Genomic DNA, 68,660 nt, shown 5'->3' with positions numbered 1-68,660 from the left:
TGTTACAGCTGGGAGTGAGCCCTTCTCATCTCGAAGCCAGGCTAGGAGAACTTGCAGGCTCCTTTCCTGACCCTAATTAATAGAATCTATTCCACTTTCATTGCATGCGACTACTTCTTAGAAAGGAGATGACAATTATTCTGGTGTGTTAACAACTATCCTAATTTAATGTTGCATGAATAGCTGATGTGGAAAGAAATTGGACTTTATGGCTACAGCTCTCCAGAGTCTGCCTACCCAAAGGGAACGGCCTGTTTTACTCAGAACAAAGGGAGTCTATTTTGTAAAGCAACAAGTCAAAAAAGGTACAGAAAAGGGGACAACTGGATTTCCTCCTGTGCCCATTTTCCACAGATTCATTGATTGCACTGTGCCTCAGATGGCAGCAATGGCTTGTCATCATAGTGTCAGGAGGGAAGCAGTAGCCTCAGCCAGAGTATTTTTAGGTGAACCCTGTGTACCTTTTGTCTGTGATGCTGTTCATAGAATCCTAGACTGGTTGGGGTTGGAAGGGACCCCAAGGATCACAGAGCTCCAACCCCCTGCCACAGGCAGGGACACCAACCTCCAGGCCTGGAGCTACACAAGGTTGCCCAGGGCCCCATCCAACCTGGCCTTGAACACCCCCAGGGATGGGGCACCCACCCCCTCTCTGGGCAGCCTGTTCCAGCCCCTCACCACTCTCTCTGTAAAGAACTTCCCCCCAATATCTCATCTAACCCTTCCCTCCTTCAGCTGTTCTCTCTCTGCTTTGATAAGCAACAAACCCTGAGCTCCTGGAGCCAAAAGGTTGGCTGTACCTTGGAAAAACTTTGTGTGCCTCTAGTCCAGACTGAGCTCTGTAACTCTGCTCATTACATCCATGTGCAACTGAGTGCACACTGTGTGTTGCCAGTTGCCACCAGCCACGGTCTCCAAGTTTAAAGATAAAAATAGATCAAGTGCCTGAGCATGGGCCTGCTGGGCAGAACAGAGATGGGGATGCAGGGGAGGTACTGCCTTTCTTCCTGCCAGCCTTTTCTCTCCTAAACAATACACCTGCCTGTGGGTGCCTTGTTTTAAACCAGGCTGATGGTGCTATAGTTCTCTTACAAAGCTCTTGAGGATTCTCCCACTGAGCTCTGATACAGGGAAATGACTTTGAGTGCCTTTTCTAAACCCCGCTTGCCTATGGTGTGAGCGGGTGTGGGGCTGCCTTTGAGATGCTGGGGCTCTGCCAGCACAGAGGGATCCAGGCTGGTGGGGTGTGTGGCCTTTCCAATGGCTCTGTGTCTGTTCTGGGGAGGCTGGTGTGCTGAGCTGCAGGAGGATCTACCATCTGCCCACCTTGAGCTCCCTGGGAGACTGCTGGGAGGTTTGACTGTCACTGGTAGATTGTTGATGGATGAGATGGGCTCCTGGCATTCATTGCCAGCAGATCCTTCCTCTTTCCCTTCTCCTTTTCTAGTGTCCTGTTGAGTTAGTCTTTAAAAATTGCCATGTTTGATGTTACAGCCTGAAGCTGTTGCTGAGAAGTTTCATTAATTGTTATGGATTAGCATGGTTTCAATGACTGCATTATTTTAATGTGGGCTGGGCTGTCTGTAGTATGAATCTGTTTGTCCTCACTTGTTTCTTTACATACTTTGCTGTATAATTACAGTGGACTTCACAGAGTTAGCTGAGGGGCAGGATTAATTACCCTTTGTCCTAGCTCATCTCTTTGATGCGTTTTCTGATTTCCTAATTATTTCTTTTTAGGTTCTTTGCATTGTGAAGGAATAAAATGAAAACCAACTAGGAAAGTCAAGGTTTGGGGTGGGGAGAGTTGTGTGCAAAAATCTCATCAGCTGCTTGTCTGCACTGAGCCCCTGTGCTGCTGCAGCCAGACGTGGCAGGTTGTGCTGGGAAATCCAGAGCTGGGGCACAGAGCTCTGGGTGCTGCTTTGCCTCTTCCCTTTCTGCTCCTGATGTTAGAGGAGCGGTGGGCTTCACCCCGTGCCACCACCCCAGACTAAGTCTAATGCAAGTGAGCAAGTAGGGGAGGTGGAAGGAGGCAGCTGTCAGTAGTGTTGTGGCCAGGTACTCATTAAAATCTCCTCCAACTCTGGCAGTGGCTGTTAATGACTAATTAGGTGTGCTCCCAGTGCCCTCACTGCAGTACTGATTGATTTAACAAGTCTCTCCCACTGCATGCAGTACCCATACAGAAAAGGGGGGGTCTCCTTGGCATGTGGATGCTCTGCTGGCACTGGGGTACCCCAGCCTGACCAGGAGGTGGGTGTGCTGTCGGTGGCAGGTTTCTCTGGACACCTCAAGTCAACTCTGCTGCTACAAGTCTCCTCCCTGGCAGCAAGGAGTGGGGGACGCTGGCTGCTCTCCTGCCCCAGGAGAGGGGGAGCAGACAGGACATGGCTTGGAGCACGTGCTTTTGGTGGCCTGCATGCTCTTCTGGCTCCTGCTGTAATTTACTGAGGCCCCGTGGTTTATTAACTGTGGTCTTAGAATGATGGATGGTGCTTGTTTAATGCAAACCTGCCTTTGGTGCTGCTACTTCAGCAGCTGGCTGATTTATTTTCTTCCCTCCTCCACATCAGAGCTGGTAGTAACCTAGCTGGATTCAGGATAAGGCATTCTGACTTTGATATGGGTGCAAGCTTGTCCTTTTCCACTGGCCACCTCCTCTCCCCTTGCTGTGTTAAGAGCTGGAAAGCCATGGGGTGGATGGCTGGTGACAACAGGGCAGCGCCCTGTGGGTGCCAGGGGTTTGCTGAGGGCAGAAGCACGGAGCAGGCAGCAAGCAGCATGTGCCTGCCAGTTGGATAAGAGTCAGTGCAGGGGCAGAGCTGCCTCCAGTCAGCAGTATAGCTCAGGAGGGGACCCCACGCTGCCTGGGGACAAGCAGAGAAGGAGCAGTGGCTGTGGGGTTGGGCTGAGCTAGCCTGGCCCCCACTGGTGTGTGGTGGGGAGGCTTATTAATTACTTGGTGGTGCTGTGTTACATGGCCCATTTGCAGCTTTTTCTTGTCTGTTTTGAAACTGTGAAATGAGGCACAGTAATCAAGGAGGGTTTTAATAACGATCCCAGTTCTGACATTTAAATTACAGATGGCATTTTCAATTAAACAGGCACTCTCAGCAGGTTTAATTTAGCTATCAGTTCTGCTCTGTTCTTTAAGTGCTTTCTTTAAAACAGTGATGAATTTAAAACCAGCTCCAAAGGGAGAAGGAGCTGAAGGAGGGATTGGAGCTGGCTGGGGAAGGGGAAGCCCCTTCAGGGCATACTGGGAGTGTAGAGGGAAGCCAGAGACGGAGGAGATGAGACCTTCAGCTCCCACAGCATGACTTTGTGCACAGGATGCTTGACACACTGCTCTTCTTGCATGACTTTGGACATGCCTGCATGGCTGCATACCCAGTCACAACCCCTGGGCTGGGGCCTGCCTGCATGCCCACCTGCTTTCACCCCTCTGCCCCACACTGTCTTTCTGATGGCAACACCCTACATGTAGCCTCAGAAAACACTCCTGGCCAAGGTACTCAGTTGCATCCACCTTAGCATATGCAGCATGGTGGTTCCAGGATCCAGGACTGGATCGCTGTGCCTGTGCACTGCCGCTGGCTCTGCCAGAAGCACATCTGAGCTGCACTCCTGTGGTGTTGCAGTTCTGTCCCTCAGCAGCCTACAGACCTGCCTGAGCACAGCTGCATTCTGCAGGCCCACCACTGTCCTTTCTACCTTTATACACATCCACTCTCATTTTACAGGGGCACCACAAATCCACCTTCCCTGTTGATAGTTTGCTTTGTTGAGGACCTTTCCAGCTCTGCTTAAACCTGAACCTAACAAGAGGAGACTATAAGGGGATTATAGGTTTGACTCAAACTTAATTGTCTCCCTGATGGCTCTGGCTGGCTTTCCTCATTAGTTACTGAATGTGCTGGTTGTTGACACTATGAGCTTGGTTTGTGAGTCCTTGTGGGCCCTGGGAGCTGTTGTTGCTTGGGGCTGCCTGTGCTGGGAAGCTCCCAGCTTCCAGGTCTCTCCTGAGAGAGGAGGGAATGAAGCAACATGCTGGCTGTGTCGTTCAGCCAGGCAAATGCTGCTCTTGCAGGTCCATGGCCTGGCCCTTGGAGCCTCAGGGCCTGCAGGCAGAATGATATCGGGTGGAATTTGCTCTGTAATTGAGACAGGTGAAGCTGGGGCACCCCCAACATGTGTGTGCCTGCGGCTAGGCTGCTGCCCTGCTGCTGAGCTGGACACAGCTTCTCAGTACAGATAGAGCCTGGTAACAGCTCTGGAAGGCAGCCCATGTCCTGCCTCACCTGTGCCACTATACAAGTCTCCAGGGCCTCATCATGGGACTGGGAATCACGATGTCCACAGCCAGCTCTGTACCCAGGCGCTGAAGGAACTGGAAGCCACAGGTTCCCTGAGGGTGCCACAGTTCAGGACGACTTGGCTGTTGCATGTGCTGGTGATGGTCACCATTGGGGTGTGTTGCACAAATCCAGGCCAAGGTCCTGGCCTGCCTGTGGGGTCTGTGTGGCACGTGGAGAGGAGCCATTCCCCGCTGCTGAGGAGAACGGCTGCTTCCTCACAGCCGTCGTGAGGAGCCTCCCGCCTTTCTCTCTCCAGTGTAAAACAGGGCTGGATAATTTCATCATCACTAATAACATTTCTAGCAAGGCAAGCTACAATAATGATAAGGGTAATTGAATCTCATGCTTGAGGGATAAGCTGAGCTCAGGAGACGGACTAGGGAAGAATTCATTTCCCCCTTCCCCGTGGAAGCCGCTTTGCACAGTCGATCGTTTGTGCTGAAAGGCTGATGGTCTCTCCCTGGCCCAGGCCCTGACAGCTGGCCTCCAGAAGATCCTGCTTGCCTGCTGTCTGTGCTGGGTCTCAGAGCTCTGGCCTGTGGCTAAGGATGAGCCAGACTCGCCTCCAGTTGCTCCAGGAGAGTGGTGCAGTGGTAAGGGAAGAGGCAAGGCACTGCCTGCCCGAGGCCATCAGTTGCTTGCGGCCCGCTGGCCGGTGTGCTGTGGCAGTGTGAGGGGACAAGGGACAGACACAAGCTGTAGAGTTATCCCCCTTTGTGGTCTGCTCCTGTGCAACTGGCTTGGTGTAGAAAAGAGCCTGTGCAACTTTGATGGGGGTAAATTTTCCAATGTCCAGAGCCCTGCCTGGAGTTTTAGCTTCAGGGGGGATGACCTAACATACAGGGTTAGGTGATGAAGTGAAGAATATGAAGCCAGCCTGTCTTAAATGTTGCCAGGAGAAAACACCTCATTAATTTCCAGCCAACATCTCTGGGCTTTGGTGAATCTAATCCCCAGGACTTGGAAAGTCTCCTCTTAACCTGTCATCAAAATAGCAAGGAGTTCCAACTCCTGCACGCTACAAAAACTGCTCATAGTATTTATGGTGGAAAGCTTATTTCAGGTAGTATAATTTGAGAAAATCCTGACTGGGTCAAAACTTAATGAGTGACCTACAAGGGAAAATGTGTCTGCATAACTGTTTGGTGTTATCTCCCAGCTCCTAATACCATCTACAGGTGGACAAATTTCAGTAAGGCCTGAGGGGATCTCTTAATACCCTGCTCTTACCTCAAAGGAGCACTGGTGTTTAATTACCTTGTTTATGCTTCTTGGGGAGCTTGGAGCAGTCCACGCTGTGGGAATGAAAGGGGCAGTAGAGGATAGTGTGGTGTTATTTGTTAAGAAGATACCAGAGAGTGATGGAGCTCAGCTAAATGAAGCTTTTAGACCTGACAGGGTGGGAGCTCTCACTAAAAAACCTGGCTGCCTGCCCTGGGTGATGCCTACCAGCCAGCGGGAGAGAGATGCCCAGCAGCTCTGGTTCCCTCCCTGTGCTCCCAGTACAGGGATTGATTTCCCCAGTGCTTGACTGGAATAGGATTGGGTGGCAGAGTTGTCTCAAGGTCTGTAAGTGGGCATATGAGACCTTGAAAATGAAGTGACATGTTCAGCAGCCATGCAGGGAGACCGTGCAGATTCGACGTGGTGTGTCCAGCAGCACAGGGGTGTTCAGGAACACTCTGGAGTCCTGTATTCCTTGGAGAGAATCCTCCAACCTCAGCAGTGCTGGTCCCAGAGAGAGGGCCCAGAAGGCAGGAGAGCATTTCTGTTCTCTTTATTATTTTTTTTCCCTTTCCCTTAGCAGCTGTAAATTATTCATGGAACTCTGCTGACTTCGTGCTGGGGAAAGGATTTCCTGTTCATTATTTACTGAGCTCTTCAGAAGCATTATACCTTTTTTCTTTTTTCTCTCTTTTTTTTTTTTTCCCTGGGATCTCTTTAGGAACAGAAGTTTGTCCCCCTGGACCCTCAAGAAGTCCTTTGCCATGTGCCTTTGTTATTTATTCTTTATAATGAAGCTGCTAGAATTAATTCCTAAGAAAGACAGTGTAAAGAAACATCCCTGTCATTAAGCAGCCTTCAGAGCTGTGGTTAAAAGATTTCCGGGTGGCAAATGAATGCCTCGGTGGACTCTGTGTCAAATGACTTGTGATGTGATTGACTGATGGTGTCTAGTCTGGTATTGAAGCTGTCCTTATGTCTATCACCTTGTTCCTTCCCTGGCCATGAGCCTGGGATGAAAAGACTGCAGTGGGATGCACAAGAAGCCCTGGTGACCATGTGGGAAGGACGGCAGCAGTTTGGCCTGGGACTAGGTGCTTCTTGAGGTTACTGATCCCCAAAGTACCAAGGGTGTTGGGGCAATAGATTTTTATGGTCAAAGCTGTGGGATGTGGGATCCATACCACGTAGCAGTGTTACTCCTTGTTTACCAGACAAAACCTGGGTCACGTTCCTAATCCTTCTGCATCATGGTGTCTCTGATAATCAGAGGCTGGGCTGTGCCAGCATTGTGGGGTCAGTGGGGCAGTGACATGGCTCCTACCTACAGCCCCACAACCCTCCTGTGTGTGCCAGGAGGCACAGAGTTTGCCTCTCACTGGGGTTTTGCTCTATTTTCCCTCCAGCCCCACCACTTCCTACAAGCACAGGTGTTCCCAGCGCTGCCTATTGTTTTTAATGGGCCCTTTGCTGGTTTGAAAGGTGCTGTTCATCCTTATCTAGTGATTTGCAGATACACATAGGGTAATATCTCCAGGTCTGTTTCCAGGTGGGACTGTGATAGTGTCAAGTAGTTAATTGGGCGATGTGGTCTCTGAGGCCAGCTTCAGACTCCTGATTACCTCTGTGGATGAGCCAGGGAATTGCTACTGTGCATACTGATGAAGACAAGCTTTCTGTGGGAGCCTGGCATGCTGGGGAGTGATGAGCAGAGCCTAGAGAGGGGAGTGATGGCTGGTGTCAGGCGAAGGATGGATCAGAGGGAGTGAATCACACAGCAGGCACCAGCGTGGATGTGGCTGTGAAGCTGCGTGGCACTTGTAAGCAGGACGGTTGTCTGGAGCTGGAGCAAAGCCCTTTCTCTGGGACAGTGTGGACAGTGAGAAGATGTGGTGGCTCTTTGTATGGTTTCTGTTGGAGTGCTCAGACTGCTGTGTGTTACATCCCTTATATTGTGCTCTGTCTGCTTCTGTTTGGGCTTGCTGTGCAAGGTCTGCCTGCCTCTCTAAGGTGCAGAGCTCAGTAGGACTCTAGTGCCCAGGAAAGCCTCCTGAAGATGTTTGAAAGGCCAGAGGAGCAAAGGGAATTGAGGCACGAAACTTAGAGTTAGTCTGATTCCAAAGGAAGGTAGCAGCTGTACAGGAGTTGCTCCTTGGCTATTCCCACCTCCTCCTATCCAAGGTTGCTAGACTTGGAGCAAATGTGAAGGGAGGGTTTGAAAGCAGCCTGGAGAAGCTTGGCTGGGGTTTCTGGGTGGTAGTATGCAAATCATTAGAAAACAGCAGTACCTCTACTTGTCCAAGGGTGTAAGGAGCTCTGGAGATGCAGGTTAGCTGTCTGGGCCAGGTTGTGGTGTGGGGGGACAAGGGAATGGGTGTGATTAAATTGTTCAAAGGCCTCTGCAGGCAGCTGCTCCTTGAGTATGTGCAGGGGAAGGTGGTAGCATTGCTAGTGAGCATAACCCATAAAGGAGGAGCCCCAGACTGTGGCTGAAGCCTGCAGTTGTGTGCTGATATCCAGGGGCTGGGCAGGACAGGCGTCCAGCGTGGTGCAAGACAGACACCCCTGACAAGATGCAACCTGGTCCCTTTTCTTACCTCATGCACTAGATGCTCTCCAGACACCTATTTCCAGGCTGTTTCTCTACCTGCTGGGCATAAGATAGCCCCCTCAGCTGCTTTGTGCCACATGCTTGTGTGGCAGTGCTGCTCCCAGGGAGGAAGAGCTTGTGTGGATTCCCATCTGACACCAGCAGGGTGTTGTTATTGCAGGAGGTGAAGAACCTCCACACCCATGGGGCTTGGAAATGAAATGCTATGTCATTCATTTTGCATGTGGGCAAAAAGCATGGTAAATGAAAGGATTAGATGGAGCATGCATGAAGGGAGAGCTCTTGTCCTGATCAATAATTTAAAAATTCCCAGGCAAGTGAGAGTTAGGGCTGCATGTACAGAACAGTTATTTGAGGCTTAAAAAGAAAACCAGCAAAAAAAAAAAAAAAACCTTCCAAGAAGCTATTAAACAGACCAGTTTGTTTGATTTCCTGGTTCCTCTTGAGCTGAAGGCTGCAGTTCAATGTAACTGGGACATAGGCAGGTGGAGGGATCCAGTTATGTCTATTCAAATTGCCTTAAGCTCTGCCTAGCAGATGGGAGAATAAAAACAGAGCCCTGTCCACTTAAAGGAATGGCTTTGCCTTGCTGGAATCCCAGCAGTTCAAATGCTTTCTCTTCATGTATCAGGCCACACAAGGCAGTGAAGGGGGCTTGGCCACACAGGCACGGCGGCTCCGAAAATGGGGCTGTGGGCTTGGAGTTCTCTGCTGTACTTGCAGGCTGCCTGTGCTGCTCCTAGCTAAGGCAGGCTTTATGTCTCTGCCACCCCTCTGCTAAAAGAGTGGTAATAGCTCATGGAAGGGAATAAAATCCACTGATAATTCAGAGTCACAGAGGTGTCTCATGGCTCTCATTCCTGGAGCAAGCACTGCAGAGACACGGATCAGGGATTAATCCATGTCTTTTGGATCAGGAATTAATGCATTCGATGCCTTTTAGGTGTGGCTGCTGTACCAAAACCCCTCTCCTACCTCTTTTCCATCCACACTGAATCCCAAGAACAGAAGCACTGAGCCTCATAACTGTCCCTCAGCAACATCTCCTCTTCTGGAAGGAGCGTGCCAAACCGTAAGCACAGTGTGCTGAAACACCCAATAGCAACAGTTCCATGCCATTCCCTTTGTCTCACCTGGTTTTCCTCATAATAGCTGCTACCATCAAAATTTCTTTAAAAAGAAGTCCTCTACCTATTCAAATGCTCCAAGATAGCTTTCCAGCACCCACTGGGCCCTGAGAAACAGTGGTGTGGTGATATCAGCCAGTATGAGAGCTCCTTGCTTGCTGGGATGGGCTGATCTGAGGGTGTCAGCCCAGGCATCCCAGTGAGCAGCTCTCAGTGGTGTTATCCAGGAGCTGGTGTTGCCTCTGTGGATGCCCAGAGCCAGCACATCACCCCAAGCCAAGTGTCAGAGCTTCATCACAAGTAGGGAAGAAGGGTCAGCTTGCATGTGCAGGGCTGAGCCCCTCCCAGACAAGGTGCCACCCTGTGCTTAGGTGACTGCAGGCTTGCCCTGAGCCTGGGCACCACAAGGAGCCCAGTTAGTTGCAGTGGCTATGGATCAGTGAGTTATCCCCCAGCCTCTCTCTGCTCCCCTCACACAAGTGCTGCATCTCCTGGCTTTGTGCCCATGGCTTTGTTTGCCTGCCTTGTACAGGGGGGTGGGTCATGCATCCTGGGCTGCTGGCTGCACTTGAACCTAACACACTCCCTAAGGGTGCAATGGGAAGCGTGGGCTGGAGCTGTGCTCTCTGCTCTCCCAAACCCAGTTCCCCACCGACACTGGGTGACCATGAGTCTGAGCTGTGCAGGATGGGGCACACAAACATCTGCAAAGGGCAACTGGGGCTGCTGCCTGATGTTTTTAAATGTTGCTTGGAAACCAAATTCAGTATTACCTAACTCCACGAGATCTGCAGTGCAGAACTCATTGCACAAGGGGAAAGGAGGGTGGGTTTTTTTTTTAAATTTTGATTATTATTTTCTACTTTTTTTTATTTTACAAGAAATAACTCACTTTTCAGCTGTTGGAGAAGGTAGTAATTGATCTAGAGCTTTGCAGCTTGCCTTCCGGAATGGTTTTATTCTTAATGTAGGAATAAAACTCTGTTAGGTCAAATACACAGCAATAAATACAAGAAGCACATTAGCTTTAATATATTGGATTATTCCACTTGGTGGTGACGGGGAAAAAAACAAGATTTAATTCCCCTGGCAATGCAGGCAAAGAAAATCGCTTTCCCTGCCCATTTTTTTTCTGTTAAGTCATTTTTGTCTGTCAATGCCAGTGCTGCAGGCTTGGACAGGGTTTAATTTTGCTTTTTATTTTTTGAACCTGTTGTGAAAGTAAGAAGTCTTTTCTGGAAGTAAATTGTCCACAAATTCACTCAATTCCTTTTATTTCCAGCTGTTATGGATTCCTTCCCTGGCTGGGTGTGGGGACCTCTGGGGAGGGCAGGAAAGCAGGGGTTTGTTCTGCACTGGCAGGGTAGGGTAGTTTTAACTTTGCTCTGCTCAGGGAGTGGGGCAGGAAGCTCAGTGCAGGTGTTCCCCTTTTTCCAGGCATGCTGGTGTTGGTTTCTGTTCCTACCCTGAAGCTTCCCAGGTAGAGGTAGGATTTGCTTCACAGTGCCAGCTGTTTTTGTGATGTACCAGCACCCTTCAGCACCACAGCATCTGTTGTGTCTTCGCTCACGCCCCACAGGCTAGCTTAGGGCTCCTGGATGCTCCTGAACATACTCAGCAGCACATTAATCTCTCCCAAGTGACATGCCTTGCAGTGCTGAAGTCTTTTACCAATGATAAATCCCATAGCTGTTCCTTGTGCAAACCTTCCCTCAATTTCCTGGGAGAGCAATGACCTGGGATTCTTTCCCTACAGCCCCTGTTTTGTTCCCAAATTTCTGTTTTATGTTGGGAGCAGGACAGGTGAGAAGGTAGGAATGATCTCACTGCTTGTCACCGTGGCAGAAACATAGAAGGTGGCTTTGCTGTGGATCAGGCACGTAGCAGAGGGACTACAGAAGACATTTAGCTTGGATAACAGAGAGGGAAAATCTCAGCAGGGTGAAGGGGCTGCTAAGGAAGAATCCACAAAGCCTTTGTAGCCAGAAAGCTTTGAAGAAAGGCTAGATGAACGTCTGTCAGGAGTGATGTACAGATGTACAGTCTACCAGAGACAGGAGAAGGGCACTTAAGAGTAGGCAAGCGTGGGTTGTGTGTTGGTTCTAAAGCATCTTTCACCTCTGTGTGGATCAGCAAGGGAGCCTGGGGGAAAGGCAAGGCAGGAGTCTCCACACCGTCTGCGTCTGTCCAGGCAGAGTTACTGCTCCAGTAAGCAGGGCTCCTCCACCAGCACCTCCACTCTATCTGATTGTATTTGTCTAAGAGGAGAGAGACTTCACAATAATCCTGCTGGCAATTAATTGGCTTTTGTTCAGCAAGAGTGAACAAGATCTCATCTTAATCTGTTTCATTATTTCTCCTTGTATAGCACAGTCAACACAAGATTAGGTTTAATTTACAAAAAAATGCAAAGTCATTACTCATATCTGGATCAGGATTTTATCTGCTTTGTTTTGCAGTGCTTCATGTGTCAGTATTAACGAGAGGAGCTGCGTGGTGTGAGGTGGAAATGGCACTGCCTGACATCAGGACTTTTCAAGTAGCAGAGCTCTGATAGCATCCTTCCTCTACCCCCATCTCCTGCCTCCCTCAGAGGAGCTTTGTGCCCAGGAAAACTAGCCCACAGGGCATGGTGCTCTTAGCTCTCATCTCCTAGCTCATGTGTGCACAGGATTGCTCTTGTGTTATGTGATAAAAAGCTTTGGGAAGCTGAAAGGAAGTGGGAGGTCCATGGCAGTACCAGCTGGAGGTTGGCTTGTTTGCTGCCGGGTGAGGGGCTGTATCAGTTCCTGTGGTGGTCAGCATTGAGGACAGCCTGGTCCTGGCATTGCAGGAAGGCCACAAGTGTTTCCTGAAGTGCTCTCCATGGCTGTGGACACACACACAGAGCTCTTGGTTTATCTACCCCTGTGTATTTCAGTGCACATGCCTGTGAGTGCTTGTACAACCCATCCCCACTAACCAGGCTCCCCTTCTACCCCATCCCTACCGGGCAGCTGCTTCACAGAGCAATTCACAACATGTTCCCTTTCCCCTGGTTCTTCTGAACACGGTACCTAAACCTACCACATGCTCAGTGGGAGGCATCTCCCTCCAAAGCTTGCTCCCCTCCCTGGGTTAGCGCTGAGCTCCTGTTCCTGCTGTGGTTAGATGTGTTCCCCCTGAGCCATCAGTCCAGCAGGCACTCTTATGACTTTAGTGTGGCCTCTCTGCTGCTCTGGGCACACCGATTGCACAGTGGTTAATGGGTCTGCACAGCTAGCAGCTCCAGATGAGCTGCTCTGAGTGCCTGTGAGGCAGGTTAGCCAAGGGCACGTGTAATACAGCTGGGAGCCTTGCCTCGCTGGGGAGGGCTGCTGAGCTCTGCGGGTGAGGAGGGTAGCAAAGTGGCTGCGTGTGCAGGGTAGAGGGGGATACAGGCAACCCTCCTGCTCTGGGTGGGACTCTTCTGGTTCCAGGGGCTGGACAAAGGTACTGTGATACCCTGCAAGGAAAAGGATGTTACTGATTTGAGTGATGCTCTTAACAAATCGATGCCTGAGCATAATGTTGGGCGAGTTGTGCTGCTTCCAGTGGAATCTGCGTTCAAGAAAGCTTTTGCCACTCTCCCATTTCTGCATTACCCTTTAAAAGACTGCCAGCATCCAAGACGAGTGTGCCGTGTCTCCTACCCAAGAGGCAACTCGACTTCCCAAAGCCATGGCGTGGCCAGATGGCCGGGATAAGCAGCAGGGTCTGGCAAGCTCAAGCTGCCCTGCAAACCGTGCCAGCAGGCGTGCGAATGGGATGAGACCAGCGAAGGTGAAACGGAGCCGAAGCTGCAGCCAGAAGAAAGGAGGAGCGGAGATCAAACAGACACACACACACCCCCCCTCCAGCCGCAGCAATTCGGTGCCCTCGCAGCTGTCGGGGGCTCCTCAGGCTGCCCGGGCTCGGTGCCTGCAGCCCGAGTGCCCTCTGCTGTCACCGCGCTCCGCAGCGGCTCCGCAGTGCCCCTGCCCCGGGACACCGGCGGGCTGCGGGCACTGTCCCGGCACAGCTGGGCTGCCCTCAGAGGCTGTGCTCCGGGGGCTGCCGGCTGACTGGAGCCCCGAGCTGCTGGGAGGAGAGAGCAGAGGCCGGGCACCTCCACTGCAGTCTTCCTTTGAGACAAAGCTCTGAAAGGATGAGGGAGGCCGGCTCTCAGCCCAGGAGGGTGCTTGTGTGTCTGCTTGGCTGGCTGGGGCTTTTCTGTTCCCAGGACATCTCTTCCCCACACACCAATCTTGACCTGTCTGTCCTGTTCCAGTCTGGCTGGGTACTTTGGTTTATCCCCAGATGGGTGTGAGGTGCCCGGTGCTCTCGTGCAGCTCTCAGGCAGCAGTTACCCTTCCCAGCTGAGCTGGCTATAGCTCTGCTCCCTGACTCCAAAGCAGCAGGAAAGCATCTTTCAGGCCCTTTTTCCCCTCATCAGTAAGGAGACTGAGAAGGACAGGGTGGTTACTGCCCCAAGGATAGCAGGAGGAACTAGCTGGATGGAAGGAGACGCAGGAGTCAGGGTAGCTCAGTGCCAGCACTGCTCACCTGTGGACTTTGCAGCTCAGGCACAGCCATTCCCATGCCCCCTTCCTTGCTTCTCCATGAGATACCTGTGCAGCAAAGGGAGATGTGCTCCCTGAGGGTTGTTTCAGTGCTAGCCCAGTGTGTTCCAGTTCAGCAGAAGTTTCCTGACGGGCCTGTGGGCTGAATGCAAGGATACATCCCACTTGGGACCACAGCCACAGCCTTGGGCTGGAAGCCTCTGTGGGTATAGCTGATGCCCTGCTAACCTAGATGCCATTCCCAGTCTCTAGAAGCTGTTTGATTTAGGAGGAATCAGTCTCCTAAACTATCCTCCCTTCTACAGCTGGCTAGAACAGCTGGGCTGCAAGCAACAGGGAATCATCAGCTAGATTGGTTTTGTTTTTCAGCTGGGTTTTTTCCTCTCCCAGCCCCAGTCTTGAATGCTGGATGGGGAGGGGGGAGCAAACTCCTCCATCTGTCCACAAAACCCCCCAGGTGGGTAATAATAGATGCTTCATATAGAAAAATTCAATTAGACTTGACAAGAGATGTGTGCTCGTGCTTCCTTGCCAGGGCCCCATCTTGCTCTGTTCTGTTCCTCTGCAAGAGACTCACTGTATGACTATTATGAAAAGAAACCCCCTTTTAAGTCCAATAGTGTTTATAGCCAGGACTGGCTGCAGTGGCTTTGTAGAAAAGCAAATTACAGTGGGATTCTGTACAACTGTAGCCACCAAGGTGGAGTTGGCAACCCAGGATGTGAGATGCCAGCTGCTGAGAGTGGGAAAGGGCTGTGTGGAGTGCTGTACCCAGGGCTTCTCTTAGTGCCTCCAGGTATTGAAGCTGCCAGGGTAAGATGTGGGTTCATGCTGGTACCTTGGCCAAAAATGAATAGTTCACATCCCTTCAGTTCTCATCATCCTGACGGTCTGTTCCAGCGTGGGGTGTTTTGGAGGAGATTTCCATTCTTTGGGTGTATGTAATTCATTGCTGGGGGGGGGGTGGGGGGTGGGGTGGTCTGGCCCAGAGAGCGCTGTGGTGTGCTGTGGGTTTGACAGGCAAAGGACATAGGAGCCCGTTCTGCAGCCCCTGCTCAGCACAGGAAGGAGACCCTTGGGTGTGGGTTTGGTTTAGGTTTTGATCTCCACATGAATGCTCCACCAACACCCAATTTTTGTGTTTTAACATGTGGCTTTCTAAATACCCTGAGTGTGGGTGATGAGAGTATCTGTTACAGAGTACCTGGGGACAGACCCCTCTGCACAGCACACATCTGCACGGGGTCACCAGTGCTCCTAAAAGCTCCCGTGTAGGACCACACAGCTGCTTGCTGGCACTGGCACAACAGACAAGGCAAGGAACCCCTGTTTGAAGCTCTGCCAGAGCCCTTCAGTGGCAGGGAGCTTTAATACACCTAAATCCTTTTGTCACAGGGGCACTGACTTTCTGGAATCCTATCAAACTGCATGGTCTCCATTCCCATGAAGTTTGTAACGTGTGAGACCTGATTAACCTCACGCGCTCTGCTCCTCTCGGACAGATGAGCTGACTGAGGCCTGGAATTGGATGTAGGTGTTTGGCACAGATTTCAGTGTGTTCAGACTTCTGGTATCTGATCAAAAGGCATCTGGAACAAGGTATTTGTAATGTGAGCAAGATTTCTTTTCCCCCCAGTACCTGGTTACTCGCATTGGGATGTGGCTGAACACGAGGAGCAAGCGCTCCTCTGCTGCCAGCAGCAGCTTTTGCAAGGAGCTCCGTGGAGCTATAGAGGAACTGTGCTCTGCAGAGAAGCTGCAAGGCATGGTGTGTCTTGGAAGGCACCTCTCAGAGGGGAGTGGAAGGTCAGGGTGCCCTTAACAGCCAGTCAGGGAGCACACAGGGGAAGCATGGGGGGCAAGGCCACCGGGCAGCCACGTTCCTTGTAAGGCAGGTGCCAGGGGGCTCCCCGTTTTTAGTAGTTCAGGGTGAGATAAGCCTGAGGTGGGCATCATGACCCTGCCCTGTATTCCTTGGTGGAACAGCATCCAGAGGCTGAATCCTGACTGTTTGTCCTGACTCTGAGCTGGTGGCTCAGGAAATGTTTCACTTTAACAATTGCATCATAATGTGGAGTATCAATCCCCTTGCCACATTCCCTAGGGATGCTGAGGGGTCTCCTTTCTTCTCTGGGGCAGGCAGCTGGCAGCAAGTTGAATATTAACCAGAGCCTTTGCCTGCTGTGTTACAGGCTGTGGTGAATAAAGTTGCACCCTGTGTGATGAGGTAATGGGGTGTGGGAGGGGGAAAGAGTTAAATTCTGAACTGATTCTGGTCTCTCCTGGGCCAGAACCAAGGCTGAGCTTACAGTAGAGTTATAGATGACATAGATCAGGGCTGGTGGTGTAGGGACCTTCCTGGACCTGTTCTGTGCCTTGCATGAATCCCCACTCTGTCTGAAGCACATCTCCTCTGCAAACCCATCACCCAACAAGTGCTTCCAACAGGTTCAGGCTGCTGGGTCAGGAAACAGAGTGTGAACCTCTTCCTGGGCCCACTCACAGTGTCATACAAGACACAGTGACACCTGGTTCTTGGATAGGACAAGCTGACATGGTGCAACTGAACAGAGAAGGCACAGGACACAAATACCCAGGCCACACAGGAGGATCCACACACAATTGTGTCACTTTATTGAGGTGCCTGGCCCCTGGCTCAGCACAGCCATGGGCTGGAAGGCTGGTGTGCCCCAAGCAGCCAGGTGCTGCAGTGCAGAAGCCTGAAGAAGCAGAGTGTGCACAGTGTGACCAGCTCAGAGCTCTCTCCTTTGGCTGCAGGTAACAGTCGTACAGTGCACTCTGATGCAAAGGGGTGGCATTCAAGTATGGCTGTGCTGGCAGCCCAGGAAGGAAAGACAGCCCAACAGACATGAAGTGCTGGTCCCCCTGGGCAGCACCAGCTCTGTTACAGGGACTGACTGGCAGGGCCAGGCTTGGCTCAGGTGTCTTTGTTCAGGATGGTGGCTCACAGCTCCAAGCAGCACTAGTGGGAGTACCTGTAAGTCAGTGAGCATGTGGAGTGGAGGCAGGCACAGAGTTTTTGCAGGTGCTGTTAGTAGGCAGGAGGGGCTGAGATCAAGTGGGGCTAACAACAGCTTTCTGCATGAAGAACACCTCCTGTCTGTGCAGCATCATACTGGATGACCAGGCTGCTCATCACGTGAAGCATGCAGAGGCCAGGAAGTTGTTTCCATTTATTCCTGGACCCCCTCCCAAATTTGCCTCCAAGCCACTTCCCCAAGTCCTTGTTGTGTCTCTCCCAGCAATTGCCCTCAGCTGGTGTCTGTGTGAGGCAGCCAAATGAAGCCCCAAGGTTGGGTACCAGAGAGGTTTCAGCTCCCCACATCTTTCCTGGGAAATGGATACTGGGAACAGTGCAAGAGAAAAGGCTCCAGTCCCTATTGCTTCACATTACAATCAGTAAAACTGAAGGACTAGAGCTCCTGTGACACAAGCAATGACATCTGTTGTTCATAAAGGGGAAAAGTGAAGGTTCTCTGTGCAAGTCACAGCAGCAGTTGGAGTTTCCCTGGGTTTCCCTGCTGTGTTCTCAGACACCAGCTCCATGCTTTTCTTTCTTCTGATTCTTCCCCACTCTTCAACTATTTTTAACTTGTATTTTAACATTTTTAACTTAAAATATGCCCAAAGTGCCAGTTAAAATTCAGGGTGCCCAAGTCTGGGAAGGAGGCAGGAGGGGTGTCTAGCTCAGGCTGGCTGTGAGGCTTATGAGACAATTAAGGTCTGCAGGGTATTTAGAGGATCTCATGTCTGACAGAGATCAGCAGTGCAAGCAGCAAGGCTGAGCCTAGTGTGGTGCATCCACAGATCTACTCACATTCTTTGCACAGTCCCCTTGTGGAAAGATGGATGGTGGCTCCTGGCATCTTGCACGCACATTCCTACACAGAAAGGCCGTATGCTCCACAGCCTGGCAGCAGCTCCATGCAGAACCCATCCAAAGGCTGGGGGATGCCCTGAGGGGAGTCAGCTCCAGCATGCAGAGCCCAGCTATGGCTCCACTGTCACGCTGCTGTTGGTAACACGGACACCATACCACCCCTTCCAGAACAGCGTGTCCTGGCCGCCGTGCTCGAAGCGGACGAAGCGGACGCCAGCCCCATAGTCAGAAAAGGTGTGGGAGATCTTTGGGACAAGAGACAACATGGTTGTTGATCAAGCCACCAGGAACCCACCCTCGTGCAGTGGATATTCTTCCACCCCACCTGCCCCAGCCATACCTACCAGGTTGGGTAGTGAGGACATTTACAGAGGGGGTTAATGGGAGGAGCTTTGATCCCATTGCTGCTCAGAGGCCACTGAGCCTCTCCCAGTTGGGCATCTCCTTCATCTTACACCTGCAGTGGTGGCTCAGCGGGTTTCTAAGCTTTATGTAAGGTAGCCTTCCAATCCCTTTATTCAATCCCTTTGGTCATGGCTCCACATGAGAACCTTCTCTTCCTCCTCCTCCTCCAGGAAAACTTTCCTGCTTCTCTCTCTGCTTTGAAAATACCCCCACCTCATGCAGGCTGGGTCTCAGAAGCTGAGCTCACAGCTGTAACTCACCTCAGTCCAGTCTGCATCATTGTCCTCTGGGATGGCAATGGTCTCACTTCTGTACTCAGCCAGGACATCCTCATTCTCTGACAGCAGCTTCACGCAGAGCTCGTAGAGGCAGCCGGCGTCACGGCGTCCTGCATACCTGCAGGGAGACCCGAGCTGCCAGGCTGACCTGTGTGAGCTTGGTCAGGAGCCAGAGCCTGCAACTGCAGCCAGCTGAACGCTGGCTCCACCAGCCCCATCCAGTTACTGGGCCTTGGTTGGAGGTGGAACTCTGTAGTGGTCCTTGCCCCACCATCTCCCCTCCTTCACAACAGGAACCTGGTCCTTAGAGGCCACGTGCACCGATGCTTTGAAGCTGGTGGGAGCTGCCAGTGGCTTTGTAAGCTGAGGCCCAGCCTGTCCCACATCCAGGGAAGCTGGAGCTGAGATTTTAAGGCTCAGAGCAGGTATGAGCCCTCCCTGCCCTTCCTTCTCTTTCTTGACTCTCTGGCTGCCTTCTGGGGTATCACTGCTACTTACCAGTCCTTTACTACAATTTTAGGCTGGGTTGTATCCATCAGCTCTTCCCAGTAGCCCTCAACCCTCAGGTCAATGACCTGAGCCTTTCGACACCATCTGAAAAACAAAACATCAGCCAGTATCACAGCTGCTCCTGGGGCTGGGAGAACCAGAAATGTCCCCTTCCCTGAAGAAGAGAAGAAAGCAGCCTTACTCATAAGATGTAACAAAGTACTTATGGACTTCTTCACTAGGGAATTCTTTTCCAAAGTCCCCATGGAGCTCTTCAATTTTCCAGCCATCACCTCCATTCTCTACCTCTCCCCAGTGCTGCAAGTCTTCTGCAAATGGCAGAAAAGAGACTCGGATGAGTCTTCAGTCTCTGTGGGCCTGAGGAACCCTCACCTCCTCCCACCAGCACCTTCCTCTGGCTTGTGAAAGGTACACTGTTAGATGCAGCACTAGCTTTGTAGGTAAACTACAGAGATGTTTAAGGAGAGGTTGAGCAAAAACCTTCAGCCTGGTTGCACTTACCGAGGGCTACAGAGATGATGAAGGGCCTGGAGCATCTCCCCTGTGAGGAAAGGCTGAGTGAGCTGGGGCTGTTCAGCCTGGAGAGAAGAAGACTAAGGGGGGACCTGATTAATGTTTATCAATATCTGAAGGATGGGATGCAGGGGAAATGGGCAGCCCCTTTTCAGTGTCTGTGGGGACAGGACAAGGGGCAATGGCTGCAAGTTGGAGCACAGGGAGTTCCACAGCAACCTGGGGAAGAACTTTTCCCCAGTGAGGGTGAGGGAGCCCTGGGACAGGCTGCCCAGGGGGTGTGGAGTCTCCATCTCTGGAGAGATTCCAGCCCCGTCTGGACGCCGCCCTGTGCAGTATGAGCTGGGGAGCTGCTTTGGCAGGGGGTTGGACCCCATGAGCTCTCCAGGTCCCTTCCAACCCCTGGGATTCTGTGACAAACATTCCCCACCCAGAATGGTTGTGTACGTGTGGGTTTGGGGAAGGACTCCAGTGACATAACTCAGGTATCTCTCAGGTATCTCAGGTATCAGTACTCTTGGTGTCACAACAGGAGTAGCCTGGGGAGCTGGTGATTGCTTCCTTTCTGAATGTCCTCACTTGCTAAGCACATTTCAAGTTGCAGCACAGCCCAAAAACATTGGGCTTTTCTTGTCTGAGCCAGAGATGTTGGAAAATAATCTGTAAACACAACGGAGAAGCTGTGTTGATATTGCTTTGGGCTGTGATGTGTGAAATGTGTTTGTTGCAGCCTGGCCTGTGAGGCTTGGCTGCTGCTGCTGCTCCTTGCTGAGCACCCTGCAGATCTGGCAAGCCAAGATATGGATTATCAGAATAATGGTACATGGGGGCACGTGTGCAGTCCTGATGTGGCTGCAGCAAGGAGGCTACAAACAAGAGTTGCTCGAGCTGCTTCAGGACAAAGAAGGAAGCTTGAGGTGCCTGGCAAGCTAAGGGCAGCCTAGCTTCTGAATGGGGAAAGGCTTGATGCTTCCTGTCATGGTTTGGCAAGGAGCAATCTGGAACCCCAGGTGCCACTGCATCACTGCATGGCACAGGGCTTCTGCAAGGGGTGTTTTTTCTCACCCAAATGTGACTCTCATCCCTGCAGGGGCTTACATAAAGTTGGTATCAAGTAGAGCCCTCTGTAAAGGCTGGTTATCGAAGGCCTTCATGCCCACTCAATGATTTGACTGCATGCATTGAGGGGTTTGATTCAGGCAAGAATCTGCTGCAACCTGATGGCAACTAAAAATCTTTCTTCAAAGCCTGGAGATGGCCAATTCCCAGTGACCAGTCATCTCTGGGAAACCTGGTGGTTTGTTAGACTTGTCTCTCACCTTCACCACATGGGTTTTTGATGAGATTCTTCCTTTTCTTACTCAGGAAATAGAAGTTTTGCCAGTTCTCTGCATCCTCCTGTGCCTCTGCTCCAGTGAGGCCTTCCTGCTGGCACTTCAGGATCCAAAGTGCAGCTCCATCAACCAGATTCCTCCACTGGCAGCAGACCAGGCGGCACACCAGCACCAAATCCACCGCAGGTATGGAAGCCAGGATCCTGATCAGGACTGCCTCAGGGAGGGACTCCATCCTTGGGCCAGGCAGGATGGAGCTTTCTGAGAAAGAAGGGGGAAAGGGATGTTGACACAGTGATCCTTCAGACATGGGGGTCCCCAACCTCAGCAATGGCAGCACGGATTGTTTCCTAACCTCCAGGCCTCCTGAGCCCTGCTGTAACACCCCAAAGCACATGAGCAGGTTACTGTTTTATGTTCTGAGTGAAGCCTTTAGTAAAATCCATCCACCAAGTGCAAGTCCCTGACATCTGTAGCTGGGGACAGTGTGACAAGTTCCCCTGACTGGAATGAGTCCTCAGCCGCTGCAAAAATCCCTTCCTTGGTAACGACTCCCTGTGCAGAGGGAAGTATCTGGGTGCTCCTTCTGCCTTTAAGCTGCTGGTCACAAACCTTGCAGAGCTGTACCCCTTGGCAGAGGTTCATTCCACAATGGGAGAGGCTTTTCTCAAGGGGCTGCCACTTAATCACCTTGGTCATGAGCCTGCACAGAGCTCAGCTCTGAAGGGGACTGAAAATAGCTCAGTCAATACTCTCTAATGTTCCTTTCTGCCTCATAACTTAAGCAGTGAAGTCAGAAGGGCTGTGCTTTAACTTCTTGGGCTCCCTCTGCAGTCGCAGCTCTGAGCTCAGGGCCTGGCCCCGCGGGCAGGGGAGATGAGTGTGCAGATTCGGAGCCCCGTGTCATCCTCGGTGCGGGACGCGCGGTGCCGCCGCCTTATCCCGGCTGAGCCCTGGCGCTGGGAAGCTGCTGGGACCGCAGCGAATGGCGCAAACGGGAAGAAACAGGGACCGGCTGCTAGGAGAGCATCCTGAATCTAGATGTGCCAGATGCGGAGCTGTCCTGTGTCCTCCACCTGCACTGCAGACAGGACGCTGGCAATTAGAATTCCCTGCTTTTTAGGGGGTAGCAGTGGGGGTTTCCCGTGTTTTCCCCCTTTCCAGCCCTTGCCCTGAAATGGAACGTGATTTATGTTTTAAGAAAGGACCCCAGGCTGGTTCTATGCCCTCTCTCTGCCTGGGGCCGGGCACTGCTGCTCTCCTTAGGGAGGATTTCCCCCGCACTCAGCGAGCGGTGGGGGTCCCTTGCCTGCCCCCGGTACCTTAAACCTGCCCCGGGGCAGCTCCCGTCCCTGGGTCCCCCGCCTTCCCTCCCGTGCGCAGGCAGGGCCGGCCCGTCCCCACAGCCCCCGCAGCAGGGTAGAGCCGCCCTGGTAGAGGCGCCGACCCCTCCTACCTTCAGCGCTGCTCGGCGGCCAGGCGCGGGTCTGCGGTGGGACGGGGCGGGGGCTGCGGCCGGGCCGCTTTAATAAAGGGCTGCGGGGGCGGGGAGGGGGGAAGGAGGCCGCGGCTCCGCCTCCTCCTCCCGCTGCGGAAGGGCCGCCGTCGCTCCACATCCGTGTCCGGAGGGCGCAGGCGGGCGGAGCCCAGGTGGGGCCGGGGCTGGCAGTGGCGGCGGATGGGAGCGCGCTGCCCCGCGGCGCGCCGGGACCCTGTGCCGCGGCTCGGCACCGTCCCCGAAGCCAACTGTTTGTTTCCCGAAGCTGAGAGCCGGGGGTGCCCGGGGACCGCTCCCCACGGCCGGTCGGTGATGACAACCATTTCCGACCTCCCCGAAGACGTGCTGGTGGAGCTGCTGTCGCTGCTGCCGGCCCGGGACCTGCTCCGCGCCTGCCGGCTGGTGTGCGCGCAGTGGCGGTACGTGGTGGATCTCACCACCCTATGGAAGCGCAAGTGCCAGCGCGAAGGCTTCGACAGCCAGAGCCTGGACAGGAGCATCTCCGACTGGAAGGTCTTCTACATGCTCTGCCACCTGAAGAGAAACTTAATCAAAAACCCCTGTGCCGAAGGTTGGTTTAATTGTTTATAGTCGAGAGCTGAGAGTTCCCTGACACTCATCCAGGGTGAGTCAGTGCCCCACCTCACCCCGGTGCCGTGGGCCTGCCCAGTGACTGATGGGGTAGGTGTGGGATACAAATCCTTACCCCTCTGGTGAAGCCACCCGTAGCGGTTTTAAACACCTACCTTGGGGGGTTGTGACTGGCAGGATCTCTGGAGTCCCTGAGCACTGCAGCTCTGTTGATGAACCACGCTGGTTAATTGCGCAGGGAAAGCTCAATACGAAACTGAAAGTGTGAGGCAGAAGGGGGGGGAACCTCCCCTATGGCGACTGGAGTGCTTCTGCCTTACTACTGGTGATGTGTTTCTGATGTGGTCAGGGAGTTGCTACCTCTTGTCCTACCTTAAAAGCAATGGCAACAGAAAGTCAGGAGTTGCTTTCAGCTGTAGGAAAAACACAGCTGGTGTGTCTGCCAGCTCATCCATCAGCTCCTAGTTTTCCTCTGCACTGGCTCTTTAACAGAAGCAGAGATGCTGCTGGGAGCTGAAGCCAGGTCCTGACCTTCCTCTTTGTGCTCTGTGTTTTTAAGAGAACTTTCAGCACTGGAAACTTGATAACAACGAGGGAGATAAATGGAAAATTGAGGTTCTGCCTGGACCTCATGGAACAGAGATCCCAGAACCAGAAGTACACAAATACTTTGTCACTTCATATGGGTAAGAATTGGATCCCAGGAATCTGTTTGGATCCCCTTTGCTTCCTGTCTGGCTGCAAAGGCACTGTGGTTAGAAGGCTTGAGGCAGGTCACTGAGCCTTAGTCTGGGTGGGGGGGAAAGGAAGGAGCTTAATTAACCTCTTACACTGATTGCTCTGAAGAGACAGGTGTACTGCTGAGAGGCTTAATCACAGCTTGTGATAAATTCCTCTGTCCCTACCAGGAATTCCCTGGAACTGTTTTACAGTTGCAATAAGCTACATGGGATCTCTGCTTCTCTTCTGCCAAAGGTGGTGGGCAGAGGTCAAGGTGTGGCAGGATAAGGATAGGCACCTACCTGACAAGGTGAAACCTCAGTAACCTCTAAGAGTGGTAGGTGTGTCTGCTAACAGCTGGCAATGAAACCTGTCAGCAGAGGAGGAGCTGTTTTCACATCCATTAAGCAGCAGCTTCCTGCTACCATTTGCTCTACAAACCCAGGGACCCCCCCTTAATCCAGGTTGTAGGTAATTTACTATCTGGGAGCGAAGCTACTCAGGCTGCTTCCTCGCCTAGTTCTGGCTGTGACAAAAGGCATGCTTGAGCCACATCAGCCTGGGGGCCCTTCAGGCTCTGGGAGGGCTTTGATAAGAGTAAAGCTGTCAGGGAAGTGTGGCTGCTGAGAGGGAGATGTGTTTGGTGAAGCTGTGAACATTGCTGTTGCAGGCCATGCCTCAAGTCTCAGCTCATTACCCTGCAGAAAGAAGGATACTGTAATCAGCTGATGGATGAGAAACGGCCTGAAATTGTAGTGAAGGACTGGTAAGTGTGTGCTCTGAAATCCAGGATTTCTGGCACTGGCCTGGAGAGAAACTGGGAGTGCTACAGAGCAAGTTCTTTATCCTTTGGGAGTTGTGGCTCTTGAGTAAAAGATAAGCTAAATCCCAGTTTATTCAGTGAGCTGTAAGGTGGCAGAGCGGGATAGCTGGAAGTTTAGATCCTCTTCATAGCTGGGGGGATGACATCCCTACTCCACTGTGAACAGGGATCCCCTCAGGCTAGCTCTGCACACTGAGGAAACCACACTCTGTGTATGCAGCCCTGCTCCTTGGCTACTCCCTGCCTCCCCAGGTACGCTGCCAGATTCGACTGCGGGTGTCGCTATGAACTTACCGTGAGGCTGCTCTCCAAAGACTACATCGTCCTGGAGGAGTTCCACCCAGCACCAGTTGTTATAGAGCAGTGGAATGATGCGAAGTGGAGAGAGGTAAGCAGCTTAACATCACCATTATGATACTTGAACCTTTCAGGTCCTACCTGTCCCACTCTCCCTGTTCTACAGCCACCTCCGCTCAGTGCTTGAGCTACATCCTTGCTGTTGGCAGCACTGAAGGGGCAGTAGGGCCATGAACCAGTTAGGTTGTTAGTTGGGCAGCCAGGGTTTTCTAGAGAGGATTCCCCTGAGCTTGTGTTGGTTTGGCTCAGTGCTTGTTTCTGGGTTTCACTTAAGATTTTGTCTAAATAACTAAGCTCCAAAAGCACGGTTCTTGTTTTTATTGGATCAGAAAGGTTTCTTTTTGAAACTACTGTGTGTATGTCATGTGAAGTATGGCAGACATGAACTGCTGGACTTGTTCAGCTGGTTGGATTGGCTGTAGGTTTCCCATTACATTGTTACTTACATGGACAAATGTACCTATGAATCAAACTTGGTTCCATTTGACTTGGAGAAGGTGTCTGGGCAGGAGGCTAAAAAGGTCTTTCTCCTGTCCCTCCAAAGAGCTATGATGCCCTTTCGTTGAAAGCTGTGTTGTCTGAGCTCCTAGGTCAGGGCTGGTTTATTTAAGCAAATTCAAAGGAGTTTCCTCCTCTCTCTCTCTCCAGATTACTCACACCTTCCGGGGTTACCCAGCCGGGGTCCGTTACATCTGGTTTCAGCACGGAGGCCAAGACACCCAGTTCTGGGCAGGGTGGTACGGGATCCGAGTCACCAACACCAGCATCACCATCGGGCCCTTCACACTGTCATGAAGGCACAGGAGGAGCGTTTGCTTTTACCTCAGGACTGTAACTGGGTGGTCTCAGGTGCACTTATTTGTCTGTACTCTGGGGGAGTGTCCTGGCTCTGTCTTGCACAGTGATTTCTTGTTCACAGCAGGACTTCCCCAAGCCCAGCCCTTTGGAAGGACTTCTCTGTATCTTCCCTCCTCCTGTACCATGGGTGTAACCACAATTAATAGTGCTCTCCACCAGAGGAGGAAACATGTGGCACCTGCCTTTTCTAGTTAATACATCCTTGTGCTACAGCCAAACCTTGTCTTAAATAGAAACTCTTTCTTGTTTGCTCATGGAAGGGTAAATCTGAAAGGAGACACTTTCAGCTGTCACTGCTGTCCTTGAGGACTTGGCTACAGAGAGGCTTCTTTTGTATTCTCCTGTTTCAGCTGATGTATAAATATGTGTCTTTCCCAGCAGAGCTCTCCTAGCATAAGGAAACTTGTCAAGCCATTTTCATGAATGCTGTGTCACTGGTACTTATTTCCTTACTCCTTGATGTAGGATCACTACAGTATGTAACTTCCCCATCCAAATACAGCCCAGTGTTGTGTGAATGAACAGCCAGAGCAGGCAAGTCGCCTGAGGTAGCTGCCTTACAACACAAGTGCCTTCTGATGGTGCTGGGCTTTTTCCTACTACCCTTGTACTACCAAAGTACTTGACTTGTACCAACCTATCTAACTCTACATAAAGTGTGAAAGCAGCACACAACTCCAGTCTGTGGCATTCCTGCACTTTTATGTGGAGGGAGCAGAGATTCTACACTGACTGTGTTATCAAACTGTCTGACCCACAAGCTCAGCTCAAGTACCACATGTTCTACCCTGGTGTGCACAGAGACATTCACTAAGACCTCCTTCCTTCTCCTCAGGTAGGTGTAGGATTAAGTGTTCCCTTCATCTGCTCTGGTGAGAGCAGGATGCTTGGTGTGTGTCCTTGACAGACAGATAAATTCCAGCTTCCTAAAGCTCTCCCACAGAACAGGAAGGGAGACCAAGGTTGTGTAGCCTCTCAGAGGAACTGCCAGATTCCATGTACATTCCAGAAGAGGTATGGAAAAGTGGTATGAGCTCCACACAAAGCAAGAACTTCTTGCTCACTGAGGCAGGAAGGCTGGTTTGGACAGACTCAGCCTAATTCAACTGGGGTAGAACTTTATTTATTGAAGACTACTGGGGACAGTCACAGTGGACAGACACTATGTAAGGCCTCACTCACCCTCAGTGCTCGTCCATCGCTCTGGGGAGCGTACAGCAGAGCGCCGCGTGTCGCTGCCGACGCGCCACGGCGCTGCCGGCTGGATCTGTACCCAGCGGGACCGCGTCGTCCTGCCCCTGCCCCAGGGGGACTCACTGCAACGCTACCCACTCTCACACATGAGTGTACATGGGAACAGGCTCTGGCTCCACATTCCAAGTCAGTTCTATGTACAGCGGTAAGAGCACTTGAAATCAAGAGGCAGCAGCTGCTCTACATTCACCCAGCAGCCCAGCTGAAGAGACGTTACCCAGGTACGGCTTGTGAGAGGTCGTGTTCTGCTGGAAGATCAGATGAGGCTTGGAAGGCAAGGAAGAGCTGGAATCAGGTGCCCTTGTGGGCTCGCTCTTCTACATACAGCTGCATCTGCAGGAGAGAAACAAGCATCAGTTCCAGCTGATGGGCAGGTAGGTGAATGGGAAAAAAAAACACTAAATAAAACTAACAGTGCAAGGAGCTGACCAGGAAGGGCTTGTGCCTCCCCCTGACAGGTTTCCTGGGTTACTGTGAGGAGTCTTGCCCTGTGTTGGTTACTGGTACAGGCATCTGCAAGACTAAGCAGTAGCATTGCTCAGCAACACTAGAACTGCAACCCCACAGAAAAGGACCAAGCTGGCATCAGAGCAGACAAAACTGAGCACTAAATGCAGGTCCAGCCACTTCTTGGGCCAGAATCACAGACTCATGGGATGGGTTAGGTGTGAAGGAGCCTTCAGAGCCCATCTAGTCCCACCCTGCAGTGAGCAGGGACATCTTCACTAGAGCAGGTCACTCAGAGCCCCATCGAGCCTGACCTTGAATGTCTCCAGGGATGGGGCCTCCTCCACCTCCATGGGCACCCTGGGCCAGGGTCTCAGCACCCTCAGAGGGAAGAACTTCTTCCTAATATCCAACCTAAATCTCCCCTTTTCTAGTTTAAAACCCTCATCCCTCATTCCATCACTCCATGCCCTCAGGAACTGTTCTTCCCCAGGTTCCTATAGGCACCTTTCTGGGCCTGGAAGGTGCTATGAAGTCCCCCCAGACCCTTCTCTTCTCCAGGCTGAACCACCCCAACTCTCCCAGCCTGGCTTCACAGGAGAGGTGCTCCAGCCCTTGGATCATTTTTGTGGCTTCTTCTGGACCCACTCCAACTGGTCCATGTCCTCCTTGTGCTGAGGGCTCCAGAGCTGGACCCAGCACTGCAGGTGAGGTCTCCCAGAGCAGAGGGGCAGAATCCCCTTTCTCGACCTGCTGCCCACACTCCTTGTGATGCAGCCCAGGATGGGGTTGGCCTTCTGGGCTGCAGATGCACATTGGTGGCTCATGTCCAGCTTCTCTCCCAAAAGTCCCCCCAAAGCCTTTTTCCTCAGGGCTGCTTTCCAGCCCCTCATCTCCTGACCTGGATAATGGGAATTGTCCTGACCCAGAGGCAACTTGGCTTTGCCAAACCTCACAAGGCTCCCCTGGGCCCACATCTCCAACCTGGCCAGGTCCCTCTGGCTGGCATCCTGTCCCTCTGGCACATGAACCTCATCACCCAGCTGGGTATCAGCAGCAGAATGCTCACCTTTAAGATATCAGATGTCATGGTTTTCAGGGGGATAAGCCGGGGATCATGCATATGCACGTCCTGCTCATCAGCCAGGATCCACGGGAAATCCTGGGGGCAGGAACACAAGGTGCTTCATTTGCAGAGGCTGTTGGGCTCTGTAAGGCTCTTTCTCAGCACTAGGTCAGTACTAAGTGAGAGATCTAGCAGCTGAGGGAAGAAACAGGTAACTCAAACCTTTCCTAACAGTGAAACTTAACACTTGTATACCAAGACTCAGCATAATGATCTTTACTTATGGCATCAAACTATAATATTAGCCCATTTTACTTATTCCAGAAGTGTCATGTCACTTCAAAACACTCTTAGCTGCCCTGTGCTCCCATATTTATTTACACCAGCATTTAATTGCAACTCCAAAATGCTCAGGGCAGGGATTTCTGTTCTGCCTTGCCAGTTTAAAGGTTGGCTACTGTAATACCAGTTTCCATCACTAAGCAGAACAGAGCAGGCATCTATTTTGAAACCATTTTATGCTTCACTAGCATACCTTAGGACACCCAAAATACTTTGGTTCAGGGAAAAATGTTTACCTGTATGTAAGCAAGAATTCTTTTTTTTTAAAAAAAAAAATATAACCTTGCTTTAATAAGTGACCTGCACCCCCTTTCCTGTGAGATGAAATGTATCTGTGCACCCAGACCCCACTAGTTACTTCACTCTTAAGTCTTCCTTGTTATTTATAACACATTGGTCACTGGCACATGGTGGCTGAGGGATGGGGGCTGTTACTTCCACTGAAGGACCTGTAAGTCACAGTTCTTCTCTGTGCCTGAGCAGGCACCATGCACCAGGAACAAGCTGACTCCAGTATTGCAGCAGCTGCTGTTGGCAGTTGTGGCTGGCAGGTGGTGTGTGTGCTCCAGCTGCCCTACCTGTGTGTAAACCACTGACACACCCAAAGCAGAGTTGTGGGGTGCAGCACATAACACTAACACAAGTGCCCAAAATAGTCCTGTGGCCCTAACACTAGAGACCATAGAATCATAGAATGGTCAGGGTTGGGAGGGACCCCAAGGATCTCAGAGCTCCAACCCCCTGCCACAGGCAGGGACACCAACCTCCAGGCCTGGAGCTACACAAGGTTGCCCAGGGCCCCATCCAACCTGGCCTTGAACACCCCCAGGGATGGGACACCCACCCCCTCTCTGGGCAGCCTGTTCCAGCCCCTCACCACTCTTTCTGTAAAAAACTTCCCCCTAATATCTCATCTAACCCTTCTCTCCTTTAGCTTTAGTCCATTCCCCCTTGTCCTGCCAGTCTCTGCTCTTTTAAAAAGTTGAATCCCCTCCTGCTTATAAACTCCCTTCAGGGACTGGAAGGCTGCAATGAGCTGCCCAAGCTCTTTCCTTGCCAGTCACTCTCTGCATGTTCCTCAGGCACAATCAGGCAGCCAAAGACACCTCTCACCTTTATCACCTGGATCTTCTCCATGTTCCGCGTGGCAGCCTCCCGGGTGTGAACCAGCACTGTGAAGGTGCAGCCTGCAAGGGAAAGGGGAGGCTGCAGGTGATGGGGCAGCTCAGAGAGGAGCAACACTACCTGTTGTCTCACGTCAAGCGATGCTGTGCTAGGAGGCTGTGTGGACACCTTTACCTGGGGGGTTGTTGTCAAGCACAGCATCGCACACGCTGATCTTCAGGATGAAGGCACGCAGCAGCTGCTCTACGTGGGACAGCAGGGACTCGGAACTGTTGAGGAGAGAGCAGCTGTTATGGGCAGGAAGCAAAGCACAGGGACACCTCTGCAGAGGCAGGTGCTGAATGCCATGGGCAGGCAGCACTGACAGCTTTACCTGATGGAGAGAAGAGGGGGCTGGGTGATCTCGAAGACAAATCTCTCCACAGGGTGATGCTCTTTATCCAGGATCACAACTACAACCTTCTCCACATCGTTCTGCAGCAACAAAGGTAAGAAGACAATGCCTCCCTTTAAACAAGCTGTCTTCTGCTCCCACTGTGCTCCAGGAACTTCTGATTAAGTTGGAGCATGCTTATACGTTGTGGTGCTCAGCACCAGCAGTTATCCAGAGCTTGAGCACTGTCAGGTTATTACAGAATGGGGTCAGCAGAGGTGTTTCTTGCCAGGTGTTAAATGGAGTGTGTATTGCTAAGGCCAAGGCAGAGGGAATGCAGTGAGCAGCACACTTCCCTAGGTGCTGCTTTGGAACACAGGGGGAACTTTCTAGCTGCTTCACTGCATCAGTCAGGGATGGACAATGCTGAGGAAGTTCAGAGATGCTTGGACAGCTCACCAAATGTAACAGCTGGGTACCACTGCAATGTAAACCTGACCTATTTCCAGTCTAAGTGTGTATGAGGTTGTCTGTAAAGGGCAGAGAATGCAAATCTGTTAGCATCCTACATCCTCAAGTGTTTCATAGGGTCCCATCTTTCTCTTGCAAAACCTGGAGTTCAAACTCCTACCTCTGCTTGCTGGCTGACAGCAAAGCAGCCAAACTGGTGTGCCAGGGAAGTACTTCCAGGTATTCAAAAGCAGAACATTAACAAGTGGGATGATGTGACTGAAAATACCTGGCTGCAAACCCTCAGTGCTGAGTCCAGTTCTGGGCCCCTCACTGCAGGAAGGACATTGAGATGCTGGAGCGTGTCCAGAGGAGGGTGACAAAGCTGGGGAAGGGTCTGGAGCACAAGTCCTGTGAGGAGCAGCTGAGGGAGCTGGGGCTTTATAGTCTGGAGGAAAGGAGGCTGAGGGGAGACCTCATCACTCCCTACAGCTGCCTGCAAGGAGGCTGCAGAGATATTGGGGTTGGTCTCTTCTCTTGGGTGACAAGTGACAGGAGGAGAGGGAATGGCTTGAAATGGCACCAGGGGAGATTGAGGTCAGAGCTCAGGAAGAATTTCTGTACTGAAAGGGTTGTCAGGTGTTGAACAGGCTGCCCAGGGAGGTGGTGGAGTCACCATCCCTGGGGGGATTTAAAAGGTGTGTGGATGAAGTGCTGAAGGACAGGATCGAGAGGTGGGCTGGGCAGGGTTAGGCTGGGGTTGGACTCAATGATCTCCAGGGTCTCTTCCAGCCCAGGAGATTCTATGTACAAGTATGAGAAGCCACTAAACACTGATGATCAGCAGCATGGCTGGGCCTTCCCTGCAGGGTGAGGGTAGGGATGTTACCTTTATTTTTACTAGTAAAACAATTTTCCTGGGGGCAGGGGCTTGTGACCCCATGGGGCACCAGGCTGGAGCATTTATGAATAAATGCTGGTAAACCTGTGGAGAAGTTTTGCCCTGAAGGAAGGATTTACCTTCTCTTACATTCCACCACACCCACTTGTGGTACTTTTGCCCAGGTCCCTGATGGGCTCTTACCTTCTCCAGCAGCGGCTTCACGCAGTGCAGCGTGTCCTGGATGTACTGATTGAGCTCAGGGTGGCAGGACATCTGCAGCAAATGCAGGGAACAGTCAGAGCTGGGTTCTGACGTGGCCAGGAGCACCCATGTGTCACCAGGAGCACCCATGTGTCACCAGGAGCACCCATGTGTCACCAGGAGCACCCATGTGTCACCAGGCACGTGAGTTACGCTTCAAATAGAATTTTTCACCGCTGAGTTGCCAATTCAAACCAGTAATTCTTTCATGGAAGGGTTAATTAGCTGAGGCAGATCACTGTACCCACACAGTTGTAGTATATTGGGAATATATACCCACAATAGCATATTGGGAATAGTATATTCCAACCATCTCTACTTCCTAGGAAGCATGCTTTCATGTTACCTGACTGCACATAGCTGGGGAAGCCTTCTACTACTGTTGTCCATGATCTGCTTGTTCCATGAGTACTGCTGTATCCTCAGCTACAGGGCTGTTTCCCCTTTGTCAGGAACTAAGTTCTCTTCAAAAAAGAGTTTGCACATTAAAACAAACTCTGGAAGTGATTTAGTTTGTTCTGGTGAGTGTTGACTGATCCCTGCTATTTTGCTTGTCCACGTGGCTGTCAGCTTCCAGGAGAATGTCCTACCTGGACAGGGACATTGTATTTTTTCCTCTTCTGAAAGATCCCAATAGGGTAAACTTCTCTGACATACAAGATAAGGTGAACAGCCACTTCCAGAAATTCTGAAAGAACATCTGCAACAACTGAAAAACAAAAGTAGGGGCTCTGAAGGGGGAAGGTGAGGGGGGGAGAGCGTGCAGAGCAATACCACAGGCACAGGGGGATTAATCTCAGATATTTCTCCCTGCATAATTCTGACCTGCTTCCCCTTAGCTGCAGGAAGGTTAGGGATAGGGCAACCCTCCAACAACACCCCCACAAGCTGATGCACCACCCAGAAGCCTCGTTAGCAGTTTGCAGGGCAGCCCAACACGTTACCTTGCCCGAAGTTAAGGTCCTGCCGCGTGAGAGTGGTCATCTTTCCCAGAGCCTGGAAGGAACCACACACAAACACTGCTCATCCCCTGGCTCCTGTGTTACTAACTGTGCCAGCTCAGGGAGCTCAGACCCAACAAACTGTCCTCTGTGCTTAGTGTGGAGCCTACAAACACCCCCAGGACAAACCCACTGGTGGAAGGTTTAAGCAACCCCCCCACCCCACCCCCCAGAATCACAACCATCAGAAATCACCAACAGTGCAAAACCCAAAGCCAGGATCACCTCTGTGCTCACACCCCATGTTGACAAACCACTCAGCATTTAATTCCTGCCTAATTGGGGTTTATTTAGAAAAAAATGAGATCTGCCCAGTTCACAGTTCATCACTGTCTCCCTTCTCTGGGACTGGAGAATCCAGGGCTCCTGAGACTCAGGAAAGGTCAGACAATCACTTTTTAGTGGCACAAGGGATACTGTGGTTTTTAAAGTGACTCAAGTGTCCTTGTAACATACCAGAAAATGCCCCTTTTCTATCCCACCCCTTGTATTCTACCCCAACACAAGAATGTCTCTGGGTTATGGGTTTATTCTGGCACCACTGCCAGGAAACATCACTTGTTGGGGCTGGATCTGCACCTTCCACTGACACTACACACCACCAGTACTCACCTGCTGCCCACTCCCAGCAGCTGCAGAGCACCTGTCTCTCTCCAGTCCCAAACCCTGCACCACTCCATCATTCAGCTCAAGTGGGATCTGTCACACACAGTCATGGAGCATCTCAAGTTGGGATGGACCCATAAGGATCACGAAGTCCAACTCCCTGCAGGACTACCTAAAACTAAACCCTATGACTAAGAGCATCATCCAGCTGCTCCTTAAGCTCTGAGAGGCTTTGGGGCCGTGACCACATCCCCAGGGAGCCTGTCACAGAATCACAAGGTTGGAAAAGCCCTTTAAGATCATCAAGTACAACCATTCCCATCCTAAGCTAAACCATATCCTTGAGCACCTCATCTCCCCTCTGTTAAACACACCCAGGGGGGTGACTCAGCCCCTCCCTGGGCAGCCTGTGCCACAGCCCCACAACTCTGCCAGGGAAGAACTTTTCCCTCCCATCTGCTCTGACCCTGCCCTGGGGCAGCTTGAGCCCATTGCCCCTTGTCCCATCTCCTGTCCCCTGGCTGAAGAGACCATCGCCCACCTCTCTGCACCCTCCTGGCAGGGCAGGGGAGGTGGGGAGAAGGTCTCTCCTCTGCCTCCTCCTCTCACACATGACAGTGACACAGAGCAGCACGTTATGGTGCCAAACTGAATACCAGGTACCAACAATCAAACTGCAGGCACCAGGGTTCACCTTTCCAACAGCTTTCCCTATAGAGCAGAGCCTGTGCCCTCCACGTTTTAAGCTACAGGGTACAAAACTTTCTACTACAACCTGAAATGTGTTTACTTTACCCACCCTCTGCACATGGACACGAACTCTCCCTGAGGGACAGCAGCACCATGCTGGGAACAGCACAGGTATGGATGGCCCTGCACAGGCAGGGCAGCTCCATCAGAGCCACAGGCTGCTCCAGCTCCTGGTATTCAAACTGCTTCAGCTGCAACCCTCCTACAGAGGTCTATGTACCTTAAACTATCACTGAATAAGGAGCTACCCTCCCCTTTTAAATCAGAATGCTGCCCTTGTATCCAAAGGCTTCCCAGGATATTAGTGATGTGCTGAAGTTAATAGACACTTAAATCTCTCCCACCTCAGCTGCTCTCAGCCCGTACAGAGGGTCTGTGTCAGAGGCTGGGCTGGCAGAGGTTTCAGCTCACACCCTCACCCTGACCCCCCCTCTGCCACAGGCTGAGCCACCCGGGCTGGAGGAGACCCATCGAGTCCAACCCGGCCTGGGCCTGAGGCAGCAGCACCCCCCGAGCCCCCTGAGAACCCCGCCCGAGGGTCGGGCGCAGCTTCACCGCCCGGTTTCCGTGCGCTGTCCCGGGCAGAGCCACAGCGCCTGCCCGGCGCCGGGGCAGCGGGAAGGGGCGGGAGCAGCTCAGGGAACGTCACAGCGACTCCGCTCTTCCCCCGCCGCCCCAGGCTCGGCAACCAAGCGGAGCCGGGGCGGCAGGGCCGGGCTCCCGGCTGCCCCCGCCGAGCCAGCGCAGGCCTCGGGCACCAGCGTGCGCTGCGCGCCGCCCGCCCCACGGCTCCGCGGGCAGGGAGCGCCGCGCCGGCCCTTCGCCCGGCCGCCCGCCGCCTTCGCTAACGGCCAGGCGGGTGGGGACGGGCGGCCCAGGGTGCCCCGGCCTCACCGCTGCCCCCCCGCCTGCGCTCCACGATCCCGTGGCGATCCCGAGCCCTTCCGAGGCGGGGTCCCGGCCCGCCACAGCCCCCCCCCCGCCCCGCAGACCCCCCCCCAGTGCCCGCCCCTCGCCGCGGAGCGCCCCTGGCGACGCTTACCGGCGCGGCCCGGCCCGCGGGGACCCCCCGGCGCCCCTCGCCGCCCGCTCCGCGCCGACCCCCGGCACCGGCACCGCCGCACACGCGCGGCGCCCAGGGCGGGAGCCCAGGCGGTGGCGGCGGCGGCGCGGGCGTGTGACGTCAAGGCGGCCCGAGCGCCCCCCGGCGGCGGGAGGAGCCGCCGCCGCTCCCCGCGCTCAGCGCCGCCGCCGCCGCCCCCGCGGGCTCCCGGCCGCCGCTCGGCGCAGGGAGCGGGGGCCGCTGGGTCCCCGGGCCCGGTATGTCACCGCGTTCCCGGGACGCGGGGGAAGCCCCGTGCCCGGGCTGCCGCACCGCGCCGCGCAGGTGAGCGGCGCCCTGCCCGGCTGCCCCGCCTTTGTCTCCGTCTCTTTGTCCCGGTTCCTGCCCGGAGCAGGGGCTGCTCCTGCCGCCGGCGCCCCCCGCGCTCCCGTCCCCCTCCTCCTCGCCGCTCTCACCGGGCACCCCCGCGTCATGTGCCCCCCGCACCCCGCTGTGCCCCACACGGCACCCTCCGCACCCCCCCCCCCTCCCGCGCCCAACACGCCCCGAGCCCCCCCACACCCCCCCCCAAGCCCGTCCCTCCCCCCCCCACCTGCCCCCGCCCCGTGCACCCCAGTCCCCCGGGATTCCCGGCGTCCCCAGTTCCTCTCCACATTCCCCCACTGCCTTCCCCCTGTCTCCTCCTCCTCCTCCTTCTCCTCCTCCTCCTCCTGACGGGCTTGCACAGCCCTCTGCCCCCTCGGCAGACTTGCCTCCCCTCCGCTGCCCGCACAGCCGCTGCCCTGCCCTGCCCGCCGGGCTCAGCCCAGCCCGAGGAGCCGCGGACAGGTAGGCAGCGCTGCCCGCACCGCGCTCACCTTGCGCCCAGCCCGGGGGCGGGTCGCGGGGGGTGGCCGGGGGGGGGGCCGGGGGGTGGCTGTGCATGCTCCACCGAGCTCCTTTCCCTTTGCCTTCGGGGGAACCGGGGAGCAGTGGAAGGGGGGGACACACTTTCCCACTTTCCGTGCGCCCCGGAGGAAACAAAGCCCGGGGTGATGGGGACACCCCTGGGCTGCCGCCGCCGGGACACCCCCGGTGCGCGGTGCCCCGGTGCGCGGTGCCCCGGTGCGCGGTATCGCTCAGCGGGGGGAGCCCAGTTACCGGTGCGCGGTGCCTTTTGGCCAGCCCCATCCTTAGCCGTGCCGGGGAGCGGGCTGCCGGTTCTCCCGCTTCCCCCCGGGGTTTGCCCTCAGCGCGATGTGCGCCTCGTAGGGTTTGTGGGGTGGGGGCTTTGGGCTTGCACCCTGCCCTACTGCAAGTCCCCGCTACTCCCGAGATGGTTCTCCCCTTCCCTGGCAGCGAAGTCACCTCGGACAGAGGCGTCGTCCCTCTCCCAGGTAGGCGTGGAGCAGGGGTACGTCCCGGAGCTGCCGTGGGAAGTAGCCCAGGGCTGGAGGATGCTTCCCCCCCCCACCCCTCCCCGAGTCATTGTGTTCGCAGAGCTGTGCGTTGCCATGCACCGAGCCCCTGAGTACCCGCGGGTTATTCTCCGCTCTTCCTCTGCTGATAAAAGTGAGATCTTGTTTCTGAATGAAATCAATTTGGCATCAGTTAATGGCTTATTACAGCTGCTAATTCATCGTGCGGGATTTAAGTGACGTTTAAGCCAATTCACACCTCAAGTCTTCCGTCAACCCGAGGGTTTAATGGAAATGGTTTTGTATTCCCATCTCCTTTCCCTTGTGGAAGGAGGCATTAATCCTACACACTTTGGTTCCAAGTGAGAATTGACACTCAAGGGGAAATGTTGACAGCACAGCCCAACTGTTCTGCGAGTCGGGGCGCATCCACTTCTCCCCCTTCAGTGAGGATCGGGCTGAATCTGCCCCCATCCTTCCCTGCCACACTGGTGGGTGCTTTCCAGCTGGGTGAGCAATGACCTTTGCTATTGATTGGGTCTCGTTTGTCATTAGGCATTGTGCATGAAACTGGAGAGTCTCCTCTGTTGTGCTGACAGCCAGCGACTCTATCTTGGATGCTAATCTCGGACTCGTTGCTATTTTAATCTCATTACTGGGTAGCCCAGGCTCTGGTTGATTGTAGGTCGCCTATGATGGCTGTGTCAGCCACTCTGTGAAGTCCCAGAGGGGAGCAGAGCGAAGGGTACTGCATATTTATTCATGTGCCCCTCTTCTCCTTCAACACAGTGATTTGCTGGGCTGCTCCATCCCTGGGGGATGCTGGTGCTGCTCCCTCCCTGCCTGTGTGCTGGTCCTGAGAGCAGCAGGGCTCTCTCCAGGGCTCAGGGTGGGCACAGGAGGGAGGGTGGTTTGGGAGTGGCTGAAGGTGAGAGCTGAGGGGTTTGCAAGGTGTTCAGTGTCCAGCAGAGCCAGGGTGCTGGAGCTTAGCAGTGACTTTGTGACAAGTACAAAACTGCCAGCTTACGAGTGTGGGCTGCAGGAGAGTGTAATTCCTGGGTCACACTGTCCTCCATGGTGAGGAGGGCAAAGTGTAGTCTGTCAGCCAGAGCTGAGCACTGAAGGGAAGGGATTGCCTGGGCCAGAGGGTCAGAAAAAACCAAGTCTCAGTTCCAGCCCTTCAACTACTGCTGAGTGAATCACATTTCAAGTGGGCACTGGACAAGTTGCCCTAGGAGGTTGCTTTGTAGAGGCACAGGGGCCACCACAGCTACCAGTCAACCCCTGCAAGCCTTAAGCTTTGTCCTGGCTCTCGTGCCAGAGGGCAATTAGTGTGTTGGTGAATTTGGCTCTTTCTACAGTGGAGTGCTGATTGGTGATGGAAGAGAGTGAGAGAAACCAACACAAGTCAAAGGAAAGCAGACATTTCAAAGGGTGGTGGCAGGATTCAAGTAGCCTAGCTTAGATACCTGCAGAGGGGAAATCTCTCACACCAAAGTCACTCACAAGGGACACAGAAACTGGGGAGTCAGAGAAAGATAAAAGACAAGGTGAGGAGAGGTGGTGCTGGATGCAGGAAACCTAAGAAAGGAGGTGGGTAGATTCAAAGAGGGACCCAAAAGGACTGGAGATCTGTGAGAGGGTGTCTCAGCTGCTCTGTCGTCCCAAGGATGTCTGGTCCAGCACCAAAAACATATTCTTTACAAAATGAGTGTGCAAGAAATGTTGGAGAGAAGAAAAGTGTTATTACCTTTGCCCCAGGGATGAAAACACAAGGGTGCATACAGGATTACCTGTCTGGTTTTGGGGACCCCAGAAAGCTGGAAGAGATCCCTTTGAAAAGGGAAGGTCTCTTGGCAGATTGTATATGAAGCTTCCCAGCATTTGCCTCCCAGAAACAGTAAAACAGATGGAAAGAGACCCAGCAGGGAAGTGAAATCTCATTTATCTGCACAATGCCATCCTCGTGGCTCCAGCCAGCTCTCTGCATGTCAGCCTACCCCGTCCATTCTGCTCCAGGCCTTCCCAAGCCCATCCATCACCCTACAGCTTCTTATTTACAGGGTGCCTGGCACAGGGAGCTGGGTTTATTGTCTGTTATCCCTGCCACACATGCACATACAACACCCATGTAGATGCACAGACACTTTGTTGCTGTAGCTCAGGATTGTCTGGGCTCCAGGAATTCTTTATGCACTCCTGCCAAAGTCTGAGCTTATCAGAGCCAGAGAGAAATCTGGCCCAGGGTATGTGCTTGGGTCTGGCTTGGTTCAGCCCTTGAGCATTCAAACCACATGGTTTGTGGGCCAGGGTGATAAAGGATCTTGATAGTCTCTGTTTCTCTGTTCAGGAGACTTTTTTTTCCCCCCCTGATTGTGACATGAAGAACATGAGTGAAAAGTTAAAACTGGGACTCTCAGGTATCATGTCTGAAGTCAGATACCCAAATGAAATGTAGATGGTCTGATGTTCCTGCTTTGTCAGTGCAGCCAGGGCAGGTGCAGAGCCTATTTCCAAGCCAAGGTGATCTAACTGTATTTACAGGGGGGTGTTTCTGTCCACCTATTTGGGCATGGCTTCCTTGCAGGGCTACAGACAGAGAGGCAAGTCATAGCCATTGTATGGGTGAGTCCAGGGAAAGAGAGAGCCTGCAGGGAAAGTTACCCAGGGTGCAAAAAACCCACCCTGATTTCCCTTACAGGGTTGTGATGATCCCCTGCTAACCCAAAATGGATCAGAAATAGTAGCTGAGAGACAGCACTGCAACTTACTCTCAGCCCTGAGCCTGCACCCTGGGTACCTCTAAGGCCTTATCTTTGCTGTACACATTTTCTTCCCAGCAGGCAGCTTTGCTACCTCCAGGGGCAGGTTGCTGGTAATCCTGAGGGTATATAAGGGTGGAGTAAGGAGGATGTAGGTCTGGTGTTGTGAAGAACCACAGGGGCAGCTTAATTTCACAAATGCTTCAGCTTTTTTTCCCTTTAATAATATATGAACCCTAAGAAGAGGATGAATTCTGGACTTGCTGAAATGTGTGTTTGTTTTAGCCCAAATTAGGAAAGATGATTTATCTTCCTTTCTGCCTGGCATGTGTCTCAGGGCAGAATTACAGCCTGGGCAGAAAAGGTGCATCAGCAGTGTGAGAACACTGCTGTCACCCACATTGAGGAGTCTGGGGCTAGCATGGGCTTATTTTGTGGGCTGTGGTCCTGACAGAGTGGAGGTGGAGTTTACTTTGGTGCTCAGACACCCAAGGAACTTGAGCGCTGAAGACACCCAGGGATGCTGTTGTGTTATCCAGCTGCCTTTTGGAAGTGTGAATTTTACAGAGTAAGAGAAACAGAAGAGAGAGGAAGAGGTTTCTGAAGTTAAAGACAGATCAGGACATGGAAACAAGTGGTTAGGAGAGGGCTGGGACTCCTGTGCCTCTAGCACAGCAGTGTTGCATGAAGCCAAGGTACCAAAACTTGGGGTACTTGGGGCAGGTATTTACCTGCAGGATTGATGCCAGAGTTCCAGTGATGCAGTAATGCAGCACGTTAAGCCTGTCCTCTCAGCCACTGCAGAGGGGACACTGAGGTCCTGGAGCGAGTCCAGAGAAGGGCAACCAGGCTGGGGAAGGGGCTGGAGGGCAAATCCTCTGAGGAGCAGCTGAGGGAGCTGGGGGTGTTCAGCCTGGAGAAGAGGAGGCTGAGGGGAGAACTTATCATCACCTACAACTACCTGAAGGGAGGGTGCAGAGAGGTGGGCGATGGTCTCTTCAGCCAGGGGACAGGAGATGGGACAAGGGGCAATGGGCTCAAGCTGCCCCAGGGCAGGGTCAGAGCAGATGGGAGGGAAAAGTTCTTCCCTGGCAGAGTTGTGGGGCTGTGGCACAGGCTGCCCAGGGAGGGGCTGAGTCACCCCCCTGGGTGTGTTTAACAGAGGGGAGATGAGGTGCTCAGGGATGTGGTTTAGCTTAGAACAGGAACGGTTGGACTGGATGATCTTAAAGGTCTTTTCCAACCTTGTGATCCTGTGAGGCAGCCCATGTGCTTTAGCACATCCCATGTCATGCCAACAGGACAGCTGGGCAGCTTAAGTAAATGCCCCCTCCCCTTTGAAGGAGGCCTTCTGCTGAACTGCCCTGCAGCACTCAGCTGATTCCCAGCTCCCACTGGAAATGTGTCTGTCAGGTTCACCATGAAAGGGCCCGTGGCTGCCTGAGTGCGACTGCAGACACCTGCCTTGCCTTCCCTTTGCACTTGTTCTCTCCTCTTGGCATTTTGCCTACAGATGAAAAGGTAGGATGCTGTTTCCAGCTCTTTTGAGTGATGCCTTGATCTAGCTGGTTTGCTCTGGTTCTTAAAGAGAAAATCTTAGGGAAAAAAAACAAAGGCTGTGGCTGCAGAGCTTGGGTTTTCCTTGGTTGCTCTTTGTTCCACTGCTTTTAAAGCAGGACTTCAAGTGCTTTGTTAACAGATTGAGCTGTTGGTTTGGATTTCCTTTGTTCCAGGTAGCTGCCAATAAAATCCTATTTCATAGTGTTATGCCTTCAGCAAATGAACTACCCAACACCTCCTAAATCAGTCCTCAGGTAGCAGTTTGTTGTCTTTTCTGGCCAGTAGAAAGCCCTGCTTTTCAAACACTGCATTCAAGAGAAGGTCCCTGTGCTGCCACCTTCTTTTCAGGGGAGGTCTGAACTGAAAATTTTCTCCCAGGCTCTGAGCAGTAACAGAGATGAACCTCAGAAAGGCAAAATCAACCCGTGAATGAGTAAAGAGGATGAAGATATCTCCCTCTAAACTCCCCAGATGTTCCATGAGGCTGGGTCTGCTATGATGGAAAATGTTTCACTGATTCAAAGCCCTCCATGTGTGTCTCAGGTTGAAAGAAGAGGAAAGAAGGAACTAAGGCTATTCTTAATAGAATGCTTTGGGTTGGAAGGGACCTCAAAAATCATCTAGTCCCAACCCACTACCATGGGCAGGGACACCCTCACTAGACCGAGCTGCCCAAAGCCCCATCCAACCCAGCCCTGAACACCTCCAGGGATGGGGCATCCATACCCTCTCTGGGCACCCTGTGCCAGGGCCTCACCACCCTCAGAGTGCAGAATTCCTTCCTAATGTCTAACCTAACCTTGCCCTCTGTCAGCTTGAAGCCATCGCCCCTTGTCCTGTCCCTGCACTCCCTGGTGATCAGTCTCTCTCCCACTTCCCTGTGGGACCCCTTTAATTTGGTACACCGTAATTAGTTCTCCAGGCTGAACACCCCCACCTCTCTCAGCCTGGCTTTGTAGGACAGGTGCTCCAGCCCCTGATCATCTTCATGGCCTCCTCTGGACTCGCTCTAACAGCTCTATGTCTTTCCTGTACCAGGGCCCCCCGAGCTGAACACAGGATCCAGGTGGGGTCTCAGGAGAGCAGAGGGGCAGAATCCCCCCACCAGACCTGCTGGCCACGCTGCTCTTGCTGCAGCCCAGGACACGGGTGGCCTTCTGGGCTGCCAGCTCACACTGCTGGCTCATGTCGAGCTTGTCATCGCCCAGCACCCCCAAGTCCTCCTCTTCAGGGCTGCTCTCAACTCATTCCCTGTAGTTGTGCTTGGGGTGTCTCAGGATTATCTCCTGCCAGTGCCACAAAACAGCACAGACATTGGCCTCAAAGGGTGGCACCAGCTGGCCTGCATGGGTGACAGTGGCTGGCCAAGCAGCAAAGTGCTTGGAGGAGGGTGTAGGAGCCCCAGTCGCTGTGCAGCAAAGCACTTCACCTGCTGAGCAGGCAGATGGAAATCAGGTGCAACTGGGGGTGGGGGTGGGACATATGGGGAGGAGGTTGTGTGAAGAGCTGTGGCTGTAACTTCCAGGGCTGTGTTTCTCAAGTGCAAGTGTAGGCCTGGTTTTCTGACAGCTGGTGTCACAGGGAATTCTGGCTTTGAGTGTGCCTGCGTGCCTCCAGGAGCCTGAGAAACCTGCCCCAAGGGAGAGGCCACACTGGGAACGCTGAAAATCCCTTTCCCCCTGCTGTGGGAAAGCACAGGGTACAGTAACTTAGTTGGAGAAGTGTCTGAGTGCTGTGATGTCCCATCAGCCATGTCTCGTGGCACAAACGTGGGGATGAAGGAAGAACCTCAAAAATACCCCAGTGAAACAGACTGGATGAGAACAGTCCCCAGCCATTGTGCTGAGGGCCCCTCTGTGCTTAAACCACCCTTCCAGTGCCAGCCTCAGCGGTGGGGTGAGGTGACCTGTGCAGGGTCAAGGAGGGAAAACAGGCCAAACCAGAGAAAACTCAGTCTGCCCCAGTGCCCTTTGATCTTGAGACAAGCACCCCCTGCTCAGCTGATGGTAGATCTGTCTCTCTCCTAGGCTGTGAGGTATCAGTACAGAATTTGCAGTGATTTTTCTTCCCTTGACCAGTTTCAGCCACCCTGAAGCACCTGAAGCAGTAGGTGTGTGCACACACATGTGTTCACTCTTTAGAAAGAGTGGTGAGGGGCTGGAACAGGCTGCCCAGAGAGGGGGTGGGTGCCCCATCCCTGGGGGTGTTCAAGGCCGGGTTGGATGGGGCCCTGGGCAACCTTGTGTAGCTCCAGGCCTGGAGGTTGGTGGCCCTGCCTGTGGCAGGGGGTTGGAGCTCTGTGATCCTTGGGGTCCCTTCCAACCCAGACCAGTCTATGATTCTATGTCTTGAGCTGCTGAGGGCTGTTGCTGGTCCTGCGAGGCCACCATCTGCCTCCAGTTCTGTTCATCCCAAGGAAGCCAGGGGGGGCTAGTGCCAGCCAGGCCCAGGATGCCACCCTGGCAGCAAATAGCCCCAGCTGGACAGCCGGTGCTGGTGAGGAGCTGTGGCCTGCAGGAGCCTGCCCAGCCCCTCAGCTGGTGGGCTGTGAATGGGAGGGTAGGGGGGCTCGTCAGGAATCAAAGCGAAGTGTCCTGCTGATTGATGGCCCTCATTTGCACATGAAACTGGGACCTCTCAGCCCTGCAGGCCCTGCACGTGTGTCTCAGCTGTTGTAACCAGGGCTGGGAGAGCAGGGGGTAACCAAGGAGGGAAAAAAAAATCACTTCCAGCTCTGGACACCATCAATGTTTTCATCTAAGTGTGCTAGGCCTGAATCTAGGGCCTGGAGCATCTCCCCTGTGAGGAAAGGCTGAGTGAGCTGGGGCTGTTCAGCCTGGAGAGAAGAAGCCTGAGAGGGGATCTGATCAATGGTTATCAATACCTGAAGGGTGGGACACAAGGGGAAATGGGCAGCCTCTCCTCAGTGTCTGTGGGGACAGGACAAGGAGCGATCACCTCAAGTTCGAGCACAGGAAGTTCCACACCAATATGGGAAGAACTTTTCCCCAGTGAGGGTGAGGGAGCCCTGGGACAGGCTGCCCAGGGGGTGTGGAGTCTCCATCTCTGGAGAGATTCCAGACCCATCTGGACACTGACCTGTGTGACCTGTCCTAGGGACCCTGCTTTGGCAAGGGATTGGACTTGATGAGCTCTGGAGGTCCCTTCCAACCCCTGCAGCTCTATGATTCTGGGATCTTCCTTGCCTTTACAGTTCCTATAAGTTGTTTGCCTGCTTTGTCTTTCTTTCCTTTTTTTTTTCACTGCAGGTGAGGCAGAGCACCCAAGACAATGGCAACTTCTTCTGCCTTCTCTTCTTTCTTTTTCCTGTGCATGCTGGTTCTTCCTAATATCAGTCTTGCAGTCTCTCTGGACCCTGGAACAAAGCTCAAAAATGTCCCAGAGAGCAACAACCATCTTCAAAACCAAGAGATGTGGCTGCAGCAGCAGCCTAGAAGTGGGCACCATCACAAGCATGGCTTGGCCAAGAAGGAGAGGGTCCATGCCATGCCTTCTAGAGGGCGGCCGACTGGAGAAGAAGCCCTAAGAATGGGTAGTGGAGCTCCAGCTGTGGAAGAGCTGGCAGCAGAGGGACAGCCAGCAGCCCTAAAGCAAAATAAGGATGTGTTCCTGGGTTTTGAATTCCCATATCCTGAGAGGGAGAACCAGGCTCCTGGGTCTGAGAGAGGAAAGAAGCAGAACCGAGAGCATCGGCGACACAGCCGCAGGGACAGGCTGAAACACCACAGAGGTATTTGAGCTCCCAAGGGAAGCTGAAGCTCTTGGGTCACTTGGAATGAGTGTCACTTGCATGAGGGCAAGAAGAAGCAGCTGTGGTTGAGCCACATGGGTGTGTGGAGGGTGTGGGATTTGTGCCTGCTCTGGGGAGAAATCTGCCAAACAAAAGAGGCACAAGAAAAAAGGGGAACTCCAGAACCAGAGGTTTTTACTGCTGGCTGTAGTTTTGGGAAAATGACCTGGTTTGCCTTACAGGGGGAGCTCTGAAAGTTCCTAGGACTTGAGGGGCTGGTTTGGGGTGGCCTGCTTTTTTTTTTTGTTTGTTTGTTTTGTTAGCAAATGGTTCAATTATGAACATGTCCAAGCCATGCTTAGTCTCTCCACTGACTTCAAAATATGATGAGAACAAGAAAGAATACAAAACCCCAGCTTCACTTGAAGACCAGTTTCTTCTCATCAGAGCCTGTATTCTTCTACATTTATGCTGAACTACAAAAAGTATACATATTGCATATGTGCAGCTGCACTAATTACTTCAAAATGTGGCTGGGTTTTGATGGGGATGGCTTTCCTTTGCTGGTCAAGCTGTGGGTGTGTGTCTCTGGTATGGTGTGCTTGGTGTGGTAAGTCTTTAGTTCTATAAAAACCAGGCAATTTGGGTCAATCTACACTATTTGACAGGCTGAGTGGCAGCTGAGTGGCAGTATCCCTGAGCTCCAGCCCTCGCTCCTCCCTGTGTCAGTAAGAAGAGTTTTATTGTCTTCTCAGGGGACTGATAAACAACGTGTGTTAAATGATACAGAGGAGGATGGAACAAAACTGGTTTGAAGCAACATTTGCAGGCTACAAAATAGGCCTTTTTTTGTTTAATTGAGGACCTGTATTTAAATTAATACTTAGGAGAAACAGGGATCAGCCTGTAAGATATTCTCATTTCAAGTTAGGTAGGTCCTGACTTGAGCTAAGGTAAAAGAACTCACTACTAAAAGAGGAAGGATGTGTTCACAGATACTTGTAGCAGCTTAAAAATAGCTAAACAGGTACATTTTCTACTCTTGAGACCAGAAGGAGGAATCCTTTGCTTCTTGAACAAGACAAAAACATACCTTCAAGAAGGTGTGACTGTGTATGACTTAAGTTTGTAAAAATCAAGATGCATATTCTCTGGACCTGATCTGTCACTTCAATTCCAAAATGTATGACTCTGCTCAGGGTGGTGGAACACTGGCCAGTGGCTGGATGAAATCTGATTTGACTCAAATCACAGAGAAAAGGGATGAGAAAGTGAATGCTGCCATACTGTTGCCCTCTGCAGGGAAGACTCCTGATGCTGGGCCAAGCTCCCTGTACAAGAAACCTGAAAGCTTTGAAGCACAGTTTCAAAACCTCCAGGCAGAGGAATCTACAAGCCTGACTCCCACCATGCTGCTCATCACTGCACTGGAACTAGCTGTTTCCACAGAAGAGCCTCCTGTCCTTCCAGCCACATCACCACGGTCACAGGTAAAGAGACAGCTGGCAGTGGCCCTGTACCTCTGATGTGGACAGGAATCTCCTGCACACAAGGGCCAGTTCCCTTTTGTCCTTTTTTTCTTTATTTTTTTGGGTCAGTTAGAGGTAAGTGCTTGCTTAACACCAAAGCCCCACCTCAAAAGCAGCTCTCTGTCTTGGAGACATCTAAAAACTTTTTCTACATAATCAGATCCTTTAGTTTCCTCTCTTCCCTGCCCCACCTCCCCCTTAGCTAGCCATCTTCATTCAGCTTCAAGGACCAGAGAGGCAGCAGGAGCACTTGGCTGGAAAGGCAGCCTGTCCTAATGCTCCTGCCTTGCCTTTTGTCCTCACATAAAAGCAATGGAAACTTCCCTCTTGGCTTCAGCTGCAAGAAGGGAAGAAAGCTCTTCCCCTTTGAACAGGAGATGCCAAGAATCCCTGGTGGACAAGATGGGTGGGGGTGAAGAGGTGGGCAGAAATCATCAAGCCTTTTTGAGGTTAAATGCACTGGGAGAATTTGCAGAGACTCCAGTATCACTGCAGAAGTGTAATTCATTGTCTCTTTGATTTCTTGTGGTTTGCAGGCCCGCCTCAGGCAAGATGGGGATGTGATGCCCACCCTAGATATGGCACTGTTTGACTGGACAGATTATGAGGATCTCAAACCAGAAATGTGGCCATCTGCTAAAAAGAAAGGTGCTAAACCTCCCTGTCCTCTTTCCCAGAAGTCAGTCTGTAAGGCTTGTCCCACTCTTAGTGTTCACAGATGTGTGGAAGGGTGTGAGATCAAAGTGATGGGGAAAGAGAGAGAAAAAAAGCCCCATAATGCTGATTGTGTTTTGTGCTCAGTTTCAGAATGTTTCTCATTTTGGATGCATAGTTTGAGGGCAGAGTAGAAATGATAGATGGGGTGTTGAGAAACAGGGAGGAGATTAGACTGTGAAGGTTTGGAGTTCAAACTCTTGAAGTTTGAGGCTGCTTTTACCCTGGAACAATATAATCTCCAGAATAAAGACAATAGCATGGCATTTTGCTATCAGCATGTGGTTTGTTTTATCGTAGAGAAACGCCGCAGTAAGAGCCCCACGGGTGGAAACGAGACGGTAACGGCTGAAGGAGAGCCCTGTGACCACCACCTGGACTGCCTCCCAGGTCAGCACCAGCTGGGCAGCAGCATTGCTCCAAACGTGGGATTGATTGAAATCCAGCCCAGGTTCTAATCATAGACTCATAGAATGGGCTGGGTTGGGAGGGACCCCAAGGATCACAGAACTCCAACCCCCTGCCACAGGCAGGGACACCAACCTCCAGGCCTGGAGTTGCTCAGGGCCCCATCCAACCTGGCCTTGAACACCCCCAGGGATGGGGCACCCACCCCCTCTCTGGGCAGCCTGTTCCAGCCCCTCACCACTCTCTCTGCAAAGAACTTCCCCCTAAAACCTCACCTAACCCTTCCCTCCTCCAGCTTCACTCCATCCCCCTTGTCCTGCCAGTCTCTGCCCTTTAACAAGCTGATTCCCCTCCTGTTCCTCTGCTCCCTTCAGGGACTGGGAGGCTGCAATGAGGTCCCCCCACAGCCTTCTCCTCTCCAGGCTGACCCAGCCCAGCTCCCTCAGCCTCTCTCCATAGGGGAGCTGCCTTGTAAGGCTGATAGGGGGCGGTACACACAGGGCATGGCAGAGGCTCTCTACGGGTGTTGTGGGAACAGTGTCTGTACCGTGGAGCTGTGGTGGGTGTCAGTAGCCCTGCGAGGGGAGGGGGGGTGAGCGAGCTGTGCTGACCCCTGTTCCTGTGTTGCAGGCTCTTGCTGCGACCTGCGGGAGCATCTCTGCAAACCACACAACCGAGGCCTTAACAACAAATGCTACGATGACTGTATGTGCACTGAAGGTGAGCTCAGCTCTTTACTCCCCCCGTTTCAGCTGGCTTCACAGTTGGCTGTGTGGCCTGGGGGTAGTGGTTTGCATGTGAAGCTAAGCTCTGCTGCTCTGGGCCTTTCCCTTGCTGTTGAATTCCAGTCTGACCACCCAGTCAGCTCAGATATCTTGTTGTCCCTCTTGAAAACAACCCCCCTGATGCCTACAAAGCTAACAACCACAATATATTAAAGTTTTGAGTATCCCAGGTTCTAACACCACACTGCTATCCTTGTTTTACATGACCTTATGCCTTGTAGGCTTTTCCTGAGTTAATTTCAACAGACCCTGTTGCAATTTAGTAGGTGGTGTAAGGACACATGCTTTTGTTTCTGAAAACTACCTGTGAACAGCCCACAGCAGCCCTTAATAGACAGTTGTGTTATGCAGATGTTGTGAAAGGCACTCTTCTTGCCTGAACATGTTCAGGATCAGCTCTAGGCACTGGGTCTGCCACAACAAATCTCTGGTTGCCACATTTTTGTCACCTAGGTACCTAATGACTTTGACCAGGTCATTTCATCTACTTTTTTACCCAGTTTAACAGATGACTTTCCTGGAGTTGCAGTGTCAAATGATAGTCTTCACCTTGGGTATGTTGGGTAACACTTGAAGGTCCTCATCAAAGGCAATGTTCTGATAGATTAGCCTAGAAGAGTGTTTCTGCAAGGCTAATGAGGGCTGCCCCTGGCACTGCTTTAGACTTCAGCTAGTGATATGTTGATGCCAAATCTGCATCCTCTGTAGCATTAAAAAGATCCCCAGAGATGTAGGGGTCCAGGTAAGGCAGACAAGATGCTTAGATATGAACAGAGCTCTGATCTTGTGTGCTGTCCTTCTGGGAGGCCAGACTGCCCTGGGGGGATTGGTAATGAGAGGCAGAAACCCAACTTCAAGGTAGCTGAGTGGGTTTCAACATAGCCCAGGGACATGCACTCCAAAAGGCAGCTCAGTGACCTGTGACATGGGCTGGGTCTCCTGTGTGCAAGTCCTCAAAGGCAGTTTATGTGCTGTCTCATTACACAAGCTATAAATCCCCAGCCTACCCCTCTGTGGGGTGCTGGCACTGGTGCTATCTGCTGCCTGCTCTGGCAGCAGAAAGAGTTGCAGCTTCTAGGGTGATCAAATCAGCTCCTGCCAACCCCAGTGACCAGATCCTGGGCTACTGCAAATCATGGCTTTCATGAGGACTGTTTACACACAGGCTGTTTACACGTTGTCAGGCCCAACTAGCTATGGATTCTGGTGTAACAAAGTTGGACAATAGACTGGAAAAGATAAATCTACCAGTGCCAGAAACTGATGAGTTACTCTGGCCAGAGGCTCCCATTGCTTTCCACTGCCATGGGAGAATATGTAATAATTTATTTGATTTTTTTTTCACAAATGAAATGCCTTTTTCCCTCCCCTTAGTATTCATGAATACTCTAGCAGCCAGCTTCCTTCAGGCCCTGCACTTCCCAGCATCCAAAACAGAGAAACTGAAGGGGATCAGTAGTGAAGCTTTAGATCAGACCTCCCAGTAATAACACTTCAAAGTCTCTTCCCTTCTCTTCTGAAGCTTCAGGGAAATAAATAGCAAGGGGAGCTCCCTAGCCATTGCTGCTGCACATTAAGTCTATAGTAATTGCCCAATGGAGAGATCACTTAGACAGTAATGGGAAGTAATAGGGGGAAACCAAGCAGGGCTTCCATAAAATCACTGGAAACAATCAGGATAATTCATTGGTATTTCAAGAAGCCAGTGAAACCTTCTGAGCCAACGAATCCCAACCCAGAACAGTGAGCCAAACAGAATAAAAGGGCCCAGAAAGCAACGTGCCCTGCCCATGGGAGGCATTTCTCTGCCACCTCATTTGACACAGCCCAGCCTTCCCAGCCCTGGGACTGTCCCCACTGCAGCAACCTCTGGCACGAACTGAAGGCAGGAGGTGATTGTTTGGTGTTACTGCTGCAGGGAGCCCTGGTCCCTCCTGCTCACTTGTGCCTGTCTTTCCCATAGGGCTACGCTGTTATGCCAAATTCCACCGGAACCGAAGAGTGACCCGGAGGAAAGGGCGCTGCGTGGAGCCCGACTCAGCCAACGGAGAGCAGGGCTCCTTCATTAATGTTTAGGAGGGTGGGACTCCTGTCTGGATGGTCAGGAGCTGGGGTCAAGCTGTTTATACCTAGCAGTGGGAATTAGAGGGGGAAAAGGCAAGCAAATGACTGTAAGCTGCAGGCTCTGACCGTGCCAGGTTCCAAGACTGAAGCCCATGTTAATTAGGAGGAGTGGGCTCAGCCTTCTCCACACTGGGACTGCATTGCCCCTCCCTTCCCTCAGCACATTCCTGCCCTTGAGCTGCATCCTCCTCTCCCTGTTAGTAAGAGAAGATCATGGACCTGGCAGGAGAAGGTTTTGCAGTTTCATCTCCTGTCAACAGAGGCAGGATATGAAAGATCCTTCAGGTCAAAGGAGATATAGGTCTAAATTTCCCCTTTATGTATTGCTTTAGGGTAAAGGTAGTTCCTCCATAACCATCAGAGGTTCCTAGAGCCTCTGGGTGGAATCAAAGATGGGAAACAGATCAGCAAAAAGCAGGCTACCTAGGTGAGAGTAAACCTTCTGACAGAGCTCTTGCTCTCTCCTTTGATCACTGCAACAGACAGATGTTCCCTAGCTGTTACACACTACCACTTCCTACCTGTCTTCTTTGGGACCATCCAGTCCCATTCCTCCCTTCCTTGCTTTGCTTCCAGAGAACCACCTGGTTTCTGCAAGGATATGGCAAGACATCACAGCCTGCAGCTCTCACTCATTTCGTTACCCTGCCAAGTCTGTTATTTTTAATGATTATTTTAGGAGCTTTCTGGGGAAGTGATAGTTTTCCTAGTGAGCCAAAAATAAGGGTTTTGGTAACAGGAGATAGGGACTGGTTGTTCCATTGTAGTAAATCCTGTGATATGTTGCATGTGTGTTTCCATGATATGTAAATAAAGATATGATAGATATCCTTTATGCAAGTCTTCTGCTTCTTTGGTGGCACCTAAGGATGTGGCAGGAGACAGAAGGGCCTATCAGGGAGCTGGCCAGTTAGGTAGCACTGATGACTTCAGGTAATCACACAGAACAACTATCCCACTGGTAGAAAAATTTCTCTACCCAAACTGGGGATCCAAGCTTGCCTGTATCCTCACAGCTGTTTCTGCCTGGTGTAGCCATCCAGATGTTTAAAAACTTCTTTATATTACTACTTAGTGCCTGAGTTACAGTGATATATCAGAGCAGCAGAGGCTACCTGTGTTAAACAGGAGTGTGTTACTTGGTTAAGATGTTCTCTTCTACTGCTAACACCCCAGTGTCCTGGCTTCTGGTAGGAGACAGCTCTGATGCATCTGAACTGTTGAATTCAAGAACCAGATGTACAGCACTTTTTACAGGAATAGAAATATTAATATTAATCCTGGTCCTGTGCTGAGAATCCTCTTAATGCTGCTTCCCTAAATCCCTGTGTTCTATTTAAGTGGGCACATTTCCATTTTGCACTCCTGTTTCTGCTGCAGTGTCACCCTGCATTGTGTATCCACTCAGGTGCTGCCAGCATCAGAGTTGACACCTCTAATATGATGAGTTCCCAGTTGTGACTGCAGGGAGATGCCGTGAATGTGCTCAGTTCCATCTCACAACCCCTGAGCTGTTTGGGGGTATGCTGAAGGAGGAGTTTGTGCATCACAGACTGGTCTGGGTTGGAAGGGACCCCAGGGATCACAGAGCTCCAACCCCCTACCACAGGCAGGGCCACCAACCTCCAGGCCTGGAGCTACACAAGGTTGCCCAGGGCCCCATCCAACCTGGCCTTGAACACCCCCTCTCTGGGCAGCCTGTTCCAGCCCCTCACCACTCTCTCTGCAATGAACTAATATCTAATTTAACCCTTCCCTCCTTCAGCTTCACTCCATCCCCCTTGTCCTGCCAGTCTCTGCCCTTTAACAAGCTGATTCCCCTCCTGTTCCTCTGCTCCCTTCAGGGACTGGGAGGCTGCAATGAGGTCCCCCCACAGCCTTCTCTTCTCCAGGCTGAACCAGCCCAGCTCCCTCAGTTTCTCTTCATAGGGGAGCTGCTCCAGCCCTCTGATCAGCTTCATGGGCTCCTATGAACCCTCTCCAACAGCTCTACATCTCTCTTCTATTGGGGCCCCAGCTCTGGACACAGGACTCCAGCTGGGACCTCATGAGGGCACAGCAGGGAGGGACAGAACCTGCCATTTGGGTGTCACTATTTAGGTTTCTGGTTATGGCATTACAGTCTTCTCTCAAAAGCCAGGAGTAAAGAAAGGTGGTTTGGCTCCAGCTCTGTGCCACGGCAGCAAGGAGGCAATTTGTTAACCCAGAGAGATAAATGCAGCCCCTCCCTCAGCCCAGATGCAGAATAGTGGGTGGTGCTGCCAGTGCTATTGTCAGTGGAAGCATAAAGGGAAAAAGGCTTTAATTGATCACAGTCAATTGGGGAGCTCTCTAACCCTGGGCTGTGTGACACAGATGAGAATCACGTGCACAGGCTTTCCAATAGAGGAGCTGAGATCTGTTCTAACAGTGCAACTGAAAGCCAGCAGGAGATTCTGCAGGGGTCTTTATCACTGGAGATGCAGGTATTCACTGCCCTGTACACCAGACAGAATCCTTGTAGGACCCTGGGCAGTGCTTTGGGCAAGACTGTTGCAAATCAAAGAAGCAGGCTTCAACAGCAAGTCTGAATTTCAAGCTAGAGCTTTTAGACTCCAAAAGGAGACTTTGTTCTTCAGCTCTTGCATTTCTCTCTGCTATTAACTCTGAATATAAAGAGTGGATGATTGGTGAGATGAGTGAAATGTCTAAGGTCAGTGAAAATTGTGTTAATTATCACGAATGAAGTCAGAGGGTTATTGGATTGATTGCTCACATTGGAGTTCCAGAGGGAGAGCCCATGAGAGAGGCTCATTCTTTCTGAATCAGACCGTGAGGGTGCAGAGGTGGAGCAGAAAGGGTGAGCAGTTCCACAGGCACATGCTGCACAGCCACAGCAGTGGGAAAAGAATCAACCTGATTTATGTATCAGCCACATCAACTACTGACTTTGCAATCGCAGAGCAAAGGAAAGCTGATGAGTAAAAAACATGCCAAGGTGTGTAAGGCAAGAGCAGCCTGTGATATCAAACCCCAGGGCAACATTTGTACAAGTCTAACCCACTTCAGAGTGTGGCAGAGCTTTTTAGCTGCTCTGTGCTGTCTCAAGGCCATGACAGCAGCTGCAGAGCGACAGTATCACTGGGTTCTGTTTAGCAACTTTCCTCTTCCTTCCCAGTATCTCCCAGTCACAGAGCATCAGTGTCAGTTCTGCCTTTGGGGGCATTAGGTTCTGAACAAGAGAGGAGGCAAACATCAAGCAAGTCTTAATTTCTGTTCCTCTCAACTGATCATTCTGAGAAATTCAGACTAAGAATTCACACAAGCTCAGCAGAACATAGGCCAGAGCTCTTGCAAGATACTCTATTGTCTTGAAAGGACTTTGGATCAGGCTCAAACCAGCCATAGTAGGACCCTGTGGACTAATTTTTCAAGTTAATTGCAGGGCATGTATGCAAGAAAGGTGAATGACAAGAGTCCCACCCAAACTCCTGCTCTCCAGCCACTGCTGCTAGCAGCCTCACAATGAGTCCAAGGGGTATGCATAATTTTAAACCACTTCTCCAAGGGTGAGAATCATTAGCCATGGAAAAGAGGGGACAGCGTGCTGATTTGACATAATCATCTCAGCAGCTGCCTGCCTTGCAAATGCTGCTGAATATTGGGGATGTTGCTGGCAGTTGCCAAAATGATGAGTGCAAGAGAGACAAGGAGTGGAAGCACAAATTAAAACACTTGGGAATCATTCTGTCTCAGGTCTGTAATAATCTGCATCCATTTTAGCTTGGGGGTGTTTTATTGAAACCCTCCCCCCTCCCTCTACTTCCCCCCCCCCCCAATAATTACCCTGTTGTCAATCCACAGTGTGTGAAAGTGCTTCAATTTCAAACCCATGCTCTAGCAAATTGTTCCAGTCCATGCCAGTCACTCTCTGCACACAGCCTGGAAAAAGCCTTGTTTTCATATCTTTCAATCAGAACAAAATGAGAGCTGTTGTTTTCTTGGAATGTTCTGAGTGATCATATGTACCCATAAACCCATTTCTTGTATGTCCCCCCCCCCCCCCCCCCCACTTTCTATCTCCAAGCTCTAGTTAGATTTCAGGAAAGGAGAGAAGCAGATCTTCACTGAGATTGCAAAGGATTTTCCAAGTGTGCCTGGCAAGACCCTTCATCAGTGTAACCCCCTGCACTCCCCAAATCATCCTGCCACAGACTGGTTTGTGGTGAAACAGCAGGAGGAGGCTCTCCACCAGCACTGCTAAACGCTTTCAGGTTCCACTCCAATCCAAATAATGTTTCTGTTTGCTGATTTCCCATTGGGATTTAAAAGGAAGTTTGTTGAGCCAGGACAACTTCTATATACCCTTCCTCAGGAAGGCTTTATTGAGAATATAGACATCTGTGCCAAGCTGATGCCTTCCTTCATTGCTCTCAGCATCACAGCCAGGCCATGACTCAAAGACACGGCTGTCAGCGGCAGTCTAGACCCCCAAGTGAGGGATGAGAAGGGCAGAACTGTCAGGGCTGAGCTTGTCTCCACCCCCACTGGCTAGATAAGGACAGCAGGAGCAATTGTATTAGCTCCTTTGCTTCTCCACAGAGCTGCTATCACATTACCCACCAAGGGTACTGTGTCCTGAAAATGCCAAGGAAAGCATTTCTGCCTCCTCAGCCTCACCACTGTGCTGCCAGGAAGGGAGCCAGCCATCTAGCAGGTTTTTATGCCACCAATATGTTTGGCATAAAGCAGCTAATTGCTGGATATTAGTTGCAGTGTGTTGAACTCACCTGGACCAGCCTTCTAATCAGGAAAATCTCCATATCCTGTTTCGAGTCTCCTGGGTTCTCTACTTCTCCCTGCAGATCCTCTTGAACTTGTGGCTTATCTTTCTCACCATGTTTCAGCTACCAAGCCTGGGGAAGGGAACAGAGCCAGCACCTTATACAGAGAAGCAGTTTACAAGGTACAAGCAAAGCAAAGCACAGCTAAAACCGACCCAGCTCCCCAGCTCAGATAGGTGGGAGAGACATGCAAATGTCTATCGTAGCTCTCATTGTTTTCCTACCCATGAGATCATTAAGACATTTTTAAGTCCCTTGAGCCCATGACATGCAAGTCCAGGATGTAATAAGCAGGGTTGAATTAATTGCACGATACATTGATGAACAAAATGAAGTAAAGTGCTTTTATTGTACAGGGGGAAATGAATGCTTTGCATTAAACAGCAGTCACATCCATCCCAATTATGGCTCATGCTGCATAAAGGATAATGAGACTGTCTCAGGCTGAGTGGGAATGCTGAGAGGACCAAAGACACCCACATACCACTGCACCTAAACAGTGCTTATACTTAAAATGGGACACTGGAATTTGTCTTTCTAACACACAATTCTCCTTTGATAGCTATCTGTCCTGGTGGAAAGGCACCCCTACTGCACTTTGCACCCAAACACTGAGCCATTCAAGTCTCCCTTTGTGTTCTCCCCCCACCCCAGATGCCACAACTTCATTTTGTCATTTAGGGTAAAATCTAGCCCTTGCCATCACTGGGACCACTACTCTGGACATCACCACTCTGTGAATAATGGCAGGGCTTCCCTGCAAGACACAGCAATGGAATTGAGGTCACAGCTGATGTGGCATGTGGCAATAGATGAGTTATATTTCAATCTTTCATCTGGTAAAGTGGCATATTCAGAGGTTCTGGGGGAGAGTTTTCACAGCATATTCTTTTTACTGCTGTTCTGAGTTACACAGGCAGTGAGTTTTGTTCTGCTGCTTCCACTGGTTAGCATTTTCCAAGTTGTTTGATTTTGGTATTTAATGCTGTGCCTGGGGAGGTCTTCAAGCGTGCTGCATATTAGCAGTCAATAGCTCTCAGGGTGCAGTGAAGGACAGGCTAGATAGGGCTACGTTTGTGGAGTGTTTGATATTGTCTGAGCGTAGGCTCAGCACTGCACGAGTCTCCTGCATAACCTTGCACTGCACTGCTTGAACTGGGAGTAAGACTGAAGGATGACTTAGGCATTTGCACATTCAGCTTCCGCAGTGAACTTCTGACTCCTTCTCATTCCTTAAAGGCCACGTCTTTTCTGTAAGAATAAATGATTACAAGAAAGCAACTGACCCAGCAAACCACTGCAGCCTTACGCTGCAGAGAGTTAAAGCACACATTGGGCAAGGCAGGAAGGGTTTAAGATGGGTCATCCTGACTTCTTGGTTATGTTAGTTCATTAGCTTACTGGGGGAGAACTGGGCAGGAAATCATGAGTTGCTGCAGTGCTCCGTGGGGCTGAGTTGATCACTTACCAACTTCCCCAGCTCTAAAATGAGAGCAGCTTTCTTTCAGAATGAGAGATGAAGAACTTGTGATTTGTACCAGGCTTTAGGGCAAGGAGTTCCAGGGGAAATGGAGGGCCAAAGGAAGCAGTGAAATACCTGCCAGCCGTTCTAGATGTGTCTAGAGACTCCAGTTCTCATTCCTAGACTGACCTGAACCTGACTCAGTTCTTGTGACACAGCTGGCACCTTGCAATTGCTTTTTCATGGGTGTTTATCAAGAATCTCTCTCTCACTTCTCACCCATTTGCCACAGGACCCATGGATGCATGATGTGCACAAACTTTACCTTCCTCCAGAGAGCTGCCAAGTCCTGCAGACACCTCAGCCTTCCTGGACACCGAGTAGGGCCCGGTACCAAGCCTCCCCTCTGCTGCATGATGGCTGTAATTAGGCAGCAGGAGGAGCCGTCCGGCTGGGTGCTGGGACTCCACAAACTCATCCCGGAGCCAGCGGTGCCTTTCTGTTCTGGAAACAGGTGCTGGCGTTAGGCAGCCGGTGTGCCCGGGGTATTCCCCTGCCCGAAAGCCACCGCCTGCACCCAGCCCACCACCGCGCTTCAAGCGCTCAGAGCAGGAGCCGGGCCCTCGCGTCCCTCAGGCCCAGGGCCGCCGCGCCAGGCACCTCGGCCCCTCGGCGGGGCGCGGCGGGGCGGTGTCCCGGCTCCTCCCGCCCTCCCCGGGGCCAGCCAGTGGCGGCGGCGGGGCCCGCCCGGCCCAGCACTACGTGAGGCGGCCCGGCCGGGGCCGGGAGTCACGGGGCAGGCCGCTGCTATGGAGCTGCCAGCTGTCGACCTCAAGGTAGGGGCTGTGGGGCCGAGGCGCTCCCGGGCTGCCTCGGCGGGGAGGAGCCTCATGGCTGCCGGGTCGCCGCAGGATCGGGGGGAGCCCGCGGTGGGGGCTGCCGGGGGGCTTCTGCCGTGGGGGCGTCCCGGGGTGTGGGCGCTTGGCCCGCCCCGCCCTGCTCTCTCCCCTCCCAGGCCCTGCACAGGGACCCGGCTGCGGGCAGGGTCGGGGATGTGGAGGTCTCCGAGGAGGGTAGACTGGGGCTTCTAATCGTTCTTCATCACGCGGGCAAGCGTTGCACCATCTCTCTCGGTCATTAGGACCAGCCGGCAGTGCCGCCGAGGCTGTTCCCAGCCTCAGGGCTGTGTTGGAGTGGCCGAGGACCAGGCTGGTTATTAACTGGTGTCCAGGGAGGCTTCCAGCTCAGCTGGCTGGAGCTAATCCAGGGTAAACGCTGCACAAGATGCCGAGGAGGCAAAGTGTTTGCTTGTTGGGTGAAGTATGTTAGAAAGGAGGGCTTACTTCAGGGTTATCATCTGGTAGATAACTGCTATTGTTGGAGGGGCTTGAGGTGGGGGCAACTTGAGAATGCTGGTGTGTATATACCTGGTAACCAGAGCCATGGGGAGTAAGGGATTCGTGGCAGTTACATTGCACTCTTCGCTTTGGGAAGTTGTAGAGAAACTGGGGGATGCTGAAGTCACTTTTTTGCTGTTGGTGTTGATGCTCAATACCAAACCCTTCCCTGGTACCAGTCTGATGGCATTGGTTTCTTTCTTTTGTATTTCAAGAGCCCTGATATTTCTAGTTGCACGTGTGTGTGCCTCTTCCCAGCTTCACTGCTTTGTGTATCTTGTTTGGTACAGCAAGTTTCAGGTGCTTTCTTTGCTTAAAACTTTGCTCAGAGAAGGAGAGCATCACTGATCACATCGGGGTTCTGTTGATTCACCAAGCTGTGAGGAGCAGGCTGCCTACAAGTTGGGTGAGAGGATGGTATTATCTCAGCTACCATTATGAATTCAGCTTTGTATGGGAAAAGCTTTTGCATGGTAGTGCTAAATAAAAGCCTGGTGTTCACATAGTGATGTTTACCCCTCTCATGAGTTCACCAAGAAAGATAACTTCCCTCTTTAGAGGCAAGTAAGCAAATGGATTTTTCAAGGCCTGGCATGCTACGTTCTGGAAATTAGCTGATACTTTGCTCTGGCAAGTTTGGACTATTGTGTGATCCCCAGGGCACTAGGGAGGTTCAGATCTTGCCTTCTGCTTTGTTTTCTGACTTGGTGTGTGACTTTTTAATTTTATTTTTTTCCCCATGCTAAACCAGCAGTGAAAAATAAAGACATTTAAATTCAGTCTGCCAACATGAAATGCATGTTCCACCCTGGGAAGCGGAGATAGTGGAGCTGAAAACCACAAACCTGTTGAGTGAATGAGTCACCATGACAACACAACTAAAAAGTTGCCTTTCTTCTCTGGTTTCAGACAACCATTCCCAAATCTCTTAGGTAAGAGGGAGCTTGTCTTAGGCAAACTGTTCTCAGTACTAACGAATTCCTTGTTGTCAAGACATATGTGCACTTGCAGCCCCAGAAGGCCAACTGTATCCTGGGCTGCATCAAAAGGAGCATGGCCAGCAGGTCGTGGGAGGGGATTTTCCCCCTCTGCTCTGGTGACACCCCAATCCTGGAGTACTGTGTCCAGCTCTGGGGTCCCCAATGCAAGAGCAGGTCCAGAGGAGGCCATGAAGATGATCTGAGAGCTCAAGCACTCCTGTGAAGACAGGCTGAGTGAGTTGGGGTTGCTCAGCCTAGAGAAGAGAAGGCTGTGGGGAGACCTTACAGCACCTTTCAGTCCCTGAATGGACTACAGAAAGCTGGGAAGGAACATTTTAGAAGGGCCTGGAATGACAGGACAAGGGGGAATGGGTTGAAACTGGAAGGGGTGAGATTTAGATTGGATATTAGGAAGAAATTCTTCACTGTGAGGGTGGTGAGGCCCTGGCACAGGGTGCCCAGGCAGGTGGTGGCTGCCCCCTCCCTGGAGGTGTTCAAGGCTGGGTTGGATGGGGCCTTGAGCAACCTGGGCTGGTGAGAGGGGTCCTGCCCATGGCAGAGGGGTGGGACTGGATGATCTTTAAGGTCCCCTCCAGCCCAAACCATTCTCTGATTCTAAGACTGCCAGTGCTGCTCTGAGGCTGAAGAGCTGGGGAATAATTGTATCCACATCTCTGTATTGTTCCTGAGCCAGGGCCTGTTTCCCAGAAATGTATCACAAAGCTGAGAAAGAGTGTTACTCAGAAAAGGACCAGGAAGAACACACACTGCTATTCATGGGCATGATCTGCTTATGGTTTCTGCAAGATTAAAAAGATGAATCCCGTGGTAGGAGTAGCTCCAGAAAAACTGCATGACTGACCTGTGTTTCTGCCAGAACACAGCGATGTCTTAGCCTTGAGGTCCCTCTTTAAGCCACTCACAGAGCTATAAAACTAATGAAGCAGGCTTTGCCCTAGAGCAGATGAGGAACATGCTCATGAAACAGCATCTACTGGCTCAGCTGTGCTAGCAACGCTCAGCAAAGCACGTGGGAAGCGGCACGGCCGTGTCGTGCAGCGAATGCTTGGCACCTAGGAAACTGCACTAACTATGTACAGCCTCAAAATACAAAGTTTGAGTCTGATCAAGCCTGGACAATGCCCTACAATCTGTGTGCCTGGAAACACACGTTCCATGCCCAGGTATTTTTAAATGCTAGGGTCGCAGAATAGTTTAGATTGAGAGACCTCTGTGTGTCATCTGGTCCAGCCTCCTGCTCAAAGCAAAACTAACTTCAAGGTTAGATCACATAGCTCAACTCAAAATTCAGCTGGCTTTTAAAAGTCTCTAAGGACTGAGCCACAGCAGCCCTGTTGAATAGCCTGTTCCACTGCCTAACTGCTTGTTATTATCACTGGGTTATAATAATGAGGAGCATCCTTGCAGGTGGCTCACTCACAGGTAGCTGCTCAGATCAGTGGTTTTGGTTAGTATATCTTTAGGGGAGTGTCACAGAGTAGATGAATTTGTTCTCAAAAAAAAAATAAAAACAACCCACCCAAAAAACCTAACAAACCCCAAAATGCTAAGAAAAATAATTGTCATTTGGAACCACATAATTTTTAACTTAGAATTCAGCCTTGTGCTAGGCTCTGCTGAAACATGTTCCAAAGAGGTGCCCATCTAACGAGATCCAGGTTTTTTTTATGCTTGGCAATTAGTTCCATCGCATGCTGGGATTTGCAGAGGAGCTTGGAATTCCCCTTAGCTCCCCCCAGTTTTTAATGGGATGCTTTTTATTGCGTGGTCATCCTTCTGCCTAGAAGGGATGGGGACAAAGATCCCACCTTTCTTATTTTTTCTGATTTTCTGCTCTCAGCACTAGTTCAAGTGTTAGGAGTTATGTTCTCAAGAACAGGAGTGTATGGCTTTCTTAGGTACTGACTCAAGTCCTCGAACAGATGGGAAAATTTATATTCCTCTGCTGTCTCATCAGGAGGCTGGCTGCAAATTATCTAATCTCACATCCTGACTGTAGCTTTAAAGAATGTTTTTCATTACCACTGCATTTTCTCTGTTAAAGCATACCAAGAACGTTAGCTTATTCCACAGTGCCCTGAAGAACTGTCAGGTAAATTGGACTAATAACCAGGAAGGGAATGCCTTGTTCTTATTTCAGCAGTCCCTCACGCTAGCAGCCCTAGTTTACCTGACTTCTTATGCTAATGACTAAGCATGCTTCATAATTTAATAACTGCAATATTGATCTAGGCAGCTTTTTTTAAAAAAAAAAACAGCCACCCTGCCTAATTATGTTAATGGGTGAGCCTTGAGGGGTCTTGTGGGTATGTAACATGCAATTAAATACTACCTAATTAAGAATTTCCCTGATGTTGTGATAGTCTCTTGAGTAAATGCTATTTGCACATCTCCATTCTTATCTAAGAACATCTTGTATTTTACTGATTAGCAGTTTCTGCCTGGTCTCCCTGGTACAATTTGGGAGAAGGGAAAGTGTGTGTGTGTGGGGGGGAAGGGTTTTGTAGCCTTTAATGAACACTTTAAGAAAAACTACATAAATAACACTTTGTTTAAGCAGTGTTTGAAGTTACACCAAAGCCCTGGCTGCTTGGGGTGGCTGCTCAGCGGTGAAGCAAGAGCTCTTCCTTCTGATAAGACCTCTCTGCTGCGCTACCCTGGCAGAGCGGCGTGGGCCGCAAGCAGGCCCGTCGCTCTCGTGGGTTTCCTGGCTGCGCTTCACTCCTCTCACAGCTCTGTTGGTTATTAACTCTCCTCTCCAGCATCTCCTGTAGTACTATGTTAGGACATGAATAGACAGTTTAAGCCAGTGACTGTAGCAGGATGTTAGTAGAGGATTATTTTTTTTTAGTGCCTTAATCTGCACGCAGCTTTCCTGTGTCCTCTGAGTAATTCAGCCTTTTGCTACATACTCATTTCCCAATTTTCTTAGTTTTTTGGGGGGGAAGAGGGGTGGAGCGGCAGGGAATGGACTAAAGCTAAAGGAGGGAAGGTTTAGATTAGATATTAGGGGGAAGTTTTTTACAGAGAGAGTGGTGAGGGGCTGGAACAGGCTGCCCAGAGAGGGGGTGGATTCCCCGTCCCTGGAGGTGTTCAAGGCCAGGTTGGATGGGGCCCTGGGCAGCCTTGTGTAGCTCCAGGCCTGGAGGTTGGTGTCCCTGCCTGTGGCAGGGGGTTGGAGCTCTGTGATCCCTTGGGGTCCCTTCCAACCCAGACCATTCTATGATTCTATGATTTGGGGGAGCACGTGCCTCAGAGGTGTTTTGGTGCTGTGGGTTTTTATATACAAGGTCAGCATAAATGCCAGCTGGAGCCTTTCTCACACCTAGAAGAAACAGAAGAGGAGTGCCTGTGTCCCGTGGGTCATTGATCAGTCCAGGCCTCAGCCTTTCTTTTACAGGGCTGCTAACAGAGCCTGCCTTCCATATTCTTGCTTTCATAAATGTTTAGAAAGGGAAACATGAACAATCTCCCTTTGAGATTGGCTGGCAGGTTCTAAAGGAATGACTGCATGGCTGTATGTATAGAAGAGGGCTGAACTGGTATAATCTTGTTTCCATTTGCTGTCTTAATAAACAAGTAGAGTATGTCTCCTTGGTTACAGAAATGAGAATCCTTCTGTCATTTGATACAGTAAGATGCTTTCTTCTTAGATTTGTCCCCTTGAGCACAAGGATCAGGATTATTAAGGACATTTGCAAAGTACAGAATCTGTGACAGCATCATCTTATTGGTACTTTAGGGCATTGCTGGCATTTGGGCCCTGGTAGCTTCTCTGGGAATTAAGAGCTGTGTAATATAGCAGGATCAGGTTCTTGGGTTCCTAGAAGCTGCCTCTAGGTCTGTTAATATTGCAGTGAGGTTGAACCACTGTTCTGAACAGGCTGGAAAGAGGTAAGAGGAGGGTTTACCAAGGACTGGAGTAGAATTGCTGGGAGCTACATGCGTGACTTCCCATGGACTTCTTGGTGATGGGACGCCAGATTGGTCACGTATAAAATGTGCTAGCATAGTGTGAATCAGATTGCCCAGCTTTCTGTACAAGCTCTTCTGGAGTTCCAAAATCAATAACCCATTTAGGGAAGACTAAGTGGGCCCTGAATCAACTGTTGACAGAGATGACAACAATAATGAATGACTACAGTGCAGCACCACAGGAAATACTCAGCAACAGAAGCAGAGAAAAACAGCTTTGTGTTTTCACCATCCCAGTTGCTATGCCAGCTTTCTGCACTGGTTCATGGGTCCAGGGCAGCCTTCCACCAAGATGGTGTCATTCCCTGTTGATCCTCCCACCGTTGTCTCAACTTGCTGACCTGTTGTCTTCTCTGTTTTGTGTTTTATTTTCCACAGGCCATCATTCTGGTGCACTGGCTGCTCACGGTGTGGTGAGTGCTTGGGAACTGGCCTGTCCTGGGTGAGAAGGGGGTATTCCTTCAAACTAAGAATGGGGTGTTCCTGGGGAATTGGCATGTTAATGCCTGTCTGTGTGCAAAAAGATCCTAAATCTGAGTGAAGTGTTTGTGTGGGAACACAGATGAATGCAAACAAACTCCTGCAGGCTTTTTTTTTTTGGTCTTGTTTGGCAGGGGATGCATGAATTACATGCTTCCAACCTCCTATGCCTGGGGAAACTTCAGTGTCCTTGCACTGGGGATCTGGGCTATTGTGCAGCGAGATTCCGTGGATGCCATCGTGATGGTGAGTGTGAGGGTATTTGCCTCCACCAGGCTGCTCAGGGAGAGGGTGGAGGGCAGCTGCTTTGAGGCAGTGATGATTTTCAGCTGTTCTCAGTACAGAAGTGAACAAGTCCAATTCTCTGAGTTTTGTGGGGTTTTGAAGAGAGCACAAAATCTATAAGCACCATAAACCATTGTGAGAAGCACTCATCTCTGAGAAGCAAAATCATTCTTAGTGAGGCATACATGGGGTTTTGGGATTTTTTATCTGCTACTATGACTTGTAATGCCAGAGCTGGACTCAAAGTGTTTAATATGCTGAATTCAAGGGGCTTTGAAACCCTTCTCTGAACATTAAGGAGATTAGCAAGCAAAATTAATTCTGAAGCATATCATGAGAAGGAATCTGATACATGCAAAGAAAATGCATGAAACAGAGATGGTTCCTCTAGGAATCTCTGTCTGCCTGGGACAGTATTGAGTGTTAGTGATGTGTCATACTGGGATGAAGGCATCACTGTGGGAGCACAGATCTTGCAGGAAATAGACACTGTAACTGATTTACTCCTAGTTGTTAATCCCCTATTCAGTTTATGTCCCGTTCTCTCTTTGTTTCCAGTTCCTGACTGGCCTGCTGCTCACAGTCCTCACAGACATCATTCACATCTCTGTCTTCTACCCTCCAAACAACTACCTCACTGATGCAATAGGCAGTATAGGCATGGCCATCTTCAGCCTGCTCCTCAAGCCTGTGTCCTGCTATTTCGTGTACCGAATGTATCGGGAGCGTGGAGGAGAGTACACCTTGAACATAGGTAGGATGCTTCCTCTGCCTCTGTCAGTGGGTCTCACCTCCTCTGGTGTTATGGAGACCACCTTGTGCTTTGGGCCCTTCAGCTTGAGCTCTGTGCAGCTAGATTCTGCCTTCCTTTCTCTCTCTCTCTCTCTCTCGTGTCTGCTTCCCCATTTTGTGGTTCTGGTGCATCTTAAGCCTTAAATTTATGTTCTTCCTCTCTTCCCTTGCAGACCCAGAGTCCTCATCTGACAGCCATTTTGCCCACAATGGTATTGATACCACTTCTGTCTCTCTTACTCAATATAATCGAGAGGCTTTTCCTTCTCCTACACCTGTGTGTGTTTGTGGGATACCTTTGGGTGGCATCTCATTGCCAACCCTTTATTTTCCTTCTGGGGAAAAGTAGAGGTAGGATCCCCTCTAGGTGAATTTTGCATGAAAGGGAAAGGAGCTGGATCTCTAACTCCATGCTCTCTCTGGGCTTTATGTGTCTTTATGTACCTTGATTGCTTTGGACCTCCTTTTCCTCACCTGGAAAATGGGATGTTTACCTCGTGGGACTTTGCCTGGAGGCACTCATTTTTCTTCTGGCTGTACTTGGCAATGATAATGTGGCAGCCTTGCCAGAGAGAAGGGGCTGTGCCTGGATGATCTGCATCTCAGTCAGCTTTGCCAAGTGTGCCTGGTGCTAGGCCATGCTGGGGCATGCAGCTGCCAGGGACTGTTTGCTGGCAAAACCAGAAGTTCTCTCTTTGCCACCTGAAGAAGGGTGTGCAGGAAAAAGGGGGCTATAGCTGTGTTATGGTGTCTGAAAGCTGTCCCTTGTGCTGCTTTGGTGCTGGCTAATAAGATACCTGCAGAGGAGGAGAGGCTGTGGAGGGAAACCATGGAATCTGGTGATACATGTGCTGTTTGCATCTCTCTGCTGGTGGGATGTGGATGCCTTCTCCATCAGCTCTTGGTGCAAACACCTGACACATCTGTCTTAATGGGGTCAGGAGGCCTGTCAGTCAACTGCAGTGCCTTCCTGTGCATCATGTGTGTGCCAGTTCTTACCAGCTGCTCACTGTGCCTGGAACTGGGATTTGACAATTGCATCCTATGGGAAGTGGAGGTGTCATTGAGGAGTTCATCCCTTTGCTTGGAATTTGGGAGTATTCCTTCTTTTCAGCCACACTATCCTAACACTAGCATGATGCTGTCTGAGAGCCTCCTCCCAGATACAGGTTGGAATTCAGACACTTTGTAGTTTCATTTCATCTCCTGAACTTCTTTCTCATGAGATTTTTCAGTACGAACTCTGTGCTGCTGTTGTGTAGATCATGGTTGACAGATTTCCTCTCTCATTTTCCTATCTGGCATTTTCCTTTTGAATCTAACAGTGTTGCCTTTTTCCAGGTCTTCTCTGACTCACTTTTTCTGTACAAAATTCCCTTGTTGCTTGGCAGCATCCCTGCTACTTGGAACAAGCCTCTGATACGGTTTGGTGCTCACCTTTGATTCAAATTGCTTTCCAGCCATGATGGGTGCCTGGCCTATAGATGAAGAACTGTCCACACACATTCTCTGTGTCTCTTCTGCTCATCCCCTAGACAGTAACATGACTTTGCACCAATCTTGTACCACAGGCAAACTGTTTGTAGTGCAATTGGGAGCTCTGCTGAGATTCAAATTCAGTGCTGTGGTGTGGCACACTTGAGGCATGGCTGTGTTGATGGTGATTCATGGATGAATCATGCTCTTAAATCCATGCTGTCTGCTAGCCATGGTTCCTGCTGCTTCTGTTGTTGTTTGTTCATTTTTCCACTAGATCTCATAAACTTGATCTTGCTGAAATATGCTATTAGAAGAGCTTGTCATGCTGCTGTGTAGCTTTCCACACAGCCGTGTGGCTGTGAAGAGAGCAGTTCTCAGGGAGTCAGGAGGCCTGTTCAAACACAGCTCGGTTATTTTGTGTGTTTATGGAAGGATGCTGTTGGTTTCTTCTAGTTAATTGGAGTTCTTTGTGCTTTTGTTTTTTTCTCAAGCTTGTTCTCTTCCTTCCCCATTCAGGTGTCACCCGTGCAGGCCGGGATCGCAGCTCCTATGAGCCAATAGATCAGCAGGACGCCCCTCCACAGTGGCCTGACTTAAGACAGCCCAGCAGCCGTACTGAGACCCTCTCTGCAACAGAGGACAGACATTTCCCTCACACCATCTAGCCTTCCACTCTTCCCACACCCGTTCTGATGGAGCAGGGCCTGTCACTGAGCAAACAGCAACGGATCTCATTTTGCAATTTCTTTTTCCTCCCAGAAGGTTAGGCAGATGGGTTCCTGCAGTAAGCCTAGAAGATCTCAGAGATGTGATGTTAAGCACTGTGACTCTCTGTAATCCTGGTACTCTCCTCCCTCCCTCTAAATCCCTCTTCTGTATGTGTGAGTGGACTCAGCTTCTGCAGTCTTCCAGCCTTGTATGACGCATCCTCCCTATTACAAGTAATGGAACCACTCAAAATATTCCTGGATAAGCTATCTTTAAAAGGCTTAGGACTGCCCTTAAAACCAGGCTAAACTGTATTGTTTATGCAGATATGTTTTCAGGAAATATCTGGAGTTCCTGAGGGCTGGTTTTGATGGTTTTAATATTTACGACCATAACTCCCTGTGCTGGCTGTGGTGGTTTGCACAAAGCTGGGGTTGGTGTCAAATGCTCTTACTGAGCCAGAGAGCTGTTTATCACTCCCAGTTGTGGGTATTATTCATTGATGCTTTTATGCAAGTTGAATGTCCTTCAGGATACTTAAAATGCCTGTTGAATGTAGGTTATAGAGACTCTGTGCCTTGAAATGTCCTTTTGCCTTCAGCTGCCTGTCTTAAAAGAACTTGAAATGTTACATTTTTCTAAGAAAAAATATAAAAACACAGTTTTTCTGTGTTAGAAAAACTCACACTGGTCACCTCTCTCTCATTTGAAAGTGTAGGTATTGCTGAGGGGTTGGGACTGTAGCCAGGCAGTCTGGGAGAGTTGTTATGGGGGAGGATCTACAGGGCTTCAGTGGCTTTTAGTCAAAGCTTTACTTGGACAAGTAGAGTGTACTACTTGTAAATGTGTGGGTGGTGAAGATGAGGTAGTAAAATGAGGATTAGAGAGTAGAAGAGATGGGTTTGTTTATGCTGCAGTGGTGAGCTCTGTGTGGTGTGTCAAAGGATAAGCTCTCATCTTGCTCACAATCATGTGCCCTGCTGTCTGACTCTCAGGGTAAAATCCTAAAAACCCCAATAAATTTAAGTGTTCAACAATTCTTTTACAGAAGAAAACAAAGAGGATGTCAACTTTGGTAGAATGAAAGTATTGGTGCTAGGAAGACCTGTGTTTTCTCTAAAGCAGGTTTATTTTCAAAGTACACACCTGCTCTTCTACAGTTGCATTTCTCTTGATAAAACTTTATTCTAACCTTGAGAGTCATGCCATTTATATCTTTAGATTACTTTAAACAAGAGCAGATGCTTCCTCCACTACAAGCACTACAGTAACCTGCTGCTGTCCCTGGCCTGTCATCATTTATGCCTGGACCAAGCATATGATAAATGCCATAAGAGTGCAATAATCTGGTTCACTCTCTTGAAATGAGTGTTGTGCATTCACTCTGCCAGCTGGAATGCAACAAAACATAGGAAAAGGAATCAGTGTACCCTGGAGATGAGATGGGGAAGAAAAAAGAATAGGTAGGCAGAAATTTCTGGGGCTTATGGAGTTGTTGAGCAGGCCTTCACACTCAATGTTTTGGGGGGGTGTTTTTGACTCCTCAGAACTGTTGAGTGACAGTATGGATCCCTGAATAAGACACTTAAATGCTCAGATTTGGTGCTTTTTTTCCCCCTAGACCTGTAAAGCACAGACTGAAAACAGCTGTTTTAAATGCAGTGGTTTTGGGGTATTTGGAGAAAGCTATACCTACTGAGGCCTTCCTGGCCGTTCTCCACTGAAAGGTGCCACAAACCCTGTCAATACCAATCTAGCTGGCCCACTGTGTGCTTTTCTGTGGAGGATTGGTGGAATGCAGGATGACCATGAGCCAGCAATGTGCTCTCGTGCCTAAGAAGGCCAATGGCATCCTGGGGTGTATTAGAAGGGGTGTCAAGAGAGGTCCTTCTCCCCCTCTACTCCTACTTGGAATA

The 68,660-nt window shown here is 51.2% G+C and overlaps 5 protein-coding genes across 5 annotated transcripts; 3 read left to right on the top strand and 2 right to left on the bottom strand.

The window, feature by feature from the left end:
* Positions 1–16,520: 16,520 nt before the first annotated feature.
* FBXO2 (F-box protein 2) lies at positions 16,521–21,079 on the bottom strand (the record flags this gene model as incomplete). The annotated part of the gene is made up of 6 exons (XM_084274581.1): positions 16,521–16,899; positions 17,742–18,049; positions 18,470–18,605; positions 18,986–19,081; positions 19,179–19,305; positions 20,830–21,079. The coding sequence occupies 5 exons, from the start codon at positions 21,077–21,079 to the stop codon at positions 17,915–17,917; spliced, it is 744 nt and encodes a 247-aa protein (XP_084130707.1). The 3' UTR covers positions 16,521–16,899; positions 17,742–17,914.
* Positions 21,080–22,504: 1,425 nt separating this feature from the next.
* On the top strand, positions 22,505–26,364 carry FBXO6 (F-box protein 6). Its single transcript, XM_084274580.1, has 5 exons — positions 22,505–22,913; positions 23,493–23,619; positions 24,324–24,419; positions 24,729–24,864; positions 25,482–26,364. The coding sequence occupies exons 1-5, from the start codon at positions 22,523–22,525 to the stop codon at positions 25,626–25,628; spliced, it is 897 nt and encodes a 298-aa protein (XP_084130706.1). The 5' UTR covers positions 22,505–22,522; the 3' UTR covers positions 25,629–26,364.
* Positions 26,365–26,803: 439 nt separating this feature from the next.
* On the bottom strand, positions 26,804–35,398 carry MAD2L2 (mitotic arrest deficient 2 like 2). Its single transcript, XM_084274806.1, has 9 exons — positions 35,292–35,398; positions 32,837–32,888; positions 32,483–32,601; positions 31,833–31,904; positions 30,299–30,399; positions 30,100–30,194; positions 29,914–29,987; positions 28,462–28,554; positions 26,804–27,278 (listed from the first exon to the last, which is right to left on the bottom strand). The coding sequence occupies exons 2-9, from the start codon at positions 32,874–32,876 to the stop codon at positions 27,237–27,239; spliced, it is 636 nt and encodes a 211-aa protein (XP_084130932.1). The 5' UTR covers positions 32,877–32,888; positions 35,292–35,398; the 3' UTR covers positions 26,804–27,236.
* A 154-nt stretch (positions 35,399–35,552) lies between these two features.
* DRAXIN (dorsal inhibitory axon guidance protein) lies at positions 35,553–50,294 on the top strand (the record flags this gene model as incomplete). The annotated part of the gene is made up of 7 exons (XM_084274570.1): positions 35,553–35,636; positions 44,301–44,782; positions 46,085–46,272; positions 46,848–46,959; positions 47,326–47,415; positions 48,064–48,153; positions 50,182–50,294. Exons 2-7 carry the CDS (start codon positions 44,323–44,325, stop codon positions 50,292–50,294), a joined length of 1,053 nt encoding a protein of 350 aa, XP_084130696.1. The 5' UTR covers positions 35,553–35,636; positions 44,301–44,322.
* A 7,142-nt stretch (positions 50,295–57,436) lies between these two features.
* On the top strand, positions 57,437–66,985 carry AGTRAP (angiotensin II receptor associated protein; the record flags this gene model as incomplete). Its single annotated transcript, XM_084274809.1, has 6 exons — positions 57,437–57,463; positions 63,379–63,413; positions 63,615–63,726; positions 64,324–64,519; positions 64,731–64,769; positions 66,553–66,985. The coding sequence occupies 6 exons, from the start codon at positions 57,437–57,439 to the stop codon at positions 66,699–66,701; spliced, it is 558 nt and encodes a 185-aa protein (XP_084130935.1). The 3' UTR covers positions 66,702–66,985.
* Between the last annotated feature and the right edge of the window lie 1,675 nt (positions 66,986–68,660).

The sequence above is a fragment of the Gallinula chloropus genome, assembly GCF_964237585.1.
Source record: "Gallinula chloropus genome assembly, chromosome: 23".
Taxonomy (NCBI): Eukaryota; Metazoa; Chordata; class Aves; order Gruiformes; family Rallidae; genus Gallinula; species Gallinula chloropus.
Note: the sequence above shows the minus strand (reverse complement) of the source record. Positions and strands in the feature narration are given on the sequence as shown.

Excerpts from the sequence above, each read along its gene's own strand:
- FBXO6 (XM_084274580.1), top strand. The coding sequence starts at position 22,523 with ATGGGAGCGCGCTGCCCCGCGGCGCGCCGGGACCCTGTGCCGCGGCTC. Across the intron at positions 23,620-24,323 it reads TACTTTGTCACTTCATATGG|GCCATGCCTCAAGTCTCAGC; the intron begins GTAAGAATTGGA and ends TTGCTGTTGCAG. Across the intron at positions 24,420-24,728 it reads GAAATTGTAGTGAAGGACTG|GTACGCTGCCAGATTCGACT; the intron begins GTAAGTGTGTGC and ends CTGCCTCCCCAG.
- MAD2L2 (XM_084274806.1), bottom strand. The coding sequence starts at position 32,876 with ATGACCACTCTCACGCGGCAGGACCTTAACTTCGGGCAAG. Across the intron at positions 30,400-31,832 it reads TGAAGCCGCTGCTGGAGAAG|AACGATGTGGAGAAGGTTGT; the intron begins GTAAGAGCCCAT and ends TTGTTGCTGCAG. Across the intron at positions 29,988-30,099 it reads GCTTGACAACAACCCCCCAG|GCTGCACCTTCACAGTGCTG; the intron begins GTAAAGGTGTCC and ends TTTCCCTTGCAG.